General features: G+C 44.6%; 3 protein-coding genes and 4 long non-coding RNA genes across 10 annotated transcripts; 3 read left to right on the top strand and 4 right to left on the bottom strand.

The window, feature by feature from the left end:
- Positions 1-17463: 17463 nt before the first annotated feature.
- On the bottom strand, positions 17464-21566 carry LOC139757197 (uncharacterized). Its single transcript, XM_071677346.1, has 2 exons — positions 21221-21566; positions 17464-18555 (listed from the first exon to the last, which is right to left on the bottom strand). Exons 1-2 carry the CDS (start codon positions 21418-21420, stop codon positions 17775-17777), a joined length of 981 nt encoding a protein of 326 aa, XP_071533447.1. The 5' UTR covers positions 21421-21566; the 3' UTR covers positions 17464-17774.
- Positions 21567-28618: 7052 nt separating this feature from the next.
- Positions 28619-34135, bottom strand: LOC139757195 (uncharacterized). 2 transcript variants are annotated; one of them, XR_011714537.1, is made up of 3 exons: positions 34121-34135; positions 29655-29800; positions 28619-29417 (listed from the first exon to the last, which is right to left on the bottom strand). It is a non-coding gene; the product is annotated as an uncharacterized lncRNA (long non-coding RNA). The 2 variants fall into 2 exon arrangements; XR_011714536.1 differs by lacking the exon at positions 34121-34135 and having other exon boundaries at positions 29655-31332.
- Positions 34136-34224: 89 nt separating this feature from the next.
- LOC139757196 (uncharacterized) lies at positions 34225-35168 on the top strand. The gene is made up of 2 exons (XR_011714538.1): positions 34225-34347; positions 34629-35168. It is a non-coding gene; the product is annotated as an uncharacterized lncRNA (long non-coding RNA).
- An 854-nt stretch (positions 35169-36022) lies between these two features.
- On the bottom strand, positions 36023-42409 carry LOC139757192 (uncharacterized). Of its 3 annotated transcripts, none has more exons than XM_071677344.1 (6): positions 42213-42404; positions 38952-39082; positions 38512-38687; positions 37925-38140; positions 36994-37137; positions 36023-36750 (listed from the first exon to the last, which is right to left on the bottom strand). In XM_071677344.1, the coding sequence occupies exons 3-6, from the start codon at positions 38665-38667 to the stop codon at positions 36637-36639; spliced, it is 630 nt and encodes a 209-aa protein (XP_071533445.1). In that variant the 5' UTR covers positions 38668-38687; positions 38952-39082; positions 42213-42404; the 3' UTR covers positions 36023-36636. The 3 variants fall into 3 exon arrangements, with proteins under 3 accessions (XP_071533445.1, XP_071533444.1, XP_071533446.1); XM_071677343.1 differs by lacking the exon at positions 42213-42404 and adding an exon at positions 39721-41554; XM_071677345.1 differs by lacking the exon at positions 38952-39082 and having other exon boundaries at positions 42213-42409.
- A 183-nt stretch (positions 42410-42592) lies between these two features.
- On the top strand, positions 42593-46122 carry LOC139757193 (uncharacterized). Its single transcript, XR_011714535.1, has 3 exons — positions 42593-42871; positions 43926-44049; positions 44350-46122. It is a non-coding gene; the product is annotated as an uncharacterized lncRNA (long non-coding RNA).
- Positions 46123-47492: 1370 nt separating this feature from the next.
- On the bottom strand, positions 47493-52564 carry LOC139757136 (uncharacterized). Its single transcript, XR_011714518.1, has 3 exons — positions 52426-52564; positions 50930-51036; positions 47493-50541 (listed from the first exon to the last, which is right to left on the bottom strand). It is a non-coding gene; the product is annotated as an uncharacterized lncRNA (long non-coding RNA).
- Positions 52565-54409: 1845 nt separating this feature from the next.
- Positions 54410-61467, top strand: LOC139757135 (uncharacterized). The gene is made up of 7 exons (XM_071677234.1): positions 54410-54844; positions 55653-55680; positions 56680-56860; positions 57147-57234; positions 58135-58213; positions 58952-59185; positions 60063-61467. Exons 1-7 carry the CDS (start codon positions 54830-54832, stop codon positions 60197-60199), a joined length of 762 nt encoding a protein of 253 aa, XP_071533335.1. The 5' UTR covers positions 54410-54829; the 3' UTR covers positions 60200-61467.
- Positions 61468-72089: the final 10622 nt, after the last annotated feature.

Genomic DNA, 72089 nt, shown 5'->3' with positions numbered 1-72089 from the left:
GGGATGTACTACATCGTACACGCGTTAAGACATAGATCTGTCGTAGCTCAAGACGGTGTATGTGTATCGAATGATAGCAATTTTGAATCACATGTTGGAATATTTCGTTGGCTGTAGACGGGGTAAGTAGAGAACTGTAGCAATGTCACTTTGCGTCTTAAATCACAGACAATATATGAAGCAGCTGTGCGTCTTCTAAGCAGCAGATGAGGACGCATGCGCGATCGCAAATGTGGACATTGCCTCCATTCGCGTCTGCCAAATGTTTACGTTGCTTCGTTTCCAGACAAAACCATCCTCAAGCATCGAACTAGGATAAACCCCCTGGTGCTTGCATCTCTCCTTTTGCTCAACACGATCTCCATCAGATAACCTCAAGAAGGAGGGGACGAAGGGATTCAGCGGTGGTTTTCCAAAGGACAGTGTACACAGAGAACTTGGTAACTGTGTATCATGCTCTGTCCCTACTGTCGACCAAGGACTTCTCATGGTCATCCAGCTTCTTTGTGTCGGCAGGAGGGCAAGGATGATGAATGATATATAAAAAAAGATATATGCCACCGTCTGGTAGGGACGCAAAAGGTTGAAAGGTAAGGACAAAGAGAGAAACGTAAACAGATATAAGTTAAGCTCGGACGCATCTCGGTGAGGGTAGTTTCGAACGAAATCGAATCAAACCTGAATCATTTATTCCATATAATCAGTACCTACAACCTGATTCATCTCTTGAAATGATATAATATCTTGAATTATATCAAGCATACGTAGGAGGTGTATAGAAAGCGTTGCACCCAAGGAAATATTAACAATGTAAGAAAGGGCAGACCTGACATCGGAACTGAAGCCGAAACAAAAATGCTTCGTTCAAATCTCGACTCAGCTGTCTATAGTTTCAAAGAACTCTCAAAGATTCTAAGCTGATTTAGATAATACCAGATTCATCCAGACTTTCAATCTGCCTCATTCGATTCCTTTCCATTTAGCAACAATTTGGGTCCATCCCTTGTGATCACGGTTCTCGAATCACTCATGGAAGATGCTCATTTCAAGCGTCGTGAGTCGGAAATACCATGAATGAGACAGCTTCAGACGTCATTCGCAAAGCTGTTCGCCTCAGACTAGCGCCATGTGGCATTTCCACATTCCGGAATCAGTGGTTTGCTACACACACACACACCCCCTTGAGGAGAATGACTTACTGCACACACACTGAGGATAATGACTCGCTCCACTCACACTAGGGAAAGTGATTTGCTGCACCCACTGAGGAGAATGACTTACTACACACACACACACACACACACACACACAATGAGGAGTGTGACTTACTGCACACACACACACACACACACACACACAATGAGGAGTGTGACTTACTGCACACACACACACACACACACACACACACACACACACAGTGCTGAGAATGACTTACTGCTGAGAAGGATGACTAATTGAATCGGTTACTTCAAGGTTTTGTACATATTATTTGCCCCGGCGAAACTAGTTTTTCAGAAGGAGAGAGAGAGAGAGAGAGAGAGAGAGAGAGAGAGAGAGAGACAGAGAGACAGAGAGAGAGGGAGAGAGAGGCAAAGGCAGAACTTACCATGAGAGCGATCGATAAGCGAGGTGAACCACAAACCCCGGACTTAAGCACAAAAATATGACCCCAAATTCCATGAAAAGAAAGAAAAAAAAAGTTTTTCTTTCCACTCCATAATAACCCACAGAGACTGTCCAGAATGAGTCAACGGTCATTAACTTACCTAACCACATCGTTACGTGAGGCATATCATCGAAGTGCATTAGTCTTCCTGGGCCTCCCAGGTTTCTACATAAGCCCGAGTTCAAAACAGCAGCAGCCTTACTCCGTGGCTGCTTTAGAAAACGAGGTGGATCGACCACCCTCTGAGCAGGAACTATTTTAAATCGGTTTTCAGATGCGTTTACGTGTCTGTCAGTTCTGCTTTTTATGGCCACTGATGAATCCTGTAAGCTGATGAGAGGAAAGCGTGGTAGCGTTGTGCTCATAACTACAAAGGAAGAGGAATGCTATGATCTACAGTCTGTTACTTGCAACTAGTAAACAGATAGATGAATAAAATGCTGACCAAAAGGATTGCTCTCGTAATGGAGTCATGACATTGGTGTGTGTGTGTGTGTGTGTGTGTGTGTGTGTGGCAGCCTTCTGGACCACACTGACAGGGTTCCACACACTGAGGCAACAGGAGGTCACTGGCTGCACTCATATCCATACACTTTGGCCCCTTCCAGGTTCGACTATTCACCTTACATCTTTCTACATTCCTACTTTTCCTCCCTCACTATCAGCTAATCCATTCTTTCTCCCTCATTCTGTCTCCTTCTCCTGGTATTTCCTGTCTCCCATCTCTCCATCCCTGCAGTGTTTTCCCTTTCCACGTGAGGTAACAAACCTCCCTTCCTCTCTCTTCTGACATCTTTTCCTCCTCCACCCTCCCACAATTTCATCCCTCTCTTCCATAACCCCGTCACCAACACATGGTATACCCCCTCTTCCATAACCCCGTCGCCATCACATGGTATACCCCCATTTCCATAACCCAGTCACCATCACAAGGCATACCCCCTCTTCCATAACCCAGTCACCATCACATGGTATACCCCTCTTCCATAACCCCGTCACCATCACATCGCGTCCCCCCTTCACCATACATCCTAACCATTTCCTGGTACGCCCTCCACCATATCCTGTCATCATCACAAGGTAGTCACATCTGTATCTCGAGGACATCAAACCAATATCTTCCCGGAGTCTGAAATGAGAGGGTTTTACTCACACTCAGTCGCCAGTCTTACTAACCTGAGAGACACATCTGTTAACCCCCCCTTGAAAGACGAAGTTTCTCTTCTTGATCAAAACTCAATAGAAACCAGTGGATGATAATCTTCTGATCAAATTCATGGGTTCCTGGGGATGCATTGTGACGAATCTCCACACAGAACAAGAACGTAGATGCAGACCGATATATAAAAAAAACTAAAATCACTAAGTTCAGTGACTAACCAGTTTTGAAATCCGGCTCTTGTTTTTCCAGTTTATCGTTTGCTCCATGAGGAACTAATACACACACACACACACACACACACACGCACACACACACACACACACACACACACACACACACACACATATATACTGGATATACCCATATGTTCATCAGTGAGTATGGAAAGATTTCGTTGTCTCTTTTCATTATAAGCTAAACAACATGCACTACACACTACGGATGAACGCATGGACAAATATGAGCACTACGTTGTAAACAATATGTATATGTTGGCATGGACCCTTTCTAATATGAACATCAAACTTAGTAATCATATTCCAATGAGCTACTGTATGTGATCTCGCTGGCTGAATGACGCAATTTTTGAGTTGAGGTGTTGTCTAAAGCGCCTTTGGCCACACCTGCGTAGATTAGAACTACACCACGCAACTACATACGCAAAAAGTCAAGAAGTTTTGGTACGTTTTGAGAAGATGCGTCATAAACGACAGAAGAAGAGAGGTATTGAGATTCTAAACTCGTAGAATACTCAAACGAGTTGCTATTGATCAATCCTGATGGTGACATATACCATGGTTGGTGTCTTGGCTTCCCCTTGCACGTGGAAGCAAAGTGATCAGCCTGGCTAGTGTTGCAGCCATGGACGATGTGGCTAGTGAGAAACATGGCACACCTGCCCTACGAGGCGAGTGTCGCAACTGTGGATGGTGTTACTGATGTGTGGCCAAGGAATGGGCATAACTACCTCATTAAGCGTTAACTACAACCATTACGTCCTTGGCTTTGTTTCTGAGAAAAAAAGTTCAGGATATGAATGCCATATCCTGGTGTCCACGTGTATCCAACCATGGCCACTTCTCAGACTCTGGCCTTAAATACTAGTTTTAACATCTTTCACGGGTCTTTTTTTTTCTAGCCTCGTGTAAGCCCTGGGCGTTCCACGGGAGCTGCTTATTCCAGCTATGTTTTGCTGGAACGCCCACACAGTATGTCTCGAACTCCCGTCTATCTTGCGGTGATGAAATGCTAAACCTCTTAGATGTGAAAGTGGGGCCAGTTCCAGGGGTCTTATGGCACTATCCAATCGCCTTAGTCTCTCTTAGTGAGACTTGATTCCATAAATGCGATCGATGGTCAACATCACATTATGGCTCAAGAGGATCAATATTATAATCCAGATGATTAAACGTTTCCTTAAGATTGTGGTACCAACACAGATATAACTGTGTCAGTCCCACTGAAATTATGATCAGCTCTAAGACTCATGTCCTGAAAGATCAGAATATGGTGAAATGCAAAGACGAATAAAATTGACGAAAGTTCATAAGCCAGATGTTACTTGGATAACTTCACTAACTTGCCAACGTTTTGATATAAGCTTTTAAGTGATCAATAATCTTGTTAGATATATATATATATATTTTCATCAAAATGGTATTTGCTCAAGTATACACGCAAGAATTATTGACCTCAAAGCTTTAGAATTGATCGAAGCCTATTTGAAAGGCGTGTCAAAGAAAGGCATTGCTCGTCTCATTCTTTCGTGGAACTTGACCTGGTTGTATAGCCATGACTTCCGTATGACACGCCATTCAAAGGTCAAGGACGTAGGCGAGAGATGTATGTGTGTGTGTGTGTGTGTGTGTGTGTGTGTGTTGTGAATGTGGGTATATAATGTCCCTTTTACCCTTGCCTGCCCCCCTGGCGCTGCCCTCCCTTGCAAGGTCCATCACCGAATGACACGAACGGACCAGGACAGACGCACAGGTGGTATTTGACATTATGAAAAGACTCGACACAGAGAAATCTCGACCCTTAAGAAGAAAGATACCCAGCACACCGGCCTTCAGGGGAACTTGTCTGAGATGTGTGACTTTAAATCGTCCTTGCTTGTACCCCTGGAGGATGGCGTCAGGCCACACTGTCCTCGCTCACATCCCTGGAAGGCAAAGCCAGGCCACACTGTCCTCGTTTACTGCACCTCGAGGACAACACTAGGTCACAATGTCTTTGCTTACTGCACCTCGAGGACAACACCAGGTCATACTGTCCTCGCTTAATTCCCTCGAGGACAACACCAGGTCACACTGTCCTCGCTTACTGCCCTCGAGGACAACACCAGGTCATACTATTCTCACTGAACTCTCTCGAGGACAAACGCCAGGTCACACTCTCCTCGCTTGCATTGTTCGAGGACAACGCCAGGCCACACACTGTCCTCGCTGGACTCCCTCGAGGCCAACGCCAGGCATATGACGTAAATGACAGTTAACCTTACCACAAACCCAAGGCTTATGTCGCAGCATCTTATCGTAGCCTCGACAGTGTGAAGACTCCCAGGACCATTTACCCGAAGCTACTGTTTACTTCTCATATAAGGAACAGCTAATACGATGGGCACTGTAGGCCTCCGTGGTGAAGTGGCTAGCCTGGCTGACCATGGCATTTTTCGCGGGATGCCCAGAGGCGACCGAACACCAGAGTTCGAATCCTGGTTGCGGCAGTCGGTACATAGTCAACCCAGCCGCTCATCTTTCCCTGGGGTTGGTTAATAGAATGAGTACCTGGCTTAGGTTAGGCTATAGATATACATAGAGCGTGAATGAGATGGCCCTGATTAGGCCATTTAGGTGAGAGTGGCCAGTGGCATCTTTTCCACAGTACCTCTCAAAACCACTGTCCAGAGGGGCCCTTGAAGCTCAAATATTTCTCGACAACAGACAGAAGAGATTAGACCTGGAACCTCCTAAGCAAAGGGGGTTATTAGGGAAGTCTGTAGCCGAGGGAGACCTTAGCGTGGCCAACAGACTCAGGGAAATGTGTCGGGGGGAGACCCCGTGGTTTTTCAGGTCCAGAGTTTAGCGCTGATCGTGAAACCCGCCTGGGAAGACCAGACCTCGCTGGTCAGTTTGAGGTCGCAGAACCCATGGTGATGGCGGTGGCCCAGCTGGGCGACAGGTAGCTGAGGGGGAATTTCCCCTGTCTTTAGGGAGTACTGGTGGTACGCTACACCAAGGTGGGGGAAATTTCTGTTGCCTCAGGATCATCGAGATTCTCTCTCTCTCTCTCTCTCTCTCTCTCTCTCTCTCTCTCTCTCTCTCTCTCTCTCTCTCTCTCTCTCTCTCTCTCTCGATCACGCTTTCTCTTCCTTCTTACTCTTTTGAGCTTTCTCTTTCTATTTCACTTCTCCTTCAAGCCTTCTTCTTCTTTCGTCTCCTATATCCCTTTTTACGTCTCTCTCTCTCTCTCTCTCTCTCTCTCTCTCTCTCTCTCTCTCTCTCTCTCTCTCTCTCTCTCTCTCTCTCTCTCTTTTAACATTTACATTCATCACATTAGTATATCCACAGTCCAAAAACACGCACACGCACGCGAGCGCACACAGACGCAACGCCAAGAACACAGAATAAAACAGAGTGGCGCATAAGAACTGAAGGTTATAACTGGATGTTAGGCAAGAGGCCAGTTAAGAAAAGTTACACCAATGGCTTCTTTAAAGTCACAAAACAGTTGAGACAGACAACAAGCCAAGAGCAGGAGGATAAAAGGTCAAGTGTATTTGTAAGTTACGAAGATAGTCCGTCAGAATGATGGATAAAGAGATGATTACTTACATGTGTTAACTTCCTTCTATATCGTGTGTAAATAAAGATGAACGTGGGTGAATATTCTTTCTTTTAAACTATTCGCCATTTCCCGCATTAGCGAGGTAGCGTTAAGAACAGAGGACTGGGCCTTTGTGGAATATCCTCACCTGACCCCCCTCTGTTCCTTCTTTTGGAAAACTAAAAAAAAAAACGAGAGGGGAGGCTTTCCAGCCCCCCGCTCCCTCCCCTTTTAGTCGCCTTCTACGAAACGCAGGGAATACGTGGGAAGTATTCTTTCTCCCCTATCCCCAGGGACATATATATATATATATATGTATATATATATATATATGGGAGAAGGGTTACCGCCCACGCATCCCTTGCGTGGCGTAGAAGGCGACTAATATGGGCGACAGCTGCGCCCAGGGGGTAAAAATCCTCCCCTCCTGTGTTACTTTTCAAATGGGAAGGAACAGAGTAAGGAGCCAAGTATGTCTTTTTTTTTTTTTGTTTGTTTCTAAGGGATATTCATCTATTCCGGACGCTACCTTGCTTACGCAAAAAAAAAAAAAAAAAATGGGTGAACACTGTTGAATGAATATATACGTATTCAGGTATACATGTGAGAGAGAGAGAGAGAGAGAGAGAGAGAGAGAGAGAGAGAGAGAGAGAGAGAGAGAGAGAGAGAGAGAGAGAGAGAGAGAGAGTCATTTGCTTTAGGGCGGAAGAGAATATGAATATTATCATTCTGATGAATATCTTAGTGGGATGAGAGAGAGAGAATGAGAGAGAGAGAGAGAGAGAGAGAGAGAGAGAGAGAGAGAGAGAGAGAGAGAGAGAGAGAGAGAGAGAGAGAGAGAGAATGAGACATGATCTTGAGAGGGAGGGAGGAAGGGAGAATAGAGACACACCATCATGAGCGAGAAGGGAGAGGACGAGACACTCCTGAAGAAGGAGAAGTAAGGATCAGACGCACACACAGCCTCCTGCAGGAGGCGAAGAAGAAGAAGAAGAAGAGGAATGCTGTCTTGTAGGAGGAGGAAGACAATCGCAGTAAAAGAGGAAGAGACGTTCTGTAATAAAGAAGAATAAAGAAGAGTACGACATCTTCCACTCACACACACACACACACACACACACACACACACACACACACACACACACAACACACACACACAAACACCAACCCCACAGACGACTGTGCGTGTGTGTGTGTGTGTGTGTGTGTGTGTGTGTGTGTGTGTGTGTGTGTGTGTGTGTGTGAGGAAAAAAACATCACGAATAAGGAAACCAGGAACCATCCTCAAAATAGAGGTGAATGAGGAGGAAAAAAAGAATTGCCACACGATCTCTCGACCCCAACACAACCTTCGTGTTTCACCAAAATCAATCGAGTGAGTCGTCCCCCTTTCAAACACGTCCGTCCTCACACTCCCACAACCTCACACTCTAAACCATATTGGATGACTGTAGTTACGCTGATGGTAATCTGTGGTCAGGTGCTACGGTTTGGTCATGGGGTTTTGGGGGATTTCCGCCTGACAACACCTGACCAGACACCCACCCACCCTGATGCCTATCTACAGGTTGGGGTTCCCCAAGGGAAGTAGAGCGAGCCTGGGTCCTCTGGGAAGGCCGGGTGGGTCGAGCCGCTGGTGGCTACCGGTGCTATGAACATGGTAGAGGAGACAGATGATGAATCACACAGGTTATACGTGAGGGAGGAGAGAGGACATTACATACATACAACAAGAGATGATTATATCTATCATTCTCTTTGACAAAGGCTCATACCCACCAACAGGTTTTCTGTCTCTCCTCGCTGAGTTAAGTATCAAGACCGTCCCTGAGACGAAGAAGCTCTTAAGTAGGTATGTAAGTTCCTCTCACTTAAGGAAGTGGTCGTGAACGTACGAGAAACGTAACACGAAATGATGAGTGTGGTCTGAGTTATGGTCTTTGGTTTATACGTCTGGGAGAGGGGTAGGGAATTTAAGAGAGGGGGATAGGAAGGTATGGGGAAGGGGTAGAGGGTGATGGGTAGGGGGCAAATGGGTAGGAGAAGAGTTAGGGGAAAGGAAAATGGGGTGAGGGGGCTATTCACTGGAATAAAGACATGGCATTAATCAAGGAGTGTGGGTGGAGGAAAGACTGGGCTGTGAGACGTTATGACCAGCTGTTTCTTACGACGAGAGAGTCTGGGATGAGGAGAACCTGCTCTTCACTCCAGCAAGCAAACTGGTTTGGCGAGTACGTGTGCGCGTAGTGATAGTGGCGATCGAGAGATCACGTGATCACGTGGGATCTCAAGCAGTCTGGTGTGTGTGTGTGTGTGTGTGTGTGTGTGTGTGTGTGACCTGAGAACACACTCTCAGCGAACACACACCCTCCTGGACATTCATCCTGAGACACAAACCTGAGACACGCTAGGGACACACACACGGATCTGGGAAGCATCATTGCACAAGTATGAGACTCTCACGTCTCGTTTTTTCTTCTCTCTCTCTCTCTCTCTCTCTCTCTCTCTCTCTCTCTCTCTCTCTCTCTCTCTCTCTCTCTCTCTCTCTCTCTCTCTCTCTCTCTGTGCCCCTGTGGGGGTTTGGTAAAAGCGGTCGACCGGCTCAATTACCCTTCATATACCTGACGTCGGGAAATCCCCACAAAATTCCTGTGAAATCTCAACCCACGATTCATCAAACGAAGCCGAGCGAATTGTATACATCGTGAAACCCTTCTCTTTGTATAGATATTCTAACACTGAGATAGTCTTAATCTCCTTCAAGACAACGGTTTATAGATTGTAAATAATCATCAAGATATCTTGATCAATTAGAGGCAATCAATGTGTTATCGTCATCAAAATGTAGATGAGTGAATTATTACAAGAAATGTACAAACTCACTCACCAAGCATGATCAACGAAGCAAAATATCCTTCACAAAGACGTAGGATTAATACATGACTTCAATACGATGCAAAGGAATTCATGTCTTACCTTGATCTGCAGGGCTCTTGTGGTGGTGGTGGGAAAGATGGCAGAGGGACGACCCCATGTCCTCGCGCACTCCACTCCTTGACCTACAAAGGTCAGTGTTAATTGGCCTGGCCCATACCACAGTCTCTCTATCTCTACCAATCTTCTTGTATGTATCTCCTGTGTGCTCTGGGTTAGCCCCACACCCGACAGCATCATCGGTGTTGTGTGCCGACATCAGAGCACAGCTTAATAGCAATCAGCACACTTGGAATCTCTCCGAGGGGTAAAGTCTCTTTCCTAGAAAGAAAAGAAAAGATAACTATGTTAAGAGCAGAGAATAGAATAATGAAAATGGATTACTTAGTTATCACCTTATGTGTTTCGATTAGACCATTAGATATGACGGTACTTTCAACATTAAGTAGATATGGAGAGGCAAAGGGTTCAATCACCATAACCCCACTCGAACCACAGCCCTGACTACAACCTTTCTTTCGACTGTTATCTTTAGTTGTAACATCACAACACGGCAGAGTGAACTAACACACACCCATTCACCTCCCTCTCCGTACGTAACAGCAGAGTGCAACCAACACTTAAACCCATATGTATGAACGTCTTTTCTGATATCGCTCGTATTCTGCTATGAAGGACATGGGATAAGTCATATCAAATCGTTGAGATAAGAGACCATTTCATATCATAGAACTGTTTTTCAGTCCAGATTTTCAAAGTTTCCTCAGACCACAAGGTAGATGTATCAATAAGCTCACTATTGTAATGTGTGGGAGGTAGATGAAAACATTTAAAACACGTTTCTGTACAGTTATGGTGTTGGATTCTATGTCCCTCAACCACTTCCGATTATACCTTACACCCGATCCGGTCATTTAAACTCCTTGAGCATGACGCTCCGATCCTTGAGTTCAGTGGTATGATCCTCTAGCAGGACGGTACGATCCTTGAGCACGAGAGTACGATCCTTGAGTACGACGGTACGATCCTTAAGCACGACGATACGATTCTTGAACACGACGGTACGACACATGGGTATGGTGAGAGGCCATCGTACGAGAGGATTGTACCGTCGTGCTCAAGGATCGTACCGTCTTGCTCAAGGATCGTACCGTCGTGCACAAGGATCGTATCATCGTGCTCAAGGATCGTACCGTCGTGCTCAAGGATTGTACCGTCGTGCTCAAGGATTGTACCGTCGTGCACAAGGATCATACCGTCGTGCTCAAGGGTCGCACCGTCTTGCTCCAGCACAGCGGTGGAGTTCCTACACACGGTGTCCATCCTACTGATCTTACTCCATCTATATACACACTTTCCTCACATTACGTTCTCTCTTTGCTTTTCCCGCTCCTTAGTCAATTTACGTCAAGCTCTCTCTTGTCAACGAGGTACGACGAAGATGGTGCGAGGGAAAAAAGATGGGCATTTCGAGCCAAAATAAACCCGTGTAGCTGACTGTTTGAGAAGACCGAACTACAAGTCTCAGATGACGAAGCTTTGTACTTGAAGCTTCATGAAGCTTTGTACTTGAAGCTTCATGAAGCTTTGTATTTGAAGCTTCATGAAGCTTTTGGTTGAAGGGTTTTTGTGTATACCACTGAATTGCCCCCAAGAGCGATCTTATCCGCTGACCAATTATCCGGTCTTCTTACCAAGAGACTGAAGAAGTCCGGTTTAATGAAGTGGTTGTGGACTGTGTGGTTGTGAATCATACAGGTGTGTTGTGTGTGTGTGGCTGTTGGGCTGCGTGTTGGGTAAAACTGTGTGGTTGTGAGTTTTCTAAAAGCTGATATGTTGGTTGTTGAGTTTTCTAATGGTGATGTGTGGTTGTAAGGTTTTCTAAAAGATATGTTGGTTGTTGAGTTTTCTAATGGTGACGTGTGGTGAGGTTGTTGAGTTTTCTAATGTGACGTGTGGTTGTGAGGTTTCTAAAAGGTGATATGTTGGTTGTTGAGTTTTCTAATGGTGACGTGTGGTTGTGAGGTTTCTAAGAGGTGATATGTTGGTTATTGAGTTTTCTAATGGTGACGTGTGGCTGTGAGGTTTCTAAAAGGTGATATGTTGGTTGTTGAGTTTTCTAATGGTGACGTGTGGTTGTGAGGTTTCTAAAGGTGTTATATGGTAACTCTGATGAGAAAATGTGTGGTATCTGTTGAGAGGATGTCACCTGACTGGCGAAGTGTGTGGTAGGGCGAGGTGTGGGTGGCGTGCTACTCTCCATCCTGGCGAGTCACGTGCCAAGTTCCTTGTATTTGTGGAGGCGAGTGGCGCTGAGGCCAGTGGTCTAGTGACGGCTTTTTACAGTGGGTGTTGGGTTGGTGGGAGGTGGTGGAAAAAACCCGACATACTTGGAGTGGGACTTTTGCATAAAAGGCTGGGGGGAAAAAAAGGGGGGGGGGAACTTAGCAAGGATAGCAAGGATGGTTTCCTCTCAAAGATAACAAGTTAAGGCCTCTCTCTGGGTCTAGGATAGCAGACAGACGTCCTCTCTCTGGGTCTAGGATAGCAGACAACGTCCTCACTCTGGGTCTAGGATAACAGACAACGTCCTCTCTCTGGGTCTAGGATAACAGACAGATGCCTCTCTCTCTAGGTCTAGGATAACAGACAGATGGCTCTCTCTCTGGGTCTAGGATAACAGACTGATGCCTCTCTCTCTCTGAGTTCAGGTTAACACACAATAGCCTCTTTGTCGAGGGTGGCAAAGGAAGTGCTGTAGGATAAGAGACTGTCACCTGTCTTTATAGTAACAGACCGTTGGTCCTAGATGGGTTAACAGGGAGTGACCATGTTCAAGGATGTTAGACAATCCCTCGTCTCTAGATTACCAGGTTGTGGCGGTTATCACAGATAACAGACAGGAGCCCTTATGTCTATAACCCTCTGCTCACACACGAAATGGTCATAGAAGTAGACACCATCTGATCTTTTCCCATATACCACTGAGAGTCCAAACATCGCTTCGGAAACGTAACTTAAACCAACAGGGAATTACCTTCATCATGGATTATCATATGTAGTCGAAGGGTCACTGGCACTGCAAAAGCTAATAAGATCAAGAAACTACGATACAATATAGAACCCTTTTTAACGGCTTCCCTCACAGCGGTCCTTATTTCCACGTTCACTTCGTTAAAAAAAGAAATACTCAAGTTCCTCGCCAGTTCCTTGGAGGAGCGAGGGGAGGCCACTAACCAATGAGACGCTTGCATTCTAGAAGTCAGGCTGGTGGTTTCCTCTTGCCTCCGGAGCTGATCACCGGGAGACGAGGTCCATAAGAAAATGGGGTGTCCTTCCTCTAAGTACCGAAAAATGTCTTCGAACCAACAGACAGGAGATGATGTTGCATCCACAGGGCCTCATATATGTTCCTCCTCTATTGTTTTGATACCAATCATTTTCCACAGTAGGGTTAGCATCATTGTTTTTGCCTCCTTACGTAGCTCCCCCAATGTGTGTGTGTGTGTGTGTGTGTGTGTGTGTGTGTGTCGGCAGTGGGCGGCTGGATGTATATATATATAAGGCCAGCTGGCTGCAGGAGCGTGTCACTTCTTAAGTGCCTCACACAAGAGCAAGGTAAGTTTCATCGCCCCTGAACACTCACCTCGAGTTCATGCCTTTCAAACAGTGCGTCATGAACTTGACTCACAGTTCCAGAGACATTTATACCAGTGTGTCCACCTACTTTTGCTCTTAAAGGTCTACGAAGCAAAGGAACATCACTGGTTCAAGTTTTAAATAAAGTTGTTATTACCTATCGCTCTACATACCTCACCGTTGGACTGCTCCTCATCACAATAAGGCTTGAAGCCCCTCCCCCTTATTCTCAAGCGTAGCCAATCAGAAGAACTATTTACACTCCAACTATCAACTGTAGCCAATCACAGCAACGCTTTTCACTCCACTTGTCAACTCTAGCCAGTCACAGGAAAGCTTTGCACCTCACCTGTCAAGTGTAGACAGTCAGGGTAAAACTGGGGATGATAATAAGCTTTTGTGTTCACAGGATGATGATGATGATGATGAAGGGCAGCGCCGTGTTGCTCCTGCTGGTGGTGGCAGCGAGCTCCCTGGCGGAGGCCAGTCCTCACCAACGTTACGGTCGCTATGGTTCCGGAGGCCGTCCATATGGTAGGCCTGTAGGTGTCCCTGGCAGGCGGTTCACCAGTCCCGTCCACACTGGCCAACGAGCGCCGGTGGCCACTCCTACCGACAACACAGATGGCCCGACTGATCCCAATCTTGGCCATGGTACTGGAATCCCTAACGTAGCCATCCACAGCGGTGGACTCCCTAACACTGTCTTCCCAGTGGCTAATGTCATCTACAACACTCACCAGACAGATGTGGTTGATTCCGCCGTCCGCTACTCGAGTTATGGTTAGTACAACAGAGCGATCCTACAACTGCTCCAGCTGGTGATTACTCCCACCTACAACCACCGCCCTAACTGGTGCCACTCTGCTCTACAACCAGTGCCCCCAGCTTGGTACCACTCCGTCTACAACCACTACTCCAACTGGTGCCAATCTAACCTACAATCACTGTGCCAGTTGGTGCTTTCCCGTATTCTCCATCTTCATTCAGATCATCAACAACTTGGATTTTGTTGTTAGCCGCACGAACGTCATATACAATAAATAATCTCCTAATAATTTATACTTCGTAATAAATAAACCCCCCAAGCAACGTCTGATAACTTTCATATTTAAATAATTTATTCTAAAAGGTATTGAATCATACTGGTTAACAAATTTTCTTGCAGATAGCACTTCTGAACATGGCTCGTCTCACATATAACTCAATTGAAAGGGATCAGATTCCACGACAGAGGACCTTGAAAACCATATATTTTTTCTTTTTACCAACAACTTACAAGGAATGGCGTACTTCGTGCTCAATTGTTTACCATAATGTACCATAATAAAGCAGGCTGTGGTGTTTTGCTCTTCGTCAAAGCTCATCTTAATCCTATAAGGGAAAAATGTGATAGCTATAAACACTATCGACTCCATTATTGTAGAAATTGAATATAATCTTTGCGAGGGAATGACATAAGGATGAGTTTAAGAGTCCCCAGCACAGACACTAGAGATAGAATATAGACTCTATGATCACTTGGCAGAAAATTGAAATGAAGAAGACTCGACCACATTGGGACATTTTAACATACCCATATGTAAGCGAGGAGAATTTTTTCTCCAGTAATTCCGGACGTCAGCTAGCAGATTAAACTTACTCACAACGAAAACAAATTAGATCTAGTTTCAGCTACAAATTAGAATTTCATTAATGGCGTTGAAGTTGGAGAAAAGTTTGGTGCAAAATTACTTTTAAGGTAACTTTCAACACTGCCTAATGGTCAACATGAAAGTCAAGGGAAAAAAAAAAAATATATTAGTTTCCATTCTAGCAAATTTGAGCGACTCTCATATTGTTCTTGAGGGACAAAATGTGGGATGATATCGTTCATGAAAACGATATGGAAGGTATGATATTCTTGACGGACAAAATGTGGGATGATATCGTTCATGAAAACGATATGGAACGTATGATATTCTTCAGATTTTCAAAAAGCACTTCATAAAGTTCCACATGAAAGTTTCTAACCAAAATTAAGCCATATGGTATAGGACAGGGTTGCACCTCAGTGGTTATTATGAAATTACCTAACTGGTCATAGGCATAGTTATAATCACTGTTCAGGCCTCAGAATGGTTAGAGGTAGTCAAGGACGTACCTCAGGGTTCAGTCCTGGGACCAATCCTCTTTCTCATACGTATTATTGGAATTGACAATTGTAAGATTGAAAATCGCAGGGAGTGTTAATATGGGAAGTAAATCTACAAAAAAATTTGAACCTTTGCCGGTTCAACCCGAGATAAATTTGACTTCCTAAGCTCACAGGTGGCAAATGAATGGTAATATCGGTAAATGCAAAGTTTTGCATAATGGTAGCTAAAACGAGAGTACAAACTACAGTTTGAATTGTAATGAGCTACAAAATGCAAATGAGGAAATAGATGCCATGATCACGCGTGACCTGACGCCAAGTAAGAAGTACACAGAAGCTGCAAAAAAAAGGGGGGGCTAAAGAGAGAGAGAGAGAGAGAGAGAGAGAGAGAGAGAGAGAGAGAGAGAGAGAGAGAGAGAATATTCTCAGATTCTTAGGGAAATCATCCTCATTTTTGTATATCATTGGTGCGTCCCCAACTTGAATAACATGTGTCCACTTTTTTGTAGTCGCCTTACTTGTCAAGAGAAAAAGACAGACAGGAGAAGGTACAGAGGTAAACTACTGCGATGAATCACCGAGAAACCAATCCCATAAAAGACAACCAAACGACTTCAAACTATTTACCTCAAGAACGAGAAGTTGAAGAGGATGATTCAACCGAGGTATTCACAATTATCAAAGCCTCTCGATATTCACGATCTAACAAGCTATCGAGAATAGACTCGTCTGATTGCACTCGCAGTCACGGATACAAAATGTGGGCAAATGTGTTTTACCTGGAAGACACAGGTAACGTCACACTCTCCTCTTTCTCTCGCGTTACTAAATCCTCGCTTGCTTTCGCGCGGTCTGTACGCATAGGAGTAGAACCAATGGGTGTTATTGCACTATACGCCTTCTTCCTCACTCATGCTGTTGCGTAAATGGGATCTGGCGTATCCAGCGTCCACACTAGAGTAAAGGCTACGAAATTTGCCATTGCGCACGCGCAGTTAGATTCGCCTAGTAAACAAAAGTAATGTGTTTATGACTATCAATTTTGCTGTAACGTCTTTGAGCTTCGCTATTTGAAATATGTCATAAAACTTTAATACGAATATACCTTTAATGATTTTGAAGTACTGTATAGCTTACCTAATTGCAATGTTGTATTCAAGAATATAAATCTTGATTTGACTAAGAAAGACGATGAAAACATTCGGGAAAATGACGCAAATTATGAAAAAAAAAAAAGTGTTGGTGTGACGCCTCCCTCGGCGAAGTACTCCATCGTCAACGGGATCATCAACAAATTGGAATGATTTACCATTTACAGTAAATGAAAACGATACCAGAGATACATATGAGAACAGAGTTGATTAATACTTTAAATCAACATCTGACATTAATCTCGCCCACATTAATCTCTGAATTTATCTCTTCCATTATCAAAAACAACCTCGTTAAGGCCCAATGGTGTGTAAGTAAAATAGTTAATATCCTTGATTTAGATTTTCAGAGAACCTTTTAATATAGTCCAGTATCCATGTTTACATTAACAGTTCTCCTATGGTAAAGATGATTTGGTACTTAATGGTTAGAGAATTGGTTTGATTTGGCCGTAAACATGTAGTAGATCACGCGCAAAAGTGTGATCCTTTCCAGTATACATATATATATACGAACAAAGTGCATAGGAACGCACACCTTCATAGAACATACAAACCTCCAAGCCTTTTTCACAAGATAGTGAGTGCTCTTAAAGTACAAGTCTTAGGCATTACGTTCTTCCAATTATCTATCCCCCATCTCCCAATTTCTTCCTGGATCACTGGATATCGTAATCTAATACTGTTGATCGAGCCACCGTGCCTTCCTCCTCAGCTTGTTATGACATCAACACTAAGGACTTCCCCATCATTTATTGTGAATAAAGTCTTATCTGCTCATCCCGTATGTACAGAGTTGAATGTGTGAACAACACAACTACCCTATGTATTTTCTTGGCAGGTTACTATTATATAAGAGAAAGAAATTGGGAAACAGAAAAGGAGAATATATGCAGAGATGTGCAGGTATGAGATGAGGTGATTCTACCAACGAAATGATACAGCCAAATCCTTCTTACATAGGATCGTGTATTTCTTATGCAGACATCTTTATGCTTCTCATTAAACATTGGCTACTATCTAGAGTATCAAATATACGATGATTTTCCATTACAAATCATATTTTGGCAGGAAATTAGAAGATACATACATAAATGCGATTAAAGTACAAGATGTCATTGTATTAAATAGAAAAAAAAGGATGGAATATTTTGTTCCAGATGAAGCAGGACCTGGATCTTTGGTAAGGACTTCCAGCACTTCCTGGAAGATGAATCAGGATTCCTGTCGTGGAATTGATGACGAAGGATGAGTCTGGTGTTAACGGGCTTGGGCAGGGCTAACTGAGCGAAGGTTGAAGTCAGTTGGGTTCACGTCGACTGATTTCTGGACGCTGGAACCTCTGCTATGGACGGAAAGATCCTCGTGAGGCAGAGTAGAGCCAAGGACATCTTCCTTAACACCAGCAGGAGCATGGACGTCGCCTTGCACACCAACGGAGCCAAGGAGCTCAATAAGAGCATCATCAGAGAGGGCAACATCGCCTTGAACACCGTCAGATCCATGGGGGACATCGCTATGGACGTCGTTGATAGGACCAACAGAGCCGGGAGCATCACCGTGAACACCTGTAGAGTCATGAACAGCACCACCGAGAACATCGTCCAGAGGCGGAACAAAATCATGAACATTGGAGCCTGTGACAACGCCACCAGGGAGATGGAGATGGGACACACTGGGACCCTGGACAACACTGCTACCTCCATGGATGTGGTGGTGGGGTGGGTTCAGAGACCCACTGCCTCCATGGATGTGGTGGTGGGGTGGGTTTAGAGACCCACTGCCTCCATGGATGTGGTGGTGGGGTGGGTTTACAGACCCACTGCCTCCATGGATGTGGTGGTGGGGTGGGTTCAGAGACCCACTGCCTCCATGTGGACGAACGGGGATGCGTCCGCCGTAGCGGGTTGGTCGACCATAGCTGCCATACTGACGTCTTCCATAATTGCTGCCATAAGGTGGGCGGTGATGACCAGCCTCCGCCAAGGAGCTGATCACAACCACAACCAACAACACGGCACAACTCTTCATCATCATCATCCTGGAAACACAGAAGGTCTAAAGTAAGAAAGTTCTATAAAGTATATCGAAACACTTTTTTTTTCCTCGTAAATGTTCACCCATGTGAGCAATAAATAACACTTTAGTTATTAGGCAATCATTAGTGCGTACGTATAACTAATACTCCGAATAGGTAACTCTTTTCTTCAGGCCAAGGGCATCTGGCAACGATACACGCACTCAGAGTGCATTATATAGTAAAAGACTTTATAAATGTATGTATATACATGTATATGCGTCTCCAGCTCACCTTACTATAGTTTGGCTGGCTTATCAACTGAGTGTGAGCGTTGCCCGGGATCATTTTATATCCCCTAGACTAGCATTGCTGGATTACCCCAGAGATTTGGGGGAACTCCATCCAGCGACAGGGGAAGGTGCCAAAGACCGCTGGAGAATAAGTTCAACATCTGAGTCGTATGATCTATATATGCCATAGTAACAATAGCGTTTTAAGTCTTATGGTAAGAGTACTATCAAACGATGAGGAGTGGTGGTTTGTGTTTTGTTTACATCGTATGTTCTTTTACGCAGTCGTACTTTGTGAACATTGCAGTGAAGTTGCCATAACAACTTCTTTTCCTGATTTTGCGGAAACTCCAAATTTCCCAAGATACTTAACAGAAATCCCTTATCCTTGAGAACATGAAGGATAGACATGAAGACAAATTGCACAATTACACCAGTGGATATTTTTTTTCCCCCTCAGATAAAACATGAGCGGAAGATGAATGAAACGATGTGCATCGTTTACCCAAAGATCCGATGATGCCAGTGAAGATTTAAGCGAGTGGCTTAACGACTCACTTTCACTGTTGCTGTGATGTGGGGGGTTGGGGGGGGCGCTCCCACTTAGCGCACACTTCTCAACATAACAGGAACAAGCGTCTGTCTTTCTCCAGCAACACTGCAACGTTTGTTGTTATAATGACGTTAAATACGTTATGTAGGCATGCACGGTCGTAGTAGAAATAACGGTAAACTGTAGCAGAAAGGGACACTATATGCCTAACACCTGGTCTCAGCTCATAGCAGAGAGGGACACTATATACCTTACACTGGTCTCAGCTCATAGCAAAAAGGGACACTATATACCTAACACCTGGTCTCAGCTCATGGCAGAAAGGGACACTATATACCTAACACTGGTCTCAGCTCATAGCAGAAAGGGACACTATATACCTTACACTGGTCTCAGCTCATAGCAGAAAGGGACGCTATATATACCTTACACTGGTCTCAGCTCATAGCAGAAAGGGACACTATATACCTTACACTGGTCTCAGCTCATAGTAGAAAGGGACACTATATATACCTTACACTGGTCTCAGCTCATAGTAGAAAGGGACACTATATATACCTTACACTGGTCTCAGCTCACAGCACTGCGATGGTTTGAGGAGTCCTACAGGGTAAAGTAAAAAAGGGAGAATTGCTTATTTTGCTGAGAGCTGACAGCACAGGCGTTCTAGCTGTGAGCTAAGCTCAAACTACGCTCACGCTCATGGGAGCGGCTCTCCTTCGTCCTAAGCTCACCCCAAACCGCACTACAGCAGTTTGTCTCGTCCTATACACCCACACACACACACACACACACACACACACACACACACAAGAACTGTAGATTACCATTGCTATACGCAAGCTTCTGACGCGCAGACATAGTGTCATACATACCTTCACTACATACCACACAAGGCTGGAAGTCTCGTTCCAAACCCAAGGAATTCCAGTTATGAAACGCAAACCCTCTTCCTCAAGGGAAGTTCGCCCCTATTCTCCTCCACAATAAAGAATGTTATGTAAATGTCGCTACAGTTATCACATACAGTCATACATTGATGGATGTACTTGTGTTTACTTCAAAATGTATCACATGTAATTGACAGCTTCCAAAGTAATGATGACAAAGTTTTACGTTAACAGTTTCCACAGTTTTGACAAAGTTTTACATTGACAGTTTCCACAGTCTTTTCAAAGTTTTACGTTAACAGTTTCCACAGTTTCTATAAAGTTTTACGTTAACAGTTTCCACAGTAATGACACTAAAGTTTTACAATCAGATGCTACAGCTGTGCCTCTTACTTTATATTCGTCATATTCCCTCTAACAACACGATCACAGAATCTTAAATTCAGTTGAAGTGTTCCGTTATCGGACACATATTCGTTTATCTTTTTCGTTATTTTCATTATCGTTCAGTGGTGTTGGTAAATATGTAGTAATTGATTTGTATTGTACGTTTTTGGAAAGGTGATAACTTAATTACTTGAGTTGAAATAAGAAAGTAATATTTACTGCTTTGTTTTTCAGTTTCCATTAATTCATTCCACTGCAGAATATCATTAACTATTCCTTATCTTTTGTGACTTTCTGTTTTGCTTTATAATATTGTAGACAGTGGAATGATTCTGTCCCATTGGATATGTACATGCACGAGCATTTCTCTCTCTCTCTCTCTCTCTCTCTCTCTCTCTCTCTCTCTCTCTCTCTCTCTCTCTGACACTGTCTCTCCTCAGGTAGATAGATAGGTAGTCAGATAAACATATGTAGCTATTTTTGACAGGCAAACAGACTGAGTGATACCATTGATAGATATATACACAGGCATCATCCCAGAGAAGACAGCGTCTAGTGACACTAACCAGAACTTGTCCCTTCCAGACGCTGAACACTTCCAGGAGTTGCTTTCCAGGGTTCGCCATCGTGGGACGATTCTCAGCTGCTGCAGGTGTTGAAGGAGAAGGTACTTCCTATGTCGTGTTCTACAGCGTCCACATCGCCCCGAGCCACTCAGAGACCCAACGTCGATAAGAGGGATGATGAGACACACCAACACCACCATACACACGAAGGTCACGGGGATTCAAACCACCGTCCTCAAGGACATCTGGAGACTGGGTCATCATCATCCACTACCTCTAACCACCACCGCCACTACCACGGGGTCCATGAAGGTCATGGTCATCCACCACGGTCACCAATAGGGTACCTTGATACTTAGGGCCATTTGCCACCACTACAACCACCAGGTGGCTGAGCCACACAGTAACTGAAATGGTTCACTGGAATGAAACAAAGATTGAGTCATTCCAAAGTGGAATGAACCAGCGAAGAGAACGGGAAAGCCCACAATCCGCCCCTAAAAGAAGGAAAGATAATCAAGAGACAAAAAGAGATATGAATTCCTACGAGGCCATGAAAACATTAATATAAATTCACTCTCTGGATTCGTAAGTCAAAAAAGGGAGGCTAACTGGGTAATTTTAGGTATGAGATGTGTAGTGAGGGACGTGAGGGTGCGTTTTTCCAGCAGGTGAGCTGTGGATAGGCGGAATGAACCAAGCCATGACGAAGTGAACGCCAACACCATCGGAAAATTCAGGATGTTTTAGGGATGATGCAATAGGATATATACATAAAAAAAAACGGGTCCTCACGAGCATTAAACTCCTTCGATTATGTGCAAACCATTGATGACTCACACGGTTCTAGGCGGCTGGCTTACGCCCTACCCACACACCCATCAGACTAGTTTATTTGCTGGAGGGGGAGGAGCAGGTTCTCCCCATCATACCGCCCTCCTCCCACACCTGGTAGCAGGTAGTAATGCCTGGCCTTTCCAGGGAGGCAGATCTTACGATATCCAGATGATGGAACCTGGAAGAAAAAAAGAAAAAAAAACACTTTCCTGAGTTTACCATCTCGTCCTTGAGGTTATTTCTTGTTTGACTTTAAAACCGACAGTGAAACATTTTGCTTCGTGCATATAATGTTATCTTAATGGTGCTGTTAGGTATGACGTCTTAATGGTGTTGTTAAGTATGACGTCTTAATGGTGTTGTTCGTTATGACGTGAACTCTAAGGGCCCTTGACTCAAGTCTACAACCAGCTGTGAGGAACTATGACTTATTTGCCTTCACGATTGTCTTTCCCTCACGTCTTTCCCCTCATACTTAATTCTCTTTCCATCTTACCAAATTCAATCGCACGCAGATGAAACATAAAAGATCAATGCTCATTCTCAGAAATGGGAGGATAGAATAGCCTATGAAAGTTGATGAGAATATTGAATGAGTATTTTCAAAAGGAGTCGAAAACAGAGGAGGATTTTTGTATAAGAAATAATGAGGATGAATATACTAGACCTTATAATCACTGAGTGATATAGGATAGTAACATTGGTGTCACCACCCTCCCATACGCTTGAAGGAACTAGTTTTGTCACGTCTTTTAGTGACGTCACCCATGTTGATGGAAGTAGCTCTGGGATCCTTCTATTCACAGTGATCAAACTTCCCGATCTCTTGAAACTTCCTTTCGCTGGCAGAAACCTGTTGACTTCTCAGATTCCCAGTGTCGGTTTGAGTAATATGTAATATTTTACGATATCCAGATCTTATTGGACTCTGTGATCAACAATCGTGTGAAATGAAAGTTACGAGATGTTGATTTGTGAGTTTATTATGAGCGATTAGGAAACAATGATTACTGTACGTAACGTAGAAAGGGTAACAGCAAGATCCAGGGTGTTGTTGGAGCGGATGAGGATGGAGGGCCTGGAGTGGCACCAGTTGTGGCAGTGGTTGTAGGTGGAGTGGCACCAGATGGGACAGTAGTTGTAGGTGGAGTGGCACCAGTTGTGGCATTGGCTGTGTAGGTGGAGTGGCACCAGTTGTAGCATTGGTTGTAGGTGAAGGGGCACCAGTTGTGGCATTGGCTGTGTAGGTGGAGTGTCACCAGTTGTGGCATTGGCTGTGTAGGTGGAGTGGCACCAGTTGTAGCATTGGTTGTAGGTGAAGTGGCACCAGTTAGGGCAGTGGTTGTAGGTGGAGTGGCACCAGTTGTGGCAGTGGTTGTAGGTGGAGTGGCACCAGTTGTGGCATTGGCTGTGTAGGTGGAGTGGCACCAGTTGTGGCATTGGCTGTGTAGGTGGAGTGGCACCAGTTGTGGCATTGGCTGTGTAGGTGGAGTGGCACCAGTTGTGGCATTGGCTGTGTAGGTGGAGTGGCACCAGTTGTGGCAGTGGTTGTAGGTGGAGTGGCACCAGTTGTGGCATTGGCTGTGTAGGTGGAGTGGCACCAGTTGTGGCATTGGCTGTGTAGGTGGAGTGGCACCAGTTGTGGCATTGGCTGTGTAGGTGGAGTGGCACCAGTTGTGGCATTGGCTGTGTAGGTGGAGTGGCACCAGATGGGACAGTAGTTGTAGGTGGAGTGGCACCAGATGGGACAGTAGTTGTAGGTGGAGTGGCACCAGTTGTGGCATTGGCTGTGTAGGTGGAGTGGCACCAGTTGTGGCATTGGCTGTGTAGGTGGAGTGGCACCAGTTGTGGCATTGGCTGTGTAGGTGGAGTGGCACCAGTTGTGGCATTGGCTGTGTAGGTGGAGTGGCACCAGTTGTGGCATTGGCTGTGTAGGTGGAGTGGCACCAGTTGTGGCATTGGCTGTGTAGGTGGAGTGGCACCAGTTGTGGCATTGGCTGTGTAGGTGGAGTGGCACCAGTTGTGGCATTGGCTGTGTAGGTGGAGTGGCACCAGTTGTGGCATTGGCTGTGTAGGTGGAGTGGCACCAGTTGTGGCATTGGCTGTGTAGGTGGAGTGGCACCAGTTGTGGCATTGGCTGTGTAGGTGGAGTGGCACCAGTTGTGGCATTGGCTGTGTAGGTGGAGTGGCACCAGATGGGACAGTAGTTGTAGGTGGAGTGGCACCAGTTGTGGCATTGGCTGTGTAGGTGGAGTGGCACCAGATGGGACAGTAGTTGTAGGTGGAGTGGCACCAGTTGTGGCATTGGCTGTGTAGGTGGAGTGGCACCAGTTGTGGCATTGGCTGTGTAGGTGGAGTGGCACCAGTTGTGGCATTGGCTGTGTAGGTGGAGTGGCACCAGATGGGACAGTAGTTGTAGGTGGAGTGGCACCAGTTGTGGCATTGGCTGTGTAGGTGGAGTGGCACCAGTTGTGGCATTGGCTGTGTAGGTGGAGTGGCACCAGTTGTGGCATTGGCTGTGTAGGTGGAGTGGCACCAGTTGTGGCATTGGCTGTGTAGGTGGAGTGGCACCAGTTGTGGCATTGGCTGTGTAGGTGGAGTGGCACCAGATGGGACAGTAGTTGTAGGTGGAGTGGCACCAGTTGTGGCATTGGCTGTGTAGGTGGAGTGGCACCAGTTGTGGCATTGGCTGTGTAGGTGGAGTGGCACCAGTTGTGGCATTGGCTGTGTAGGTGGAGTGGCACCAGATGGGACAGTAGTTGTAGGTGGAGTGGCACCAGTTGTGGCATTGGCTGTGTAGGTGGAGTGGCACCAGATGGGACAGTAGTTGTAGGTGGAGTGGCACCAGATGGGACAGTAGTTGTAGGTGGAGTGGCACCAGTTGTGGCATTGGCTGTGTAGGTGGAGTGGCACCAGATGGGACAGTAGTTGTAGGTGGAGTGGCACCAGTTGTGGCATTGGCTGTGTAGGTGGAGTGGCACCAGTTGTGGCAGTGGTTGTAGGTGGAGTGGCACCAGTTGTGGCATTGGCTGTGTAGGTGGAGTGGCACCAGTTGTGGCATTGGCTGTGTAGGTGGAGTGGCACCAGATGGGACAGTAGTTGTAGGTGGAGTGGCACCAGATGGGACAGTAGTTGTAGGTGGAGTGGCACCAGTTGTAGCATTGGCTGTGTAGGTGGAGTGGCACCAGTTGTGGCATTGGCTGTGTAGGTGGAGTGGCACCAGTTGTGGCATTGGCTGTGTAGGTGGAGTGGCACCAGATGGGACAGTAGTTGTAGGTGGAGTGGCACCAGATGGGACAGTAGTTGTAGGTGGAGTGGCACCAGTTGTGGCATTGGCTGTGTAGGTGGAGTGGCACCAGTTGTGGCATTGGCTGTGTAGGTGGAGTGGCACCAGTTGTGGCAGTGGTTGTAGGTGGAGTGGCACCAGTTGTGGCATTGGCTGTGTAGGTGGAGTGGCACCAGATGGGACAGTAGTTGTAGGTGGAGTGGCACCAGATGGGACAGTAGTTGTAGGTGGAGTGGCACCAGATGGGACAGTAGTTGTAGGTGGAGTGGCACCAGTTGTGGCATTGGCTGTGTAGGTGGAGTGGCACCAGATGGGACAGTAGTTGTAGGTGGAGTGGCACCAGATGGGACAGTAGTTGTAGGTGGAGTGGCACCAGTTGTGGCATTGGCTGTGTAGGTGGAGTGGCACCAGTTGTGGCATTGGCTGTGTAGGTGGAGTGGCACCAGATGGGACAGTAGTTGTAGGTGGAGTGGCACCAGTTGTGGCATTGGCTGTGTAGGTGGAGTGGCACCAGATGGGACAGTAGTTGTAGGTGGAGTGGCACCAGTTGTGGCATTGGCTGTGTAGGTGGAGTGGCACCAGTTGTAGCATTGGCTGTGTAGGTGGAGTGGCACCAGTTGTGGCATTGGCTGTGTAGGTGGAGTGGCACCAGTTGTGGCATTGGCTGTGTAGGTGGAGTGGCACCAGTTGTGGCATTGGCTGTGTAGGTGGAGTGGCACCAGATGGGACAGTAGTTGTAGGTGGAGTGGCACCAGATGGGACAGTAGTTGTAGGTGGAGTGGCACCAGATGGGACAGTAGTTGTAGGTGGAGTGGCACCAGTTGTGGCATTGGCTGTGTAGGTGGAGTGGCACCAGTTGTGGCATTGGCTGTGTAGGTGGAGTGGCACCAGATGGGACAGTAGTTGTAGGTGGAGTGGCACCAGATGGGACAGTAGTTGTAGGTGGAGTGGCACCAGTTGTGGCATTGGCTGTGTAGGTGGAGTGGCACCAGATGGGACAGTAGTTGTAGGTGGAGTGGCACCAGTTGTGGCATTGGCTGTGTAGGTGGAGTGGCACCAGATGGGACAGTAGTTGTAGGTGGAGTGGCACCAGTTGTGGCATTGGCTGTGTAGGTGGAGTGGCACCAGTTGTGGCATTGGCTGTGTAGGTGGAGTGGCACCAGATGGGACAGTAGTTGTAGGTGGAGTGGCACCAGTTGTGGCATTGGCTGTGTAGGTGGAGTGGCACCAGATGGGACAGTAGTTGTAGGTGGAGTGGCACCAGATGGGACAGTATGAGGGGGAGATAATAACCTTGCATAAGGGGGAAAGGGGGCAATTAGGAATTCGCTAAGAACCTAATGAAAAGCTCAAAGCAAGTGTGGTATGCAAGACAACATTGTATATTAGAAAACTTGATAAAGATCTTTGAGTTATTTGGAAGTTAAGTTCACTTGTTGATATGAATCAGATTCTTATGAAACTGAATTCGGTATCTATGTAAAAGTAAAAATTATCATGTGACCAGCAGCCAGTTCTGTCTTTGTTTTTATGTTGTTTGGTAACGTGTGACACCTGATAGCAATGATCAAGAACGTTTTGTTTGACGAAACAAACTGACATGCTTTTTGCAAGCAGTGAAAAATTCATCATGAATTTCCACCAGTGTCTTTGGAAGGTCTTGAAAGTGACAAAGGAATTGTATTGATCACTAATGTAGTTCACTGAAGCACTTAATGTAAATCACTGAAGCACTTAATGTAAATCACTGAAGCACTTAATGTAAATTACTGAAGCACTTAATGTAAATCACTGAAGCACTTAATATAAATCACTGAAGCACTTAATGTAAATCACTGAAGCACCTAATGTAAATCACTGAAGCACTTAATGTAAATCACTGAAGCACTTACATATACCATTTATTTTCCAGCCTTGGGGTAATCATATATATGTTTAGTTATACGACTCATGTAACCAAATACCCTATTCAGTGCCATCTCATTTATACTCTAACCAAAGCCATGTGACCAGCTAATCAACCAGACCCTTAAAGGGGAGAGGGATGATAAACAGCTAGGTTGACTGTTCACACGGAATATCACAAGGCAACAGGCTTTACCCTCGAGTTATTTCTAATGGTGGTTTGGCTATTAGAATACCCTGTGACACAGATGCGACCAGTAAGTTCCTACGTACAAGATTTCAAGTGTTGCCTTATCACACTGTAATATGCACTTGTGTATTAATGACGTCTGTCATTCTCCGAGATCTACATATTTCTAAACCTAAGTGGAATATTAGTATTCTATTTCGAAGATAAATTAAACTGTAGCGAAGAAATTCATTTAGCATTTCTCTAAATTGGTTACGGAGGGTAATTCTTCGTTAGATGGTATTTACGGTTTGAAAAAAGGTTCCCATTTTCAGTAAAGGTATTATTCAGGCACCGTCTTAATTCATATTGATAACTGCACTCCACTATATATATATATATATATATATATATATATATATATATATATATATATATATATATACGGTGACCTATTATTACACAAGAGTTCTCTTAAGAAGACACTCATTACATCTAAGACAAATGGACAAGTATTAAAACCTTTGCTATTAACATACAACGAAGGTTACTCGAATTGCTTACCTATAGCTGAACACTCTATAAAAGCCGGTAAACTTAGGTGTTCTATAAACTATTTCGTACTAGTATTCCAGTCACTTAATTGATGTGTTTATATGAAAAAGATTTTCCAAGTCACGAGTAAATCCCATATATATAATCTTATGGTTTTCAATTCACAGTTTAAAAACTACTGAAATGTTTCTATAGTTTATGTAATGTTATAGTTTCCTAGTGATCTTAGTAGATCTGTCATCTGTCTAACATCAAGGAGTTTAGTTAATTCTGGATCCCAAAAGACGATCAGTCACAGAGTCCAACCCTCTAAGCCATAAGTACAATCAACTAATGTTTCAAAAAACGTTTTCAATTTTTTTCAAAGTTGACCTGTGACCCCCTTTACCCTACAGGACAGTTTCTCGTTTTATTATTCATTTGATAATTAGATTATCAGTTATGTACAGAGTATATATGAAGAGACAAACTCCTTTATATTCGTTGAAGAAATCAAAGAAGAGAAAAAATGATCAAGATGTGGGTAAGTTTCTTATGGAATGATAATCAAAAATCCCCCCAAAATTCAGTTATTTCCTTATCAAAGACTTTCTTTGTTTCTCGTTAAACATTGCCTATTGCCAAATGTATTCAATAAAAGATATAATTTCAATTAGTGACTTTATTCATTTTCGTACAAAAATTAGAATATATGTATACACAGAGGTCAACTAAAGTACGGAACGTCTTGAATTATTAGGTAGACAGAAGATACAAACGTTTCGCCAAGAGGCTCGATGTTATCATGAGTCAGGTGATAACACCTTCCTGACGTGGGAGGACCTGGAACTTTGATGGGACCTGACGGCAGTGTCCCCGAGAGGGTGTGTCAGGAGTTCCTGTCGAGGGGGCGGGAGGCCAAAAGGTCGAGTCTGGCTTAACGAGCGTGGTAGTGCACAGAGGAACCCCTAGCATGAGCAGAGAGATTGTCGTGATGCACAGCAGAGCTAGGGGGATGCCCACCAAAGCCACCGTTGTGAGGGACAACAGAGCCGTGGACATCGTGGTGAGGGACAACAGAGCCGTGGACATCGTGGTGAGGGACAACAGAGCCGTGGACATCGTTGTGAGGGACAACAGAGCCGTGGACATCGTTGTGAGGGACAACAGAGCCGTGGACATCGTTGTGAGGGGCAACAGAGCCATGGACATGGCCGTGAGGGGCAACAGAGCCGTGGATGCCGGAGCCTGTGGCAACACCACTGGAGAGATGTGGGCGTGACCCACCACTGCCTCCGTGTGGACGAACTGGGACGCGTCCGCCGTAGCGACTTGGTCGACCATAGCTGCCATACTGACGTCTTCCATAACTGCTGCCATAAGATGGTCGGCGATGACCAGCCTCCGCCAAGGAGCTGATCACAACCACAACCAACAACACGGCACAACTCTTCATCATCATCATCCTGGAAACACAAGAGGTCTTAAGAATGCTCTCCATATTTCACAAAATATTCTGGTCAATGTTTAAGATAGATATAACAGTAGCAAGACAAAGTATACCTCACCCTGAAATACTGCTCGACAAGGAGATATATCTAACAAAATACAACATGGAAAAATCCACACCAACTACAAGCAGGTTATGTGAAGGAACACTTTATAGTAAACATATAGAGAGCCTGTGTGTGTATCTAACTCACCTTGTTATAGTATAGTCGACTTCTTAAGTGAGGATGAGTCCTGCCCTGGGTACTTATATACCCCGGTCAGCCTAGCTAAGCTCTGGCTGGATTACGCCACCAGAGACCGGGGAACTCCATCCACTGGAACGGGTTGCCAACGGCCTCTGCAGAAGAAAACCATGATCCGCTTCGTATCATCTTTTCCCCCCATTTCGTGGTGACATCAACATCGTCACCCTTCTCAAGGAAGCATTGATGTTTCTGCTATTGATTACTTATTCGCGTCTTATTCTCATATTTTCTTTAACCGGTAAATAACTGAAGAATATAAGAACGTTGTCAAGATGTTGCCATAATTTTTCTCTGATTTTCCAGGAACATATATTTTGTCATTTCAGGAAAACCCCAAATTACTCAAGTTTGTTCAGAGAAATCCCTTGCACCTCGGAACACGAAGGATATGTACACAGGAATAAAGATTTTTATGGGTTACATTGATGCTATTTCATAATGATGCATCACTAATGAGTCAACTACAGCTTCCTACTTCACATTATAGTGTTCAGCAGACGTAATTTGGTCACTGGAGAAGCAAGTCGCGAATTACCCAAAATGTTTAGCTAGTGAGCGTCACTCGTAGACGTCAGGGGTAGACAGAATCCCAAGCAATGTACAAGGAGACGCTCTTCCCTAACTATTTTCCAACATGTTCCCTTGAGATATGTGCTTATTACACCTGTAAGGCTATTACCTTTATCTCCACTTCAGTTCCATAGCATTTGAACTTTTGTGTGACACTATACCAAGGCTTGTGCTGGTATGTATAGATATATGGCGCATTCCGATGGCCGAAAACATATAAAGACAACGAATGCTCGTCTTCGCAGCACTGGAGAGCGTAATAATAAACTGTCGACACTATGGAAAGGAGATGATTATTTCCTGCTGTATCCTCAGCCCAAAGCACACATGGGTTTCCTTACATTATGCGTCTTCATTTGTCGTAAATTCACACCACGCTGTGCAGGCTCTTTGCTCTATCCTATAAGACGCTCATGTGATGCATATCACTGTTCGTATATGCATTCACACACACACACATACACACGTACGATCACAGCATTTCTCCTCAGCGAACTACTAAACGCAGGCAATTTCCCCATAGATCTCTTGTGATTGTAGTTATGGAAAAAAAAGTCATAGCCACTATAAATACAATTTTTTTTCACATTATATTGACGGCCTATGCTCTTATCTACCTACAAATAAATTCCTTTATGATTTAGAGTTTCCTCTGCTTACAACGACCATTGCCCCTTGTTTCTGTACACTGAGTTCCATGGCTAAGCGGTTAACATCCCCATCATCCACACAAGTGGCAGGTGTTGGAATCCCACTGTCGTATGATGTGCACCTTCACTGCAAGAGAAGTGCATTCATATCCCTCCGTATTTGACAGTGCGATTGACGAAACATTAAGTAGTCGTCGATATGTTGACTGACGGGAATTGGCCGGCGAGGATCCTATTGTTTGTGTTTATATCACGAAGGGCATTCATTTACTTGTGATCGAATAGTCTTTTCTCCATTATGGGTTCCATTGCCTACTCGTAAACATTCCCAGCGTCCATACAAAGAGGATAGTTTCAATTCCTACTGTCGTTAGACATTTTATGCACTTTGGAAGTGAGCATTCATTGTCCCATACACACACACACACACACACACACACACACACACACACACACACATGTATGTATGTAACCTCCTATCTCATGAAAGAACATTACAAAATAGTGCTGTAAGGTACAGCCTCGAATTCGAAAGAGACACTAAAGTCAACACAGGAACGAGAGAATGACTCAGGGCGAAACAGACAGCAGAGACAAACAGAAAGAGACACAGATTGAGACAGTAACATCATCATACATTCGACTGTACCACAGGTGGAAAATCCTGGCTGAACCAGTCAGACGAGCGTGGATGGCCTCAGGCAGCGAGGAGCGCTTGCTGCGTTGATTGAACCCAAGTAGGCAGCCCTGATACGCCACATTCCTAACCATGATTAACCACAGGTCTCAGGTTTCCCTACGGAGTAACGAACTACCGAAGGTAGTTAGTGCAGAGTGACGCATACCATCACAAATCCGCCTGGAAACCTGGACAGTGTTGTAGGGGTCACTGTGAGGAAGCGAGAGAGAAAATGAACAGTGTGTGTGGATACTCACACGGACCCATTATGTTATTTCCAGCACTGTGGGTGATGATGGAGTACGCTAAAGGAATCCGGGGCGACCCCCCTGTACATCCCGCTCTTGCCAAATTTCCAGGAAAGGGTCCTTCTCCCTCTCCCACAGATCTTGATATGGAAGATTGTGTACTCGGGAATATCACCTTGTTTGTAGATATTTCTAACCAAAATACGGCCTGCTTGTAAATACCTAATTTACAAGGGTAGGGTAGTGGTAAATGGTTCTTCATTAGTAATATAGAATTAAGATCTTGATATGGAGATTATCTGATATCTCAGAGATTTGTTTTACAAGCTGAAGTAGCCGATAGATGTTCCATTTAATGCAAGACGCGAAATCTGGGTTATAAGTCTTCTATGGACACACACACACACACACACACACACGTACACACACACACATTTTTCATTCAATGTAAGACGCGAAATCTGGGTTACAGGTGTTCTATGGACACACACACACACACACAAAAGAAAAACGTTGACCAACACCATTTGTCAACGGCAAATAAAAACTCATAACTCCTCACCCTATGTTACTACGCCATCCAGCTTGGTCCTCCCGTCTCGTACATTGCTCTTCCGTGTAGCACAACGCGTCTCATCGCAGTCCCCCCCAGCCACTCTTGCGTCTGTGGCCCGCTTCCCGACACCAGCGCACAGATGGAAGCAGCGTTGGAGCGAGATCGACAACAACACCTCCTCCCTTTTAGAACGCATCTTCGGACGCCACTCCTCCTCCCTTTTAGAACGCATCTTCGGACGCCACACCTCCTCCCTTTTAGAACGCATCTTCGAACGCCACACCTCCTCCCTTTTAGAACGCATCTTCGAACGCCACACCTTCGCGATCAAGTAGTCCTCGCCTCACAAAACTATCCCCCCCAGCTACGTCCATGGCTACGAAGTGCTCTACATCCTTAGCCCCTCCTTTAGGGCTATAAGATGCTGCTACTCCTGGTGCTGTGTTTTCTCTTAACTGCTACATCCACTGCTGTTGCCCTTGCGAGATGAGACGTGCCATCGGGAGACACTGGTAAGTGGGAACATGTAGTCTATCAGTATATCTAAGGGAATAAGTTGATGTCTATTTTCTGATGTGAATGAAAGTATATTGTCCTGGATACTTAAGTCTATTTTTCTTAAGTGAGAGTAGAGGTGGACTACAATTCTTGGCATTTTATAATGCTTGGCATCGTAATATTATTCATGTCTGAATAGATTTCCTCCATAGTTTAGAAGTGTTATACTAAACACCTGTTGATTAAATGCTCATACCACATACCACACGACGTAAGAAATAATTATCGTATTTTCTTTGAAAAATTGGTTAAGTAAATCGGTCAGAAAAAATCGGTCAGAATCCGATGTGATTTATCTATCTGTGACCCACGAACCTCTCATCCATACAACACCTGTGGGACTACTGTATCGTGGACTACACCCGTGTCTGCCGTCACATACAGCCACCTCTCTTTCCACTCGCCTCTCAGGGCACCAGGAGACTGAGTTCCGCCTCCCTTACCTCACTCGTCCACTATATGGCCTCCTTCATTCTTCAGGACTCCATTCGTTGCCTCGTCCACTCCAAGTTACCCAAAATACTCCCATTTCCTCCGGGTTCTCCCAGTTCAAACTCACACTCCTCCCAACCTGTCTCTTTACCCTAATCATCTTCATGATCTTTCCTCTGTCTATTTTCATTCCCCTGTCTCACGTTCTCCCACAGTGCTGTCTGTCATTAGAGCATTCTCGAAGTTATACAGCGAGTGAACAATCACCTTTAGCGAAGGTGTATTACTGGGAGTTTAAACTCATCAAAGAACTCCTCACTCCAAAGGTGTCTACATCTCCATGCTACTGGATGTAGCACAACATTGGGCTACAGGAGTCCTTAGAAATATATGATATATATATATATATATATATATATATATATATATATATATATATATATATATATATATACTCGTCACGCATCATGCTTCTCATTATGTCCTTTTTTGCAAAAGGGAAAAAGCAAAGTTCCACATTGTTGGTAATTCCAGATTTCATCACCAAAAGAACTCCAAAGAACAAAAACAGATCTCATAGCAGGTTGCCAAGCCTGAGCGAACAATAAATGAATCATTTAATGAAGGCAGAACATTCTACATCACACGATGTCACTAATGGAAATTTTCTTTTAATTGGATACATCTCTGATAATGAACTTTTTTTTGTATTCACGTACCTAGAGATGATACCCTCGACGCGTCTCTATTCATCACCTTGCGTCACTGGTATGATACCCTCGACGCGCCTCTGTTCATCACCTTGCGTCACTGGTATCAGAGATCTTGCTGGCGTGGTTCCCCGGTGCGTGAGGCTGGTCCAGTAATAGCAGTGGTCCGGGGGGCTATATAAGGCAGGCCACCTGCTGGAGAAAGTCAGTACTCAAGTGCCTCCCACAGCAGCAAGGTAAGCTCCAGCGCTCCTCCGCTCGCTCCACAAGGAGGTTCTTGTTTAGACAGGAATTCTAGCAGGCAAAGAATAGCATAAGGTTTAGTTTAGAAGACATCTCTTACACTTATTGCCTTGTTGGTCATCCATACTTAACTGTGAAGTAAGTCATAGTTACCCTTTGACACGATCTCTCAAGTGTGTCCAATCACAGGGAAAAAAAAGGTTAAACTTGTCCCTCATCCGTCTACTGTAGCCAGTCACATCGACGGAGGAAGTAATGTCCCTTGTCTTTGCAGGATGATGAAGACTAGCGCAGCGCTCCTCCTCCTAGTGGTGATCTCCCTGTCGGAGGCCATGCCCCACAGTCCCTCTTACGGGACCAGCTATGGATATGGACGCCGCCCATCCAGTGGACGACCCGTCCCATTCGCTGGTGTAGGTGTCCCCAGTAGACACGCCACCAGTTCGGTCCATCTCGGCGGCAGTGTGTTCAACGGTGGTCGCGTGCCTGTGGGTACTCATGGAAGTCTTCATAACGCTGTTGGTTTCAACGGTGTTCATGGCAACGTTGGCGGACGCGTGCCTGGCGTTGGTTCACTCCACTCCGGCAGGCCCTACTCAAGATACCATTAAACGTGACGACAGACGATCTCTTGTGATCGCTGAACCCCATCTGGTGGTACACCAACCTACTACCACTGTCCCAGGTGGTAACACTCTGTACTCTCAATCCTCACACTTCACCAACAACTTCTATGTTGTGAGCCATTCTAAATGTGTTATACTAATTGTCTCCTTGTGATTCATACCTTGTTAATAAACCCACAAAACAATGATCAATAACTTTCATTTAGCAAACATTCTAAATGTGTTATACTAATTGTCTCCTTGTGATTCATACCTTGTTAATAAACCCACAAAACAATGATCAATAACTTTCATTTAGCAAACATTCTAAATGTGTTATACTAATTGTCTCCTTGTGATTCATACCTTGTTAATAAACCCACAAAACAATGATCAATAACTTTCATTTAGCAAACATTCTAAAGATTATCTCGTGACATTGTGTAACGTGGCATTGTTACATACCAGGTTCTTGAACATTTAACTTTTCGTAACACACGACCTTAAAACTGATTGGGTTGTTGGCAGCGAAAGAACATTTCGTTAAATGAAGTTTGTAATGTTCATTTTGCTATCCAGTACGTGTGAAAAGGGTATCTGAAGTCATGGACTTCTGTAAGCAGGATGTCTTTAAGTACAGTGAGATTTGACTTAACTACACATATTTAAGTAATATGTACGTGTGTGTGTGTGTTACCGGACTCTTCCCGAGAGAGATTTTACGCTGCGAGTGAAACAAAAAAGGAAAGTCACTTTTTGGTGAAGCCGTATCACTGGAAGTACATATTTTGTCAAAGAACTTCACTCCAAAGGAGTCTACAGTAGTCTGCTGCTGAAGGAACGCAGCCTGGACAGCATGGGGTCCCTCAGAAAGGTTGTGGGCAACAGCAGAACTTTGATAGAAACTTGTCCTGGGGTAATTATAAACAGATAGCCAATAGAGGATTTACCAATTCATATCAACACTATGTCACACTGGGCAAACATAGTGTGGATGGAACCATGTTAGAGGGACATGATTATAGATCAAGCAGAAATTGAAGGGACGAATGAGAAAACAGGCGTTTTCTGTGCAATTTATTTCATAACTGGTACAGGGGTGACTCCTACAGATAGCCAAGACTAGTCGTAAGTTTCATTACAATCTCAACATTCCAGTGAAATAGGTAGTTAATGCATACGGCGCACGTGCACTTGGGTGGGTGGGTATATATAAATCTACGTAGGTAGATAGGGATCAGATAGGCGATTAGGAAGGTAGATTGGTCTAGTGCTGACATTGGATGACAGGTATCTCTATATATATAGGCAGACAGGGAAATTAGTTAAATTGCTTTGTCGTTTAGGAAGGAAGGAAGAAATAGAAGAAGATAAGGAAGCAAACGATGGTTTAGCAGAAATGCTGATAACAGCAGATAATGGTAGGAGCAAGTGAGCAGGGGCGTATACAAGCGTAGAAGAAGATAAGGAAGCAAACGATGGTTTAGCAGAAATGCAGATAACAGCAGATAATGGTAGGAGCAAGTGAGCAGGTGCGTAAACAAGCGTAGAAGAAGATAAGGAAGCAGACGATGGTTTAGCAGAAATGCAGATAACAGCAGATAATGGTAGGGGCAAGTGAGCAGGGGCGTATACAAGCGTAGAAGCAAATAGATACGCATGTAATGTAGCTTTGACTTAGTTCCTGAGGTAAATCATAGTGTTGTTACCAATGGCCCCGTAGGATTCTACCTTGTCTCTGTACTGGTCCAGTAACGGGGCCAGGTGTCCAGTGGTCTGGACCAACACAGCCTGCAAGGCAACGCCAACTTTAAGTACCTTGAGATCCTGCGTCTAAACCTCTATAAACATTAGAGTTGGCCTCATGCTCAAGAACATGATCATCATGCATCTCTCGAGTATCTAAACACCAGTTTATATGATGTATATTCTTATAATCATCTATGGCACTTCTCTCAACTACTCTTAGGGTGTGTGGTCACTGTCGATGGTGGAACTGGCCACTCACAGTGAGTGGGTGGAGGTGTGACTTACCTTTACAGGATGATCGTAATCGGCACAGAGGGCAGGCAATAGCCTGGCCGGGTGTAAGGCATGCCCCAGCACCAGGTCAACACTGGGTCGGCCCGCGGCATGGAGCAGTGAGGCCAGACTGAAGCACTGGTGTCCCATCTTGTTCTGTAGGCGAGGATGAGAAAAGGCTTACCAATGTGGGAAGACATCTACCAAGATTCCAGGACCTTGCTTATATATATTTGCTGATCTATGTATCGAACATTATTCTCCATGTAATGGTGTGTGGATCACGTACAAAATTGCCTCCGACAAATTTCTCATAGAAGTTCACGAAGTCCCTTATTCATACTTTCAGGTCTACTAAAATACTTTCACAGTAGATTCTATAACTGCAGCGCGATCCTAACGTAGTCTATCTAGATTCTGGCCATAAAATCCAACAAGTTTAAGGAAGCTATTCCTATTTTAGGGTAGTGAGCCCTATTTCAGGGCATCTTAGGTCCTGGGTATTATTAATTCTAGTTTCTAGGCAGTGTGTGTGTGTGTGTGTGTGTTAAATCACATTGGCTTTGTGGCACCAAAATCACCACCTGAAGCACGTAATAAGAGAGTTTCAGGCCAGCTACATTGGTTTCAGCTGGTCAATTCCAGTTTCATTCAACATCAGGAGAGTGAAAATAAAATGGAACTCGCCAAGCAAGAGGCTCAAATAGGGAGGGGAGGCTCTCAAGGAAGTGAACTGAGGAGAGGAATATACATACAGTCTCTCTCTCTCTCTCTCTCTCTCTCTCTCTCTCTCTCTCTCTCTCTCTCTCTCTCTCTTTCTCAGCTCAAACAACAGAGAAATCTCACGAGGCAGGAGGTATATCCCAGGGGGACTCATTTTGAGTAGAGGTCACTCAGAAGTAAACAGAGAGGGGACTAATGGAGACAAGTAGGGGACACTCACCATGTAGGGCACGGAGGATGTGAGGCAAGCGTGGGAGTACCAGAGATGTGGGAGGGGTGACTGTCCTGGTTGATCCTCTGGCTTGGGGTCCACCCACAGTCCTGTAGCACCCACGCCCTTAGTCAGCCCCGAAGACTCGGCCTCCACACCCACCAAACCCTCAACAAGCCCTAGAGACACGCCCATCACGCCCACCACGAACTTCACCTCGCCAAACTGCAAAAAGATTGGTTTGACACATCTATGAGTGTTTTGAGGCACGTTTTCTTTATCTACACATTTGTGCGTATGTGCGTACACATGAACTGAGTCTACGCTTAGATCACCGACGACAGTGCTTAGGAACACAGAGTTATCTTCCCCCGAGTCAAATCCACCTCCCTTAGTGTCGGAATTCTCACAGAGAAGCTGTGTATATTCATGTTATAACGCTGTACAGAGTGCAACACCTGACTGGCTTGCTAATCCTGACTCTTATATTCCTCGAGATACATATTCCTACACCACCTACATGACAAGGGCTACACCACCTAAACCTACCTACAGGTGTATCACATATACACCCTCAGCAACACCTTGTTACTTACCTTCGCCCTGATCACCTTCAGGATCTCTGTGTCCTCCGGCGAGAGTGGGTGTCTGTGAGGCCTGGTTGGTGAGGAAACCTCAGGAGGCCATAGGAACTCCTCCTTCACCACCTGCAGTAGCTGAGGGTCGTCCCACGGTGGCGAGCCCTGGAGCATCTCCTGGAAGCAGTCGTCGTCTGAAATAAAACAGGTTCGGGTTGGCATCACCAATCTGAGAATTTCTTAAGCACCGAAAAAAAATAGAAACATTTTGAACACTTAAACTGCGACGCATTTCGCCAATACACACTTGAGCTCCGACGCTTTTGAACTCTGAACGCGAGGGAGACGTGACGCGCATCTGAACTATGAATACCCGAAGTGTGACGCCCCACATGTGACGCATTAGACCAAGACGCAACAACACTGTGGACATGTGAACCCATCGAGAGAGGACTTACCTGAAGGAGTGCCACAACCAGGATCTTCCCAGTCCCTCGGGGTCTCGCGGGAGGAGAGACATAGTACCACCACCACAATCACTACAACCACCACAGTAGCAGCCGTCGCCACCACAGCGAAGCGCCGGAGCCTGCGTGAACCATGGGGAGAGGTGGTGAGAGAGAGAGAGAGAGAGAGAGAGAGAGAGAGAGAGAGAGAGACGCGCATGTACACGCACCAGGAAAAAACTATTAATATTTCTCTTTTCCTCAGAAAAGCGAGACGAATATTTCTCCTGGCTGTGTGCGAATGAACAGTAGAACATTTGATCTGTTAATGAACATAGACCAAAATGAACAAAGGGATTTAGATGTATCTTTCGCTCTCAGCAATCATGAAATCATTACTTTAAATCAAATTGATACGCATTTTGCATCTCTGCTGAACAATAATGATGAGGAAAAAAGGTATAAGTATGGGTCTATTTCAAGGATTTTTAAGGATTTCTTAGTAAAAACTAATAGCGAGATTCCAGATGATCCTACAACGTTAATTGTAAATGTAAAAAAGAAAAATTCATTTACACTGCAACATCAAATAGAGCTGTACAGGGATTCATTTACAAGTACACATACAGGGATTCATTTACATGTAAACACTTGCATATCCATCAAAAAATGACTGTAAATAGACATTTCTAGAGCCAAAAGTATTGTAAACAACAGATCAGAGGCTCATGAAAAGACCACTGTAAATAAAGCACTGTAAACAACACAGCTGTAAATTTACCGTGAGGAGGAGGAGGAAGAGGAGGGCGACTTCTGTCCCATGACCGAAGTTGCTCAGGTTGAGGAGCGCACTGTAGGCCAGCAGGGATCCGCTGGGCAAGGTGGCAGCGCCCTTAATGTTCCGTTCTTCCTGATCCTCCAAGAAGTAATATCCGCTGGTTGTGAGACACAACCCAGTACCCTCCTCTGTGACGGTGGTCATCACTCCAAAGAATGACAGTATTTGATACACAGGAATTGGAAACCATGTCCAGGAAGAGTCCAATACATTTGTTAACAAAAGTGTGAGGTGATGAGATACGGGATAAAACTGGATCCCACATCATCACCTTCCCGTCGCCCCCGGGCCGTCTTTACCGGTGTCTCTGGTGCGTCTACTTATCCGGGTTGTGTACGGCGACTGCGACAGAACACGACATCCATACTTATGAAATTGATCGACCGTGTCTTTATCAGAGCCAATACGTTGTTCTATCACACGTCATCCACTTACGCTGGTGGCGAGATCTCATAAGAAGTTCACTCAAGCCTTAGATCTATGAAAGACGTCTGAACTCACCTAACATTCGCAAAACTCGGATTTAAACTCCATTTTAAACGTTTCAAGCCCCTCTCTGCATTCACTGGAATGCAGGAATGAAGGCTAAAAAGGCTTTTACTAGACTACAGGAGACTTTCCTGGTTTTATCATGGCTTCATTCGCTTCGTAGAACGACACACGAATCGCTTTAGCTTTACAGGATCCACACGGACGATAAGTGGATGCTGTTTGGGTCAGCTGTCCACAGGATGCTTATCAAACCAACCGATATTGCTTAATCAAAGCCACGCAAGACAAAGATTACAAATCAGCATTTAAGACTGACTTGATCTTATGTTCCTGCACCACCCATCTTGGTTCTCCAGTCTCAGACATTCTTCTCCCGAGTTCCAGAATGAATGCCTTGGCACTCTCCTCCTCCGTTGTGCTGGCTGGCCTTCTTACCAGCGCCCACACAAGCAGCGCACAGGGTCATGCACAGAGGTTATGGAGAGACGACCAGGAAAGGTAGAAGAATATGGGTGATTGTGGTCTCCAACCCGACTTGACAGATTTAGACCCTCTGTCAAGCGTTCTTCTTCACCTTCCAGATCTTCCTAAACTACATAGAACACTACGAACATCTGCACACACACACACACACACACACACACACCCTCCATCTTAGCCAGGCTACAGAGACGCTAGCAGGTCCTGGTGCCCTAACTATCATGACAAGCAGTTTTACTGCTGCGACACCGTCGAACCACCCCACGGAAGTCATTATAAAACAACGAGCAATTAGGATGTTATGAGAAATCACTACGTATGACCGAAACCTCTCCACACAAATTCTTCAGCAAACATTGCGCACTTTCACAGCTGTAGGTAAAAACCAAGCAATTTTTGATAACGAATTAGCTAAAACAAAATTGTCAACCACTGTCATACACATACCTTAGTTCCTGTATAAATAGATATCTTACGACCCTAGAAATTGATAGCCAAGGAAAAATCCCCTAGATAAATCAAAAACATATTCACCATTACTCAGATTCTAAAGTGAATGTGAATTATATCAAACAAGAATACAAAATATAAACAAACAATTTAAAGTAACATTTTGCCCAAAATTACATACTAACCCATTACTTTCAAACATGAAACACTCTATTCATTACACACACAAAATATGAACCAGAATGCATATGTTTAGAAGTGTCTTAGACAGACACCAAGTACATAAACACATAGAAAAGAAAATACAAAAACATGAGGCAACTTAACACAGCAACATCAGTCTTCAAGGTCTGGTTCAGCACTAATATATGAAGGCAGCAACAGGCCACTACTACATCACCTCCTATTCGAAACAACCAAGTCGAATCATCATCATCGGATTCGAAACCAATAACACATCGAACCATCGTCGAGTTCTGAACCAATAACATAATGCTTCAAAACTTTATACCAACACGGAACTACACTTCCAGTATTACGATACAGATACGAAATACAGAATGCAATGTACAATTGGTATGATACGTAATGGTAACAATCACTTGCACACGTAGTGATGAAATGGAAGTGTTTTTATCTTGCAATCTCGAAGCTCCGGATTCTCCCACCAGACCTGACACACCTGCATTAAGTATGTATAATCCTTCCCAGTGTAATTTTAGCCACACAACCCCATCTTTTCCTCGACTTTTTAGACACCGTGCATTTTGACTCTGAAAACCACAAACACACACACACACACACACACACACACATACTGGGGTTAGGGCCACCGCGAGTGTACTACTTGCTGGTCGTGGCATCTCCTGTGCCAGGTATGTATCCACGAGTACAAGTATGTCATTAGAAATGGGTAAGAAAACACACACACACACACACACACACACGCTCACACACACTTCTTCATGTATTACTTCCGACATAGGAAAGAGGTTGGAAAGCATCACACTAACCTTTACTGAAATTGCTAGTCCGCTTTGTGCATCGTTCAGTGATGCCACAACATCCCTGAGGGCCAAGACGTGGTGCCAGGCGGCTCTCTGACGCCCCCTGGTGGGTGTAGGAGGCCTCACAGTATTACCGGGAGCGAACCAACTCCCTCAGTCTCTCTGCCAGGTTCCTGGAACACCCACCCTCTCCGATGCAATCTATGATGCAAAGGGGGTTCGATAAGGCTGGGGGTCTGCTTCGTCCCTTTATATATGGTCTTAGAACCACTGAGTAATAATGTTTATCAGTTCAACGCACCGAGGGTCGAACTGGTGTACTGGAGTATATGATGTGTCGACTTCTCATAGGTGACGTAACACTTCGATACTCCTAGATATATAATTCTCTCACAATATGTTGGTCAGGGAAACATTGAGGTTATGAGACTACGCGAGATCAGTCATCTGAGATGACCTGGACTGATGGTTAACACGGAGGGTCCAGAGAAGACCCTGACCTACTGATCAGTGTGGGTCACCAACCCTCGCCTCCCACCACCCGTCATCTGAGGCTAGTGGGACATCGGGAGGGAGAGGCTGTTGTGAGGTGGTCACACCTACCATAGGACGCCGCTCGCCCCTCTCCGCTCACGTCGAAGCTTCGCCACATAACATCAGTTTCGGTAGGAAATACTCGACTCTTTCTTAGATTATATACTTACAGTGTGAAGACCGTCTTAGGATAACACCCTGGGATCAGATCCAACGGTGAAATTGGTCAATTGGACAGCCAGAACCACTGGAGGAGTGTAGGGTCCTTCCTGAACAGGGAGACACATTCAGCATCGCAGGATATCACCAGGATATCCTGAAGGACGTTCACCTTCAGGTCAATGGATTTCATGACGTCCAACTTTCCCTCTCAGCAACGTAAGGATAGCATGAATCTACCCTAGACGAGATTGATCACTGTACCTGGATGTTGTTCTCTGACACTCGCTGCTCGTTCCCTTCCCTCCACACTCTACGCGACTGGGCCAAAGTGCAGCTTAAACAAGGACTTACCTTTGTCAAAGTTGACATCTCTTCGATGGAGGATAAATAACAAAACAGATTAACTGAGACAACAACGAAGAGCGAAGAAATCAGTAAACTGAAGATACCAACACGTCATTACACTGGGAGATGACATTTCTGTAAGTGTTTTAGCAATTTACTGAACAAGAGTGTAGTTGTAAAGTACATCAAGTCCTACCGAAAATACCTGTAAGACAAGTGAAACCCTGTCATATGAACCTTTACTTTCCTGTCTCAGTAACTCCTGCAGCTCTCGAGAAACCAGCCACTTCCACCGGACGGGACCACAGGTTAAGAAGTGAGGTAAAGCTGTGTGTATGTCTCTATACGTAATGTATGACACTTGAGAAGTTAGTGTTCAATGTCTTCAGTGTGTCTATATATATATATATATAGAACATACAAACCTCCAACAGCCAGGATCGAACCCGGGACCCCTGTGCAACAGGCGAGAGCGCTACCGCTAGGCTATGATCGCTCCTATAGGGAAATGACTATTCGAATACTATGTACTCGAATGGTTGGTTTGTGGTTCGTGCAGAGAACCCTTTGTGCATAAATAAGGTACAGAACTGTGAAATGTATGCAATTTTAAGATATTTTCTTTCCTCCGCGAACTTAAGTCTTCCCAGTGAGGTCTCTGTTCTGATCTGTCCTCAGGTCTGAAGCTCCAGCGAGTGCGCAGGGAGCCACAGCTCCGTCCAGGCCAGCCAGCCACGGGACCACGAAGCAGTGTGTGGATACGACTGACTGAGCGAAGGGCTCCTCATCTGGAAGAAAATGGGTAACTCCTCGTAGATTGAAGGGTCAGAGGAACATCTTTCCTCCCATGTGAAGTGGGTTCTCCCTGAGTTACATCCAGTCACACACAGACATTCTTTGCCCCGTAACGGGAGTTGCATTGCTGACGACACACAGCCTTAGTTCACACTTCACCTCAGTCCAGAGGGAACCTGTTATAATCTGGAGAAGTAGCGTAGGGTAAATGAAAAAGGTGTAGTCTAACAATACCCCCCCATGATAATTTCACCTTATTCCACCATCACATAGAAAGACTTTTTAATGGTAGCATTTGTCTTTCCAGTTACCAGTGGCCTGCTGGTGGCTTTGACAATCTTGGTGGCAGTCGGTCTCCTCCTCCTCTTCCTCATCATGCTTCAGTTTTGCTACTTGAGACGATCTACCCAAAGGCTCGCGGACACCAGGAGACACCCTGTTAAAGCTTCGATGACGATAGCTCATGATAGACCAGTACTTGAAACAATGACTTGAGTCACACTACTTAAGTCACAAAACTTGAGTCACACAACTTAAGTCACAAGACTTGAGTCACATAAAACTATCTTACCATGTTTCTTTTTTTCCTCTCTCTCTCCTTTTCACGTCCCTCTGATTACTTTCCACTACCCTTTGCTTTATGTGTTCCCAAATAAATGTCATGTGCCTCGATATATTAGCCGGAGGTTCTACACCACAATGATCAACTGGTGAAATCTTTACGTATGTCGAAGGGAAGGTGGTCGCTTGAGTTGAAAATCCTCCCACCCTTCCTACGTTACATGGACGGAAGGAGGCCAGTGTATCTCTGAGTAGCACTGTACACCAAACACACTTTAGTATGGCAAAGTTACCTGTATTCCAATGTCTTATTGTAGATCAAGGAGCGTAATGTTCAAGTTTTTGGTTACTTACCTTGGCCCCCCTTTAACTGTCAAGCCACTGAACTTTAAATCTCCATTTTTGCTCCTTTACTCTCGGCCAGCAACACTTCCCTACTTAATCATAGCCATTAATGTCACTTGCTGAAACCTATCTCCTAATCTATGGCTCCTGCCATTTAGGTATTGGCCTTCACCTCTCCATTAATGGCCTTTAGCAGTCAACCACTGACCCTAGCCTAACCATTGTCCTTAATTATCACCCCTCTCCACTTATGGATACTAGGAGTAACCACAATGGCCTCTGTGGTTATTGCAACATATCCTAAGTTATCTCATTCATCCTCCCAGCTCTTGTCTCTGTAGCTGCACCAGGGCATCTCACAGCTCTTAAGCCAAAGCTATAATCTTTCTGGTAATGGTCAGAAATCCCCAGCACTTCAGAGCCTTTTGTCTATATACTTTCTATGGTGCATTTTCTAAACAGTTTGGAAAATATTTTCTTAAAACGAGAACCAAACTTAGAGGTGTGAGTCTTGGACACACACACACACACACACACACACACACACACACACAGTGTTCACAGACTATGTACCAAACTCCTCCCTATATTCTTCTGTCTGTGTGAGTAGCACTAAGGGCCCACAGACCAAAACAGCCATCGGGGAGGCATGTCAGACACCGCACTTCACCAAGAGCTGAGGCACTGTTCTCTGACACGGACGCCACTCTCATCTGACAACACAGGGGCCACACTGTGTCATCTGGTGTGGATACCACTCAGTGACAACCCGAAGCGACACGGTGTCATCTCACACGAAAGTCATTTATTTGCCATCTGACACAGAGGCCAGACTTTTGTTTGACCTTTGTTTGACCTGACCTCCGTTACTGTTATAATTTATCAAGTCTTTTTCTATCAATTATCTACAAGGTAATCTCACTTTAGTCTTTCAGTCAATGAATATTTTCGTATGCAATCCTCACACCATATATCTAGTTTCACTTTAATGACATAAGTATCTGCAAGGTTAATTCTTTCGTAGGAAACCCATTTTTTTTTTAATCTGTAAGGTTATATAAATGATAGAATTCTTAAACTCACACCTGTAAAGGTCTTATAGTGCCTATATGTTTATAATGAAATTAGTATACAATATATATAATCACCTCAAAGCATTTTGTAATGTACTATATCTGTGACGTGTCTTTTGACATCAATAAAGTAACTAAAAGAAATTGGTAATTACTCAGTCTGACATCTCGTTTTCTATGAACTATTTCTTATTTACATCACTCTTTCCCATTATGTTTAGTACAGGATATGAGACATAACGTTTTAGGGAAGCCAAGTCTCCAAGCATCATACTGAAGCCATGTATGAATTTCCTCTCTGATTCTATGATGACACACAATGCTCCCCTGGTACCTAGTAATACCTAGTAAAAGGACTTGTCATTTGTCTTACTTGGTACCTAGTAATACCTAGTAAAAGGACTTGTCATTCGTCTTACTTGGTACCTAGTAATACCTAGTAAAAGGACTTGTCATTCGTCTTACTTGGTACCTAGTAATACCTAGTAAAAGGACTTGTCATTCGTCTTACTTGGTACCTAGTAATACCTAGTAAAAAGGACTTTTCCTTTGTCTACTTTGTACCTAGTAATACCTAGTAATATGCCTGGTATTCCTCTTCCTCATCTAAGCAGCCAGTTACTTCCCTGGCACCAGCAGATCTCTCCCTGCCCCATCCCTTCTCTTCTGGTGTCTCTGTAGTTCTCTGATTCGTATTTACGCATCACCTTATCTATGGTAATGACTTCACACACACGTTATCAAGATGCTTAAGTACCCTTAAGACATCATAAATGATACAACTCTCAATATACATAGGAATTCTGTAACCTGATCTAGTAATTAAAAGCTTAAGAGTCTTTTGGATTCTTCAATACTTTTATTCATTTGTACGTTAATCAATCGATTAATTTGACTCAACTAGTTACATATGTATCTAAGCATTTATTTCACTGAAACCTAACTCAAGGTTTCAGATCCTCATTTCTATAGTGCCTTTCTACAAATTATTTCCTTCAGGGTCAACAGTAATCTATATGCAGGTCTAACAGCTTAGGATCGACAGTAAGCACTTTCAAACACTGTTTCGATAACATTTGTGCGTGAATAAAGTATTTTCAAAGGTCTATCTTTACTTCTGACTGCTGGAATGATTCTCATTAACCCATTTTGTTCATTTTCAAGTAGCGTTATTCATATCTCATTGTAAAATAACTTTGGATAGCAAAAATACATTAGATATACCATTAATATGTAATAGAAAACTAATGCTAATTTGGTTTTCTTTTTCAATATTATTAGGGGTAACATCACAAATTCTGTCCTTCATATTTCACAACTTTGTCTTTAATGTATATGCTCTTATTTATCAATGAAATTTGATCTACTTAATCTTTATTATTTATACATAAAACGGCCTACTTTATTATAATTGTAGAGAAGGAAATGGCAATGATATTAGGGTATTTACAACTATAAACAAGTAATGTTTTGGTGATTTAAATAGATTTGTTTACTACGATTTAAAACACTCGAGTTTTAAAAATGGTGTCTGATTTATTTACTATAATTCAAAATACTAGGATTTTAAAAATGGTGTCTGAGTTATTTACTACGATTTAAAATACTAGGGTTTTAAAAATGGTTTCCGAGTTATTTACTACGATTTAAAATACTGGAGTTTTAAAAATGGTGTCTGATTTATTTACTATGATTTAAAATACTAGGGTTTTAAAAATGGTTTCCGAGTTATTTACTACGATTTAAGATACTAGGATTTTAAAAATGGTGTCTGAGTTATTTACTACGTTTTAAAATACTGGAATTTAAAAATGGCGCCTATTTTAAGGCAAAATTGAAGAAGTTAAAAGTTCGCGATTACTTGATATAGCGCATAAATGTTGATTTAAGTATATGATATATGTACTCTGAAAGGAGTAGTATAAATTGAAGGAAATATAGTGTTTAATTGATGTCTGAAGAGAGATATATGCTGTTATATAACAAATGGTTGAATTTCGCTTTTATGAATGAGTTTAGATAACTATGCTCACGGTACGAGGTGAATGACCAGGTTTGGGTGAATGAATCTTGGTTTACAAAGCCTATATAGTGAAGTTTTGATGAAGACAATCGTCCTAAGAGTTTTATTTCGATTTATGAGACCTATAAAGAACCATTTACAATTATGATCAGTAAAAAAGAAAATTATTAAACTGCCAGTTACTTGATAACTAATATGTGGATGGTATTTTCCACTTATCACTCATTATGGGTAGTTCATTATGATCATACAAGGCATTGAAGGGTAAGTTCTTCAGTTAGTGTTGGTAATTACTTTATATTTAGTTTATGTAGTTAATTAGAACACAGTGAACAGGACATTTTCAAACCAGTAGATAGAATATACAGACTAAGCAAACAGAGTTTGACCTATTGACCTGACACAGGGGTTACTGGTAGAAGAAAGTGAAGTTATTCATGTAATTACACCTTAATCATGATATGATAACCATAAATGTTTATAAACAACCACAGAGTTTATGATAACTATTCGAATGAGAATAATCACATCTTTAATGTTTTCTTTTAATTGCTTTAACTTTTATACAAGTCTATTCAATACAGTTTTTTTTTTCAGTTCAATAAGTACCAGGAAACAGTGTGTTAGGTCGAGAAAGATACCACCTCGTTTTGGGAGATAAATGCCATTACTTGGTACTTAGGAAAATGAGAATTAGATCTTCAATATTAACTCGATATTTGGCGACTTTTAATCTACGTTTTGCCTATTCCAACTTATTATACATAATGGGAAATAGCAGCAAGAACAATGCCTCGCAGAAAATAGGGATTGAAAATAGGGTCGAAAATATGTAAATATCGCTTCTCTTTTCCTTTATTTATTTATTGATACCATAATCAAGTTCTTAGAATAAGTGAATTATAAGCTGCTTTGAAGTGAAGATTACAGAGAATGGATAATATTTGTCATTTATGACAAACTTACCCACAACTTTCACAGCCTTAGATTCTAAGATACTTTTGTGACAAAGAAAAAACACTAGGGATACAAACAATGGATTCTATACAAAGAAAAATCAACAACTTTGCAGATACTTATTAAGATAAAACTAGAGATACATGTGGATTCCTTATCTTACGTATATATAATAAACAAATATCTGGGATCGTATTAGATATATTCAGAGTTCAAAAGCACCACCATGAGACTACAGTCTAACATGCAGTATCCAAGTGGTGTCATGTGACACCCCTTTCTCCTCCGTGCCACATGACACAGACCGACCTTCGTGTCAGATAACTGTGAGGAGTTTAGAGCAATAGACAAACAGATCCAAAACATTCTGAGTGAAGAGCCGGGAGGGAGGAATCTTTGGTTTAGACAACCAAGAAAATTAGTTAGTCACAAAGTTATAGACGATTCTGGGTAGCTCTTAGTGGCCATGAATGGAAAGAGTGGACTGTTAAGGGGTCTTAATGGACTTAACAATGTCGATATTGAAAATGTCTTTAGAGTTTTTAAGGGAATTACGTCTTTTTTTTTCTCAGTGATGTCAAGGCCAGACCACCTCGCTCGGATCTCAGGTCTGTGTTGTCTGTGTTTATCTATGCCTATGGTGAGGTTAGGGTTAGTATTCGAGAGTAAGGGGTCATAAATGGAGAGGAATGAACCAATGTTTTAGATTTAGTGGCAATCGATGAAGGGGCGAGTTCCATTTGTCAAGTCTTACGGGCCATAGATTAAGATAAGTGTGTCAGGTGCAAACAGATAGTGGTAAAGGTCAGTGGCTGAGAGTTAGTGGCCATGAACAGGATGGATCAGTGGCTGACAGTTAGTGGCAAAAAGGTCAGTGGCTGAGAGATTAGTGGCTATCAACTGATAGTCATAGGTGAATGACTGACAGTTAAGGAACCCTGGCTGGAGATTAATAACAAGAAGGTTTCAAACAAACTCAGACAATACACTGAGTGAAAAAACACACTACATTTCATACGAAAGCGTCAAGTGTGCAGTGTTGCTTAATGATATGTTCTCCATCTCTTCACACAGGAAAGGAAAGTTCCTCAACACACACACACACACACACACACGACCACCTCTCACCACCACCTTCTACATAAAATGGCTTCGCTATTAATCGTAATCGAGTTGATCCTGGGCCCAAATTTCATGTCATGTGATATTTGGGGCAACGTAGATTTGCGTTGGCACCGTTGATCATCGGAGAGAGAGAGAGAGAGAGAGAGAGAGAGAGAGAGAGAGAGAGAGAGAGAGAGAGAGAGAGAGAGAGAGAGAAGGAGAGAGAGGAAGGTGATTACCTCACAGTGGCTCTACCTGTGTAAATGTGGCGCTACATGAATATGGTGTTTCTCCGTGGCAATGACGTGGGTTCTCCTGGCCTCTGTTAGCCTGTCGGTCGCTCGCTTCAGGTAGAACAACTGGGCCAAGAGGACGAAGAGGAAGAAGGTGCCAAGGGCCACCACAGTGATCAGACCCACCAACAGTCCGTTTGTATCTGGAGAAAATAAGACTTATTGCAATGCGACGTTACGTGTGACGTAGGAAGAGGGTGAAATGGTGTGGGTGCAGGATTCCCCACTTCCATTACCCTTTTGGCCTGGTCCGAGTTACGATAGGGTAATATACGTGATCAACCTAAGATTCTAACTTTTGATGTGCACTTTATGCTAAGTCGTGTCTTTGGACTGTGCTGAAATCTATACGACAGCCCTGAGCATTATTGATATCAGCAAGGCCTGATGTGGAGTCAGGGGGAGTCTGTTTGACTGGAAGTAACCCAGGCAGATGCCCATTTACAGTAGGAGGGGAAAAAGTGTCTGTGTGTGTGTGTGTGTGTGTGTGTCCCCCGGACGCTTTCATTGACGAAGAGCAAACTTCGTTACCCATTTTCTTCCAGAGGAGAGGTGTTCTCTCCCTACGTTGTTACCGCACACCACAGAGGTCCACTCCCTGCCTGGCGTTGCGCTACCACTCCCTCGAGGCGTCTAACCTGAGGAAAAGTCATGGAAAAGACCTCACTGAGAAGACAACTTTGATGAAACGAAAACTCTGAAAAAAAAACCTATGGCGAATCATATGATCTCATGTTCTGTGGCTGAGCACGAAACACAGGTGGGACTGAGCACGACCCTACTGGAGGTTTTTGGCATCAATAACCTCAGTCGTTGATCGCAAGAAAAGTAATTCACATCCCTTGAAATGTTATCAATCATTTACAATTATCTAGGTTCAGTAAAATCAATGTCTTAAAGGAGTATATTAACCAAGAAATATATAAGATAAGCACCAAGTATATATTTTAATAAGCCTAGAATGACCAACGACCCAATGATCTTAAACATGAAACAAAATTAGACATCATATACACTATGTGAAATAGAAGACGGGATGTTTGGGAGTGATTGACTCGCTGAACGTTAAACACACACACACACACACACACACACACACACACACATATATATGTGTATCAAAGCATCAAAATGACTGGGAAATAACTTGACGTTTGCTGGCCTGCTACTCAGTGTGTGGGTTATAGGCCACAACCCCACCATCTCCAACCCGACACGAGCAGATCGAACCATCGTCTGGTCGAAACCCATAACAGATCTCCTCCAAAAACATCATGCCAACACGGAACTACACCTCCAGCATTGCACGACACATACAGAATACAAAATACAGTGCACCACAGTTACTATAATGATAACAATACCATGTGAACAGAATTAATGGAATGATGATATGGAAATAGATTCATAGTAATGGGAGTTCAACTCGTGAAAAGGTCGAAGCTTCGGATCCTCCCAGCTGGAATGACACATGCCCGGGGGAACGAAGCTTCGGATCCTCCCAGCTGTAGTGACACATGCCCTTGGAAAACCTAGCAGAATCAGACGCTCGTAACAAGCACGAACTACGGGCAGTTCCTGGGTAACTACCACAACCGCAATATCCATTGTGACCCATTTTTTCTTACCACAGATGACAGCTTGAGCAAGAGCGAACCTTGGCTTGTTTCGTGGCCCAGTCGCGTAGAGTGTGGAGGGAGGGAACGAGCAGCGAGTGTCAGAGAACAACATCCAGGTACAGTGATCAATCTCGTCTGGGGTAGATTCATGCTATCCTTACGTTGCTGAGAGGGAAAGTTGGACGTCATGAAATCCATTGACCTGAAGGAGAACGTCCTTCAGGATATCCTGGTGATATCCTGCGATGCTGAATGTGTCTCCCTGTTCAGGAAGAACCCCACACTCTTCCAGTGGTTCTGGCTGTCCAATTGACCAATTTCACCGTTGGATCTGATCCCAGGGTGTTATCCTAAGACGGTCTTCACACTGTAAGTATATAATCTAAGAAAGAGTCGAGTATTTCCTACCGAAACTGATGTTATGTGGCGAAGCTTCGACGTGAGCGGAGCGTGGCGAGCGGCGTCCTATGGTAGGTGTGACCACCTCACAACAGCCTCTCCCTCCCGATGTCCCACTAGCCTCAGATGACGGGTGGTGGGAGGCGAGGGTTGGTGACCCACACTGATCAGTAGGTCAGGGTCTTCTCTGGACCCTCCGTGTTGACCATCAGTCCAGGTCATCTCAGATGAATGATCTCGCGTAGTCTCATAACCTCAATGTTTCCCACACCATAAGTTGCAAATGTCTACAAACGACCTCTCTCTCTCTCTCTCTCTCTCTCTCTCTCTCTCTCTCTCTCTCTCTCTCTCTCTCTCTCTCTCTCTCTCTCTCTCTCTCTCTCTCTTTGCGGGCAGAATTGCGTCATAATCATCCGTGAATATGTAGCTAAGGATATAAGTACCCCCCTCTCTCTCTCTCCCATTCTCAAGTCGCTGAAAAAAATGAAAAAACAAAATAATTCCTACGAATGTTCTATATTGATGCACACTCCGTGGCTGTAAAAGTGATCTAAATATGAAGATTACTGGCAACAGAAACTATAACACGCACTACCATCTTATTTCTATGTCATGAAGCTTAAAAGAAAGAGGATCTTTCATGCCCAGAGTGGAATCGAAAACCTTCTACCCTATTAACTTTCTTGTGATCACCATCCCTTCGATCACCCATTTCCTTCAGTCATAACGTTGCTTTCTCCTCCCATTTCTTATCATCAGGTATCATTTCATGGCTCTCGTGAGCTGTGTATGTGCGTTTCACCTAAGATATGGAACAGCAACGCTTGGGAAACTGCTGCATCCAAAGGTTTCTCTGTAGATACCAGCCAATGGCCAAGGAGGAAGAGCCTCCTTCCTTATAGGATCATGATGGTATGTGTATATCTTAACACTCGGTCATATGCGTGCTTGATATCCACCTGTTGCATGATTCTGAAGTCTTGTAAACTTGGTCTACGTCCACTTTTTTTTCTCTCTCTCTTACACGCCAAAGACAGAGAAAGACTGCCTCCACTCAGGGATCAAACAGTGTCTAAAATACTCAGTTTCTTCTTGATATAGTTAATGATAACTTTGTCTGTTTGTCTGTTTGTTTGTTTGTGTGTGTTTGTGTGTGTGTGTGTGTGTGTGTGTGTGTGTGTGTGTGTGTGTGTGTGTGTGTGTGTGTGTGTGTGTGTGTGTGTGTGTGTGTGCGTATGACCTCATATTTTCTCTGGAAGTTTATCTCTTTTGCATTTGACCTTTTGGTAGCACCTTCTAACCTCCACTCTCTCCCTCGTCGACTGTACCCAAGTCCTTTAGGATGTAATCCCTGGAACAAGCACGGTGCTAATGAGCCTTACCATAAGAGACTGCTGTGTACCCGGTGGCAATTCAAGGGTACAGGATCGTTGTAACGTCTGCCTCTTTCAATACACCGCTAAACTTTGGAACTCTTTTACTGTCTCATACCTAAAACTTACTCTTTTCTAGAGGTCAGATATTCCACCCCTCCCCCAATTCTTTCCAAAACTCACGTTGAATTTTTCCTCATTTTCTTCCTAGTTCTTAATCTCTTAACCCCTTTTTCCACATTTCATTCTAAGCCTGTCCTCGATAAAGATCCTTTATGTCTATCCCTCATGGAAGGTTTGGACGTAAAAAAAGGGCCCTAAAATGATGCTATCGGTGTTTGGAAACGAGGACAATAATGAAGACTACCTTTTATACCAATCATTTTTTTCCCCAGGTAAAATTTCCTTCTTCGAGGACAAAAATGGGGTAAAACTTGATCATGATATCCTTAAGGCTCTAAGAATTCTACTCAGTATTCCAAAAAAAGCGACGTAGCTTTTACGTAAGACATAAGGTAAAAACGTGCGGTAAAGTCGGGGTTGGATATTGCGCATATGCATGTATGAGATCAGATAAGGTAAGCGGGGGATATCCCCGGCACGTGGACCTGACAGCACGTCCCCCACCAGACAGAACCGAACGGTGAGTGACAGCGGTGAACACATCCAATGAGAGCGACATCCCCCATTCCCCCAGCGCGCCTCTCTCGGATCCTCCGCAAAACTTGTTTGTTACTCCGCGTGACCATCACTTTGGCGCTGATTCACTCACGTCGATACATCAAAGGGACGTTCTCTTTCTTCCTTACTCCTCAGTACCTTCCGAGGAGGATCCATATTGGACGCAGACTGCATCTTGCCTCCATGAAGCAACGCGTTTAGAGTAGTTCGGTCGTGTTCGGAGCAGTGAGTGAAGCATTTTCCCGAAGCTTTGAGCAACAGTCGTTGCTCTTCGATACAAGGCAGCTCGAGGCTTCTGAAGCACTTCTGTCGAAGCTCTGGTCGAGGTAGCGACGAAGGCGTGGGCCACATCCTCAACCATGGCAGACGCGAAGGTAAACCCTCTACCCTGGAACTGTGTTACCTTCATCTCCAGCTGTGTTACCTTCATTTCCATCTGTGTTACGTTCTTCACCACCTGTGTTACCTTCATCACTACCTGTGTTACCCTCATCACCATCTGTGTTACCTTCATCACCATCTGTGTTGCATTCATCACCATCTGTGTTGCATTCATCACCATCTGTGGTTGCATTCAACAACACCTGTGTTACCTTCATCACCACCTGTGTTACCTTCATCGCCACCTGTGTTACCTTCATCACCATCTGTGGTGGTACATTCAACAACACCTGTGTTACCTTCATCACCATCTGTGTTACCTTCATCATCTCCATCTGTGCTACATTCATCACCATCTGTGTTACCGGCAACACCATGTATGTACCACTTCTCAGTGATCACACAGAACGTAGCCTGGGATGTGGGCAACTTTTAAGCCAGTCTGGTGGAGTGGGTTTAGTCACTGGTTTTCAAGTGATCCTGGGTTCGATCCACAACCATGTAGTGGTGATCGATTCATATATATATATATATATATATATATATATATATATATATATATATATATATATATATATATATATATATATACACGAAGATACACAAAAATATAGATGATAAGATGATACCAGGTAATAGATGATAATACACAAGGTATACGGTCTTGTAGAGAAGCTTTCTTATGACAGATATCACAACTCAAGCAGGAAGATGAGCCATCAGAAATACGAACAAATACACAAAAGATTTGCCGGAAAAAAAAAGAAAATGATTAATCTTTATTTTCTCTGTCTACCCCAGGTCCCTCTGATGGCAGCCGTGCTTCTCCGTGAGTCTACTGATAAGTGTCTACGCATGCAGAGTGCTGAAGAGTGTGACCTGGTGCCTCCTGAGTGCTGAAGAGTAGTGTGTCCTGGTGCCTTCTGAGTGCTGAAGAGTGTTGTGTCCTGGTGCCTCCCTGAGTGCTGAAGGGTAGTGTGTCCTGGTGCCTCCTGAGTGCTGAAGAGTGTGTCCTGGTGCCTCCTAGGTGCTGAAGAGTGTGTCCTGTGCCTCTCTGAGGCTGAAGAGTGTGTCCTGGTGCCTCCTAGGTGCTGAAGAGTGTGTCCTGGTGCCTCCTGAGTGTTGAAGAGTGTGTCCTGGTGCTTCGTGAGTGCTGAAGAGTGTGTCCTGTGCCTTCTGGTTGCTGAGAAGTGTGTCCTGGTGCCTCCCTAAGTGCTGAAGAGTGTATCCTGGTGTCTCCTTGGTGCAGAGGAGTGTGTCCTGGTGCCTTCTGAGTGCTGAAGAGTGTGACCTGTACCTTCCTGAGTGCTGAAGAGTGTGTCCTGGTGCCTCCTGAGTGCTGAAGAGTGTGTCCTGGTGCCTCCCTAAGTGCTGAAGAGTGTATCCTGGTGTCTCCTTGGTGCAGAGGAGTGTGTCCTGGTGCCTACTGAGTGCTGAAGAGTATGACCTGTGCCTTCCTGAGTGCTGAAGAGTGTGTCCTGGTGCCTCCCTGAGTGCTGAAGAGTGTGTCCTGGTGCCTTCTGAATGTGATGACCAATAGTAGAGAACTGGGAGGGAACGGTCAATACATCTGAGTCTATTAACTGTAGTGGGAGTCACCATTCCTGGTGGGGGGGTGTGATGGCCCCACTAACACGTAGCCGGCGCTGACTCTTCCCCCTCCGATATTCAGCCTTGCTGGGAATATGACAGCCTCCCTGGTCGATGGCTGGCTGCCTACCAGAGAGAGCGAGAGAGAGAGAGAGAGAGAGAGAGAGAGAGAGAGAGAGAGAGAGAGAGAGAGAGAGAGAGAGAGAGATTCATTCGTGAGTATGTGTCATACTTCCAGTGTTGTTGTGTTGGGCGCCCGTGGTGGCCAGAGGGGCCAAGTCTAACAGGACCCTCGGTTCAGGAGTCCAACTGGCGGCTGGGAAGTTGACATCCAGTACTGCCCTTGGCCCACAGGTCGACAGGGAGGTCGGAAGAGTCGACCATCTGGATGAACGCGATCTAGCTACCTCAGAAAACGGGTAAGTCGTCCGATGTTAATATGTTAATCGTTAATTTTCTCGCCATGTTGAGTTAATGTCCTGTGGCTTTGATGAGAATAATCGCTGAGAAAAAAAAAAATGAAAAACGTGCGTAAAAAAAGAAATCCTTCTGCAAATTTGTCACAAAACACACACACACACACACACACACACACACACACACACACACACAAGGCTCATACTCGTACATCACTACAGCATTCACTTAGGACTATATATGCATGTCACTAACGCGGTATCATCGTCCTTATTACCACCTCAACAGAACCAGAGACCGAAGCCTTACTACAGTGATCTTCACCGTGATTCCATCAACCATTCATCTTGGGGAGTCAGTCACCGCTACCTTGCGTGTAAGTTCCAAGAGTGCGAATGTCACCATGGCTCTTTAGCTTGTTTATGGATGGGGATGGTGAGGGAGATGAATGCGAGGGTATTGGAGAGGGGTGAAGGGTGTGGGGAGAAGGTTTGACAGGTCTGCAGTCTGTCAGGGTAACGTGGGATGTGAGTCAGTTACTATTTGCTGATGACGCGACGCTGGTGGCAGAAGCGAGTGAGAAACTGTAGAAGCTGGTTTCGCAGTTTGCGAGAGTTGAGAGCAAACGTGAAGAAAGTAAGGGTATGAGGTTTAGCAGTGGAGAGAGACTGGTTGTATGGAGTGTAAGGCTGAGTGGAGAGAACTCTGAGGAAGAGGATTATTCATTTTAGATATCCGGTAGCACAGACAAAATACAGCCATCTGAAACCATACTCCCAGTGTCATTACGAGTTATTCTTCCTCACGTCTGCTTTTATACCACCATCAGCACCATAAAACTGACTCAGAATATCACAGGAGGCTCACATGCCCGAAATGCATCTACCACTGTTAAGATACTAAACTCTTACCGTTCATTTTTTCTTATGTTTCTCCCACACAACATCAAAGCCAGATGTAGCTGGTTGGTTTCTTCAACGCAACAGAAGTCCCATATGTTAAGGCATCTCTCTTTCTTTCTCTCTCTCACTCTCCCTATATGCGTATAAGTGTGTGTGTGTGTGTGTGTGTGTGTGTGTGTGTCAACTATTCATACACCTATCTGTTCTGTATGTCATGAGAAGGGTTCACGAACTTATACTTTTAAACAGTTTCTCTCTCTTTGACTTGTTCACAATCAGCGAGTCATGACAGCCTGGTTGACCACGAAGGCAACAGGTGATCGAGCATACACGATAAATGCGTGATCGACTCGTCTTGTCATCTTGAATTCCAGGTTGTCACCATAAATCTTGGACAGGCAGTGTGGACCATCGATTTTGGTGACCAGTCTACCCACATGACAGGCGCATACAGTGAGTTGATTCTAGTATACTTTATCTCGACGTTCGATATTAACGTGAAGTATGATCTTATCGAGTATGACTTACTAATGGTGTTACAGAGTATACCTAAGTATGATATGACACCGTGTGCTTAGGCATGATCATCACAGTATATCTAGGTATGATCATAGACAATATACTGCAACATTATCATCTCACAAATGACACCCAGGTGTATAACACTCTACTCCTAAGTGTGACACAACACAGTATACTTCGGTAAACCGTTGCTATGTGTGTGTAATGGTCTGCGAAGAGAAAATGAGAGCGAAGTTAAGTTTAGAACAGGTAACCCAAAGAGAGGCGAGAACCTTGTCAAATACACTCACTGTATGAATGATAATGGCTGGGACAATGATATAGGAGTGCGTATATTCCTTCATAGTGTTCTCCAGATGAACACTAGTAATAAGGTACAGAATATATATATATGTACATATATATGTATAATTGGGAGTGGGGGTTAGAAATTCTCCCCTCCTTTTACTTTCTCAAAAGTAGGAACAAAGAAAGGGGCCAAATGAGGATATTTTCCCCCCACTATGGCTCAGTCATCTGTTCTTGGCACCGCCTCGCTAACGCTAAAGATGGCTAACATGTCTGAAAAAAAAAGAAAAAGATATCTGTATATATCTAGATACATATATATCATCTATCTTTCTCTTTCCTTTTTTCTTCTCTCTCTCTCTCTCTCCCTTTTCGTCGCAGCCCAAACCGTCGTGCGGTCTTACACGTACGTTAGTGTTGGCGTCTTCAGAGTCCAAGGGAAACTGAAGAAGCACTTACAATCCCCACACATTGTGACCCGAGTGGTCACGGTGAAACCTCCCCTGACGACCAAGCCAACCACGACTACTTCCACCACGACCTCGACCACAACCAGAGCCCCAACCGAGCATCCCCCTCACGCCACCTGCCCCTCCGACTGTTGCTGCTGCCACAGTAAGTATGAACATCTTTGGTTAAGAGTCGTGAGCGAGTGCCATCGACAATTGATAATATAAGCCATTTATGTCCACCGTATTCCCACGACTGTTTATTTGTCCAGACACCCTTCGCTGTTCTGTTCGTCTCAAAGGGTTACTAATGTATGACGCTGTAGTCTCCATTCCTTGGAGGTGAGGCTGGAACTGCCTGGTCATTATGAGGTAGCTGTTTACAAGGTGGGATTTAGTGTGTTTGGGAGTTGGGATGAAATGGTCAGGGGGTCAGGTGCTGTGACCTCACTGTAGGGAATGTGTATACAACTGTACATTAATGTCCTTATTGTAAGTGTATTAAGAAGGGCAGGAACTGCCTTCGTCATGTGTTGAGTGCATGAATTCCATAGTTTCAGTTACTGTTTGCTCTCATGTTTGATGTAGTTCATGAAATGGCACTGATAAAACACCGCGTCCACTATCTGTCAGGATCCTGCAATAGCCTAGGACTTAAAACCATTGGACCCTCTCCCTCAAGTCTTTTCCGGGCTTTCACGACTCAAGTCGACCCTCCTTTATCATCAATTTAATCTATTCTTCATTTTAGATAAGACTTCACAATGGCAGTTGATATGATGATACAGATGAGAAATATATGAAGGGATAATGACTTAGACATCTAGTAAGCCCACTCTATTATCCAGGAGGAGCATCTTTCCATTCATTCACCTCCACGTACAGCCATTATCTGTATGTCTGTGTGTATGTCTCCCCCTCACCATACTCAGTGATGCTTCGCCAACCCTCTGTGTCGCTACGGGTGTGTGTATCTCTCTCCCCTCCGAGAACACTTTTACACACATCAAAAGCTCAGACCTGATCATATCTTCCCACCGCAGGGAGAAGTGAGGATAACCCACACTTCGCCGGATACTTCCTGGCGTTTTTTATCATTAGCCTCGTCATTCTGTTGATCGTCTTAACGATCAACCTGGTCGTCTTCGCCATAACCCGGGACATAGTGAGGGTCATCTAAAAGCCCTCAGGCGCCCATCCTCCACCAACAGGAGAGTCCACAGGCGCCAGCTAGTGTCTCTCTGTGGATGATAGATATTTTGGCCCGTCGGTCACATCCATCCTCCTGATAACCACATTGGTCTAACGACAAGAATGTCACCACCACTGTGGTCAACGACAAGCACGCCAACACCATCGTGGTCAACGACAAGGACGCCAACACCATCGTGGTCAACGACAAGCACGCCAACACCATCGTGGTCAACGACAAGCACGCCAACACCATTGGGGTCAACGACAAGGACGCCAACACCATCGTGGTCAACGACAAGGACGCCAACACCATCGTGGTCAACGACAAGCACGCCAACACCATCGTGGTCAACGACAAGCACGCCAACACCATTGGGGTCAACGACAAGCACGCCAACACCATTGGGGTCAACGACAAGCACGCCAACACCATCGTGGTCAACACCAGCGATCACCCTCCCAGTGTGGTCAAACCACATGTGTTGGATGGTGTCCCACTTCGCCTTTGAAAAAGCAATGTAACTCCAAGCCACCTCTCATCTTGGCCTGTCTATTTCCCTGTTGTCTAACCAATACAGTTTCGGCTTTTGGCAAGCCCATCTTATTTGGGATAAGAAGAGAGAGAGAACCACGTTCCATATTGACATGTCACACCTTTCCTACAAACACAACCTCACTTATGACCAAGAGTTATCATAACTACACCTTCCTCCTCTGCCTTGTATGATTCAAACCTTCATGCCTTTTTCTTACACGACAGTGTGTCCTTTCACTTCACGTCCTACTTAGGAAAAAAAAAGAATACCCCATAGATGATGGGTTAGTGTGTTCTGGTTGCAGTTAAAAGGAGATGTTTTTAACATTCTAATCAGTTTTTAACTTGTTCACCACACAATCGTATGTAAATTATTCCTACACTGTAATCTCTTTTTTTTTTAATCATGCTTTTCTTAAGTTGTTTATGTTCTCTTTCTTTCGTTTCTTTTGCTCGTGTTTTTTGTCTGATGTCCCCATGAATCACCTAACATTCTACGAGTGTTACTTCTGTTGCTATAGGAAAGATAAATGAATCCCTGTATTATTCTATAAGACCCCCTCCTGGTAATTATAATCATTTGCCCTAATTAGTTCAATAAAACAGCTAGATACAGTGATAATCCTCCTTTGTGTGATATTATAGATACTGATAATTCATTCGTTCGTTATATATATATATATATATATATATATATATATATATATATATATATATATATATATATATATATATATATATATATATATATATATATATATATATATATATATACATATAATATATATATATATTGGTTAATACGTGCTGTTAACGCTTTGTCTACATGGACAAGATAAAACCCATCACAACCTTCACAAGAAACATTATACATCCTGCCAGTCACAACCTAAAGACCATGTTGGATAAGATGTCTTTGTGCTTTTTACTTTGCATATAACAGCACGACACAGAGACACGAACTCAACAGTCGCCTTTATTGACCCATAGTCTCTTATTCTTTGAGAAACTCAAGGACTTCTGGCCAATGAGTCTACAAAAGTGTAGACCTTGTGAGTGCTATATCGACCCTTCCGATGAGCTTTAAGATACAATGACTATGCGTCAAGCTTCTCTTTCTACCCTCTCATATGTTTTACCATTTTTACCAATAATATTCAAGACGTACTAGCCCGACGCCCTCTTATTTTAGCACAGTATCCCACTCTCTAGTATACCATGCAGTGATTCTGTGGTATTCTCATGCACACGGGCATGTCCGTGAAAGGTCACTGGAAATAAAACTATAACCAGACTTACTCGTGTGTATGTGTAATATCATTTATAGTCACCCACAGATATATATTTTCTTTGAAGCTACTGCTACAAAAGAAAATGTAATTTGTATGATAGCTTATCTAAACTATATAAAATCATTGAAGAATCATATCAGATTTGCTGGCGTAATACAACAGTTAAAACTGGCCCTATAGAATCTTGAAAATTCTTGCTAACCAATAAAGTGTACACCATAAGAATATTTGTGCGACCAAGTGTGCCTGTTACCTTCTATTTTTGAAAAATCTATCAGAGTATTGGCCTATCATCCACTATATTCACCATTTTGTATGAAGGTTCTCGTTGTAATTTTTCATATAGACTGTAGATACCATCTGAAATATTATGATTGATATGTGTGCCAAACCTTCCCCTTAAACTATCTGCTTCCTTTGATTATGAGTGAAATAATCATTACTAATATACGGTTGGTGATAAGTTTGTGTTTTCGCATGATCACTTAATAATTGCTAGAAATAAATAACACTCTGAAAATGACCAGAGTAAGTCTTTAATATATCAGACTTAGAGTACCAAAAGCGTTTATCCCTATCATCACTATATACTGAACGTTTCACATTCTAAAAAGTCAATTTCAATCATGATATATTTTTCCTAACTACACACTTTTCAACACCTCTCTTACACCTACACTATAGAAACACTACCCACCTGACACTCTACGATGCCCATCTCCATTATCAACCATGGACAAAAGCTGTCTCAAACACATTCTACAAAACCTCTCCTCACTCGCCACTTTACTGCGAAACCTCTCCTCACTCCCCACTTCACTGCGAAACTTCTCCTCACTCCCCACTTTACTGCGAAACTTCTCCTCACTCCCCACTTTACTGCGAAACTTCTCCTCACTCCACACTTTACAAATCTTCTCCCTAGTGCTCACTTTAACAAAAATCTCCATCTACATACACTACTCACTCTCTTCAAAACTTCTCCCAAGTATATACCATAGCATACCTCTCCCCACAGTCACTTTGCACCAAAAGCGGGCCATCATTCGGAAGCAAATGGAATATGTCTCCATCTACACCATCGACCCATCCTCACTTTCACACCAGGGGTACGGCATCATCATGGTCATCTTCAACACGTCCTCGAAAAGAGCCGAAATCAAGCTTCAAAGGCTATATACACATTACCCCAAAGGCCATAGGCCATCATCACTACACTCTTGTCTTTACCACACCACTGACGTCACTGGTCTTTCACGCGACCCACATAGGTCAATGGCTATCTTCACTACACACCATATTCCGGTTCAGGTCAAGGGCCATCATCATCACTACACTCTTTTCTTCATTACACTACTATTGACACTACTGATCTCCGGCGTGATCCATAGGTCACAGGTCATCTTAACTACTTCGAAGATACGTTTGGCCTGACCCTAACGAGTCAGGTCCAATGGATCTTGAATATGTTCCAGGTGAAAAGTGCGGATTGTTTAAGAAATATCAAGAGGAAAAATGATAAAGGGAGCTGTGAAGAATGGTTCCCACACTCGAAGGCAAACATAACAATGAGAACAGACGGAGGAGGACATGAAAAACCACCCCTCACCCCACTTCATGATTTACAGAACATCTCCCCAGGACAGTGCAAAATGTCTCCTCCCCCACTCTGTTGATTTACAGTGTCTCTTTCCGTAACACGTTTTCCAAACCTCCAACCCTCCACCTCCCTCGCTACCATGTACTGTCTCCACATTACAAAAAGAAAAACTTTCTCCACCACGCCACAAAACCCTCTTCCCACTTCATGCTTTACACAGGACCCACCTGCACCATTAACTTCACCACATCTCCTCAGTAGATACTTTACAAAACCCTCTCTACCACTACATCATCCACCTTCCCTCTTCTTATCTCAGATATCTCTTCCCCACGTGACAAGACCTATAAGAAAAGGCGACTAAAAGGGGAGGGGGCGGGGCTGGGAATCCTCCCTTCCCGTTTTCTACTTTCCAACAAAAAAAGGAACAGAGAGCGGGGCAAAGGGTCGTAGAAGGTGACTAAAAGTGGAGGGAGCTGGGGGCTGGAAATCCTCCCCTCCCGTTCTTTTAATTTTCCAAAAGAAGAACTGAGAAGGGGGCCAAGTGTGTGTGTGTGTGTGTGTGTGTGTGTGTGTGTGTGTGTGTTTTACTAAGATGTCCTTGACGTCGAAACGGACAAAGATACAAATCCTGGCTACCGATCTTTGAGAATGCGTCACTTAACTAAATTTACATACATCCTATGAGCAATATTGAGGAAGATCGAGGGTGTGATACAGATCGCGACGAATACAGACATAGATGATGAAAGTATATAATATCTTCAGAGTCTTGGTGATAGTGTGGGTGTGTTGTGGGTGGATGCTGGTGAAGAGGCATCTATGGCGTAGGGAAAAGGAGTTGACACGGAAGCTACTAGCTCAACATGCTGCCCATTATGCCACTAGGATATGGTTGGCGTCATTCCCTCTGCTCAAGTGGTTCGTCACCATCCCGCCGACCCCGTCCATCGCTCGGGAACGAAGTTTCGTGCATGGAATCCCCATCTTGGGACCTGTGTTGTCCTCGTACCAGACAGTGCAAAGATTACGAGTCTTAGTTGGGGAAGAACAGTCCATTATCCACGAGTGTACCTTGGCTCTGGTTATGCTCGTGCTGATATCAGCTACGGTCTTCCTCACACAATCAGCATTCCCCTGGCGTTACCTGACGCAGGTGTGGTTCCAGCTGCGTAAGATGCGGCTAGCGACATACTCTGGCTCAGTTTCGTATATCACCCAGTCAACGGATGCGTCTCGGTTCCATGGAAGTACCCCAGTCCATGGAGGTGGCCCCACCTTGCACGTCTTCCCCAGGCCCCGTCAGAGCCCCGCGTCGCCAGTGCTACACGAGAATTCTTGACAACTGGCTCTAGTGTACACGGTGCGAGACCTTGATTCTGGGGAGCTGTGAGGCAACCTGTGACTCATGTGGAGCCCCAGCTCGTCCTCCTTAGTGCTTGAGCACCAGCAAGGTCGTCAAGCACAACTGGGTCAGAGGGAAAGCACCCGGCTCGAGATGTCGAGTGTGTAGATTGGAAGTTGTAAAACGTTCCCCACATGACTGTTGGTGCTGCTGGTGTCACATGTCGGCCCATGGCACTTGTGTCGGTCGCGTGACAAACGCCTGTCACTTCGGGAAGCTGAGGAGATTCACCTTCCCACCCGACTGCATTCGAATGAAGTTTTCGAAGGGATGCCTCACCAGGGAACTTCTGATGCCTGATTGTAAGAACTGGTGTCCTGTTCTGGTCATAGGGAACAGAAGGGCAGGGTACGGGAAGGCACTGGATGTCTTAGCTGCCTTCCGCAAAGCTCTGAACCCTGCATAGGTGACGGACATAACAGACAGCACCCCAGAGGCGGCCTTGGAATGGTGTCGTTTCTTACCCTCCCATCTCAACTGCCGAGTGATATCGGTTGGCGGAGACGGGACTGCAAGTGCGGTATTGAACGCCATCCACGACATGAATCTAGAGAGACACCCCGATGTTGCTATCCTCCCAACGGGCACGGGAAACGATCTGTCTAACGTTCTTGGTTTCACCTGCGACAAACGTTTCCGTGTGAGGGACTACCTGACGTAGCTAGATCTGGCAGTACCGACCAAACTGGATAGGTGGAGGATTGAGTTCTCCAGTGGCAGAGGACGGTTCACCAAGTTCATGAATAACTACCTCGGCCTTGGAGTGGATGCCCAGATCTGCCTCGCCTTCCACCGCTCACGTAACAAGAGTCCGTAGCACATGTCGGACATCCACGGCTTGAACAAGGTCCTCTACTTTGCCTACGGCTGTGAAGAAAACGTGGAGCGACAGTGCACGAACGTGAACGAGAGCCTTATTGTTCGTATGGACGGTGAGATCGTCCACCTGCCTAACTTCAGCGGCCTTGTTGTTCACAACATACCCAGCTGGGGTAGCTGTTTAAACCCCTGGACCATGGGTGAGGGAGGAGATCAAGCTCCCAAGCAAGACTATAGTGATGGGTTGATGGAAGTCTTCGCTATACAGTCTTGCCTCACCATCGGCTTGTTCTATGCCGGCGTCGGTGGACCCATCAGGCTCGGCTAGTGTTCCTCCCTGGAGATCCGGCTGATGGAGAGCACAGCAGTGTAGATTGATGGGGAACCGTGGGCACAGACGCCTTGCCTTATCAAGATATCTCATGGTTATCAGGCGAAGGTGCTTCTTCAGGAAAGAACCCGAAAGAAATGAAATTCCAGATGAGAGAGAGAGAGAGAGGAGAGAGAGAGGGATATGAATGATTAAAGGGTAGAGTGACAAACAAGAGTAATGAATGGACGAGAGAGAAAAGAGGACACTGTCTGTGTGAGGTGTGTGAGGTGTGTGTGTGAGAGATATGAGGTGTGTGAGGTGTGTGTGTGTGAGGTGTGTGTGTGAGAGATGAGGTGTGTCAGGTGTAAGGTGTGTGAGAGATGAGGTGTGTGAGAGGTGTGTGTGAGAGAGATGAGGTGTGTGAGGTGTGTGTGTGAGAGATGAGGTGTGTGAGGTGTGTGTGTGAGGTGTGTGTGTGGGGTGGAGGTGTGGTTGTCTTGCTGTCGTCTGCTCCTCCCTGTGAGGAGGGAGGGAGTGGTAGGACGTGCTCACTAACAACCTCTGTTCTTGAGTCTAATAAGATTCTTGACCTTTATAGGTAGTGTTGTTGTCGTGAGAGCTCGACCAAGGTGGTACCATGCCTCATCCCTCCCCCAACAGCCTCCTCCACCACCTTGTTATTTCTTATCTCTTGCGTCGTTTTTTTCTTCTTTTTTTTTCATCTTCTCCTTTTTTTACTAAATCATTTCCAGTGTCTTGCCTGTTTACTCCCATTCTCTGCTCTGTTTCTCGGTTCTTTTGCCCTCTACTTTTCGATGTTTGGTTATTACTGTGTTGATTTCATGAATATTATAATGACACAGGTGTGTTTTTGTGTAATGATCTGTACACGAAGGCCAGACTTCCACTCCAACGTAAATACCAACATTCTCTCTCTCTCTCTCTCTCTCTCTCTCTCTCTCTCTCTCTCTCTCTCTCTCTCTCTCTCTCTCTCTCTCACACACACACACACACACACACACACACACACTAAAAGGGAAGGAAGCGGAGGGCTGGAAATCCTTCCCCCTCGTTTTTAGTTTTCTTAATGAAGGAACAGAGGCGGGGGCCAAGTGAGGATATTCCCTCAAAGGCTCAGTCGTCTGTTCTTAGCGCTACCTTGCTAACGCGGGAAATGGCGAATAGTATGAAAAAAAAAATATATATATATATATATATATATATACACACATATATATCATTCACGTATATCTCAGCATATTTTAGAGGTGGCGTATCCCACAAGAGAACTGAGGCAGAGGGAAGCTTCGACAGGCTACAAGATTTTTCACTCCCCCTGAAATTCCCACAAATATATTGCTTTTGATGTCCGTTGCCGACGGCAAACCTTCCCTGAAAATATGAACCCCACGAGAAGTTTAGAACAAGTTAAAAAGATAAAGTAAGTTGGGGATGAAAGGCGATGGGGGGGCTGGAGAGGGATGGGACTAGGGGAGAATGGGGGGGTGGAGGTTGAGGGTTGAAGAGTGATAGGGGGATGTCGAAAAAGGATGGGGGCCTGGGGCTTCAAAGGGAAGAGGCTGGAATGGGGAGGTTGGACATGGAAGGGATGGATGACTGGGCCAGGGGCATATATGGCTCAGAGGGACGGGTCTGGCACAGGAAGGAGGAGGAGGAGGAGGAGAGACAGGTGAGAGTGGAATAGAGACGGGGCCATGGCATGACGGAGGAAGCGAGTCAGCAGACGAGGTGGTATGATGTAGTGAGGTGTTGGGGAGAGGCAGCTCGGCTCGAGACGAGACGGTACGGCCATTGGTATAACCTGGAGGAGCGCTGCCGGCCTCCTAAGAGTGAGAGGACATGAGGGGGTCCTGACGGGGAGGGTGGTGTGTGAGGGAGCTTGTTAGTGGCTCTGGGCACACAGCGCCGGTGCTACGGTGTGCATCCTAAGGGAAGAATGTTACCTCATTACTGTGGTGAAGGAGGAGTGTCGTCGGAGGGGAGAGGGCATGAGGGAGAGTGTGTGTGTGTGAGGAGGGGGTGTGGGAAGGGGTGGTGTAGTATGAGGGAATGTAGGAGGGAGAGAGTATGAGAACGTTTCGGACAGAGAGAGGGGGTATGAGGGAGTGCTTTCGAGGGGGAGTATGAGGGTGTGTTGTTGGGGAAGGGATGTGAGGGAGTGTTGGAGGGAGAGGTGTATGAGGGAATGTTGGAGGAAGAGGGTAGGGTGAGTGTCGGAGGAGGAAGGCATCAATGAGTGTTGGATGGGGGAAAGTAAAGTGGAGTGTTGGAGAAAGAATATGAATGAGTGCTGGAGGTGGGAGGGTATGAGTAAAGGTAAGAGGGGGAAGAGAGTATGAGTGAGTGTTGATGACCCGGGCGCTACACAGGCGTGTCCATAAGCAGGCAATGTGTGTGTGTGTGTGTGTTTGGATATGATGCAAATCTGCTGTTATACGTAAAGATGTGTTGATGAGTGTGTGGTATTTGGTTATGTGAGGGACATAGTGTCTCGATATGAGGCATGGAAGCTCGCGGCATGAGGATCATGAGGCTGTGTGAGTGAAGACGTCCATAAATATTTTCTCGAGCGATGGTTCTACACACACACACACACACACACACACACACACACACAGCCCCTCCAAAGTAGACCATTGAACTCCTCCCTTATCATTGTACCTTGACCCACCCACTGGTTTTCACTCACCCACCGCCACCTTCGCCTTCTGCTGCGCTCTCTTCCTGTCCCCTGCCTCCCATCCCCCAGTCTCACGTGCGCTGACAGCGGCTGATAGCAGGCTGACGCCGGGCTGACAAGCACCGACACCTGACAACACCCGGGAAGGTGACGTGAGTGCGAGGCTGTCCGGGGGGGGCTGTCCTCTCCCTCCTCCCGTGGAAGAGGCCCCGGCTGGCGCATAATCTGCCGTGATGGCCCCACTCACTCGGGATAATGCCGTCATTCCAAATCCTGATGTTATAATCACATTATCTCAGGCTAGCCAGAGTCACAAACCCACCCCCAGGTAACAGCAAGGCAGGGAAATGTATTAGCATTCATTATTCACGGGGCCATAAGTTTCTATAATCTTCCTTAAGAATCTTAAGGCAAAAATGTAATCGTTTAGAGTTGGATTATCGTCTCCACTGCAATAACCCCGCGCTTCGTGACGTCAGTGGAAAAAAAAGAAAGAATCGGTGACGTCACGAATACTCTGGCCAATCAACGTCGAGCACAAAGCCCATGGCGCCAACAGGATTTACAATGATTATCATTTTTCCTTTTAAGTCGGCCATGTGCCTGACTTTTTTTAAAACATTTCATTTTACCAAAAAAGTTTATGAAATATTCAGGGACGTTTGAAAAAAAAGAGATAGAATACGAAATGAGCGAGTAACATGTATTGAATTTGATTATGAATATCGTTCTTTCTGAATATAGGCTGAATATTCCAATATCACTGAAGATCGTCTTTTAATGCTGAACTATCGTTCGACAATCTTCATCGTTCCGTTCATTTTTAAACAACGCTAACTGGTGATTAATATCCAAATGACGCAATTGGAGGTCATCTTCCATTACCTAACCTAACCTGACCCAACCTAATCTACACTAACTTAGCCAAACTTGACCTCAAAGAACTGACCTAAGCTGACCTTGGTTTATGGAAGACAATTCTGTATTCGCTTTGCCAAGCAATGACCTACGCTGGCCATACGTACACACACACACACACACACACACACACACACACCTTCCTCAGGTGTATGCCGTGGTGAACAGACGTAGCCAGCCACCTCTTCTGTCACCCACGAGTAACAGGGAAAAAAAGAGAAGAAAGAAACGCGTTCCTTCAGGAAACTGAAATAAGTAACAACCTCTTTGAAGTACAATATACAGAGGGAGGAGGGCCGTATTGGTGTTCGTGACCACAGTGTGTGTGTATGACGCTCAGTGTCACACTGCGTTGTGTTATCAGTGTCAGTTTCTGACGCTGTGTGTATTGCTCTCCTCCTCCTCTTCCTCCTCCTCCTCCTCCTCCTCCTGCTCCTCCTCCTCCTCCTGCTCCTCCTCCTCCTCCTCCTCCTCCTCCTGCTCCTCCTCCTCTATTTCGCTGTTTAATACTGACTGCTCTATGGCGCTGAGGCACAACGTTCAGCGCTATTTATAGCGTGTGTGTGTGTGTGTGTGTGTGTGTGTGTGATGATGCGTGCTCACTTTACCTGCTAAATAGGACGTATTGCATTTCACTCTGTGTGTCATACAATGCCTGTCGTTATGTGTGTGTGTGTGTGTGTGTGTGTGTGTGTGTGTGTGTGTGTGTGTGATACAGTGCGCGTCTGCAGTATTGTATTAATGGCACTGCTTACAGCAGTGTCCGTATGCATCATCCTGTGCGCAGTTGAACCTTCACCCTTGTGTATATGCTCCAGTGTACGTGGCACTGTAATCACTGCTCCGCGTGAGGCACTGCGTGGCTCATCGACTGTGGTGGGGCACTGTTGTGTGAGCAGGTCGTGGGGCCACTGTGTTACAACTCCTCTGTCTGTGCCATTGTGAGTCTGACATGCTCTGAACTCTAGTCTCTCACAACCTCCCCCTAGCTATTTACAGCTCTTACCTCCAGGGTCAAACACCCGTATGTGAAATTGTTGAAAGTGTTTTTCTTTTGTTTTTTTCCGCAGACACGAAAATATCGTTACACTGTATGTATATATATATATATATATATATATATATATATATATATATATATATATATATATATATATATATATATATATATATATTGACCGTGAAACTAGCGCGGGTGATGAAATGTATTCGCTCCTCTTCCATCTCTCTCTCTCTCTCTCTCTCTCTCTCTCTCTCTCTCTCTCTCTCTCTCTCTCTCTCTCTCTCTCTCTCCTCCTGCTCTTGCTCTTGCCTTTTGGCCTCTCCTTGTGAGGAGGAGGAGGAGGAGGAGGGGAATTTCGCTAGGAGGGGAGGCCCATTTCTTCCTCCCTTGAGATGTGAGGAGAGGCGAGTCTGCCTCACCCTGTAGTAATGTGAGGGGAAGGAAGACATGGGGAAGACGAGGTAAATTTCTCTCTCACACTTCTGACGATTCGTGTATATAAGTCGCGGAACTTGAGTCCCTGTGTTGGGGGGGCGCTACTTCAAGTGCCATGAGAGCGCAATGAAGATAACATGGTGCTCAATACACCAATAACTAACACAGACTAAGCGAGTTCATCAAGCAAAGATAGAATCATTATGGTCGTCAGTGTTTAGAATTAAAGGGAAAGATCCCCCAGGGTCAGAAATGTCACTAAATCCCACATTTTGTTACGATGTATTTAAGAGAGCTGACCGCACAGGAAGGGAATTGTGTTTGACGTGGTTAATTCACATGGTAACTCACCAGGACATACACTTCCACGAGAGATAGAGACACCAGTGTCTTTCTAATGACCCTAGTGAGAACACAGATGAAAGATAAACAGTCACTACTCCATACTGACTTTGATCATCGTTAAACGTATGTCTGAGGTATGGTGATTCGCGAGTACGTAGTTTAAACGACAGAAAAATGATCAAGTATTTGGGAAGTTCCTGGTATATGACACCATATGTTTATTCTCAGCAGAATTATGAACGCCAACAGCAAGATAAATGAATTATAGTCTAAGTTCTAAGATACCTTTTTTCGATTGCTCGGAAGATCTTCGCCAAGACAGAATCATCCTTGGGACCTTAGCCAAAACAGAGTCATATTACGTTGGCCTGAGACGTTCCTACAAAAACCTTTTCAAGCAGTTTGGTGAGGTAGAATACGAGAAAACAACACCGACTTCTCAGTTAAAGGAAAAAGGTGTATGGGTCATTGTGGAATGATCTTAGGTTGGCACTGAAACTCAGTCTTCAT

The sequence above is a fragment of the Panulirus ornatus genome, chromosome 25 (assembly GCF_036320965.1).
Source record: "Panulirus ornatus isolate Po-2019 chromosome 25, ASM3632096v1, whole genome shotgun sequence".
Classification (NCBI taxonomy): Eukaryota; Metazoa; Arthropoda; class Malacostraca; order Decapoda; family Palinuridae; genus Panulirus; species Panulirus ornatus.
This window is presented reverse-complemented; position numbering and strand designations above follow the sequence as displayed.

Coding starts and splice junctions, on each gene's coding strand:
- LOC139757135 (XM_071677234.1), top strand. Junction 57,235..58,134: donor CAGTCACCGCTACCTTGCGT/GTAAGTTCCAAG, acceptor CTTGAATTCCAG/GTTGTCACCATAAATCTTGG. Junction 58,214..58,951: donor CCACATGACAGGCGCATACA/GTGAGTTGATTC, acceptor TTTTCGTCGCAG/CCCAAACCGTCGTGCGGTCT.
- LOC139757197 (XM_071677346.1), bottom strand. CDS start 21,420: ATGGTGGTGTTGGTGTGTCTCATCATCCCTCTTATCGACGTTGGGTCT. Junction 18,556..21,220: donor TCTGGAAGGGACAAGTTCTG/GTTAGTGTCACT, acceptor CTGTGTTTCCAG/GATGATGATGATGAAGAGTT.
- LOC139757192 (XM_071677343.1), bottom strand. CDS start 39,761: ATGGGACAGAAGTCGCCCTCCTCTTCCTCCTCCTCCTCACG. Junction 39,083..39,720: donor TCTTCCTCCTCCTCCTCACG/GTAAATTTACAG, acceptor TGGTTCACGCAG/GCTCCGGCGCTTCGCTGTGG. Junction 38,688..38,951: donor TGGTTGTGGCACTCCTTCAG/GTAAGTCCTCTC, acceptor GTTTTATTTCAG/ACGACGACTGCTTCCAGGAG.